Source organism: Lolium rigidum, chromosome 7 (assembly GCF_022539505.1).
Source record: "Lolium rigidum isolate FL_2022 chromosome 7, APGP_CSIRO_Lrig_0.1, whole genome shotgun sequence".
Lineage (NCBI taxonomy): Eukaryota > Viridiplantae > Streptophyta > Magnoliopsida > Poales > Poaceae > Lolium > Lolium rigidum.
Window position 1 is genome coordinate 357,885,668 of NC_061514.1, and position 71,909 is coordinate 357,957,576.

The 71,909-nt window shown below is 50.4% G+C and overlaps 2 protein-coding genes across 2 annotated transcripts; one reads left to right on the top strand and one right to left on the bottom strand.

Annotated features, from left to right (window-relative positions):
* Window positions 1-5,947: 5,947 nt before the first annotated feature.
* LOC124670399 lies at window positions 5,948-9,636 on the top strand. Its single transcript, XM_047206908.1, has 2 exons — window positions 5,948-6,310; window positions 9,478-9,636. The coding sequence occupies exons 1-2, from the start codon at window positions 5,951-5,953 to the stop codon at window positions 9,634-9,636; spliced, it is 519 nt and encodes a 172-aa protein (XP_047062864.1). The 5' UTR covers window positions 5,948-5,950.
* A 2,975-nt stretch (window positions 9,637-12,611) lies between these two features.
* LOC124677463 (signal peptidase complex subunit 1-like) lies at window positions 12,612-13,374 on the bottom strand. Its single transcript, XM_047213449.1, has 2 exons — window positions 13,244-13,374; window positions 12,612-13,064 (listed from the first exon to the last, which is right to left on the bottom strand). Exon 2 carries the CDS (start codon window positions 13,062-13,064, stop codon window positions 12,771-12,773), a length of 294 nt encoding a protein of 97 aa, XP_047069405.1. The 5' UTR covers window positions 13,244-13,374; the 3' UTR covers window positions 12,612-12,770.
* Window positions 13,375-71,909: the final 58,535 nt, after the last annotated feature.

The window sequence follows — 71,909 nt, forward strand, 5'->3', positions numbered from 1 at the left end:
GAGCTTTACGCTTCAGGGTTTTCCCGGCCGCTACCTTCCTCACCGCCGTCCTCGCCCGAGTCGAGGCTCGGGGGCAACGGGCCCCGAAGATGCTTTATCTTAGAAGCCGATTTCGGTGAAATCGGCCGACTTCGCATTATAACTTTCTTCGGGGAGGCGAGCTCGCGGCAAGAGAACCACCGGTGCCGGAGGAAGAAAGACGAAAGGGGAGCCGTCGGCTTGTGTAGGAGCTGGGCCATCTTGTTGCTCGCCAAGAGAAGAGAGTCGGCTTCACGGACAATCACCATAAGGCGCTTACAAGAAATACTTAAGTGACGGTACCTGGTCGGCAGGGGGATCATATTCGGCGTCAAGCTCCTTCAGACTGCGGTCCTAGTGCCCTCCCGAAGACATGGGTCTTCCACATAGACCACCAAGTTTCAAAACCGTCGGTGGTGAAGGAGAAATGGAGGTCGTGGGGAATTGGTATGACCAAAGCGTCGAAAAAGGTATAGCACCTTTGGGCGGTGAGGATGTCGTGCAGTTCAGCTCTACTTGCCGTCAGTGGTGTAGGAAGAAGTGTGGGGGCACCTGTCCGAGACCAAGCTGCCGAGCCGCTATTACTCGGTTGATAACACTCATAACCGGGCTTGATGATCCGGCTCGAGGTGCTCATGCCAACAGGGAGAAAGCAAGGACGAATCATGAGGGAGTACAAGTGCTGTGTGCCGGCGTCATCGGCAAAGTCGTCCAATCGGAAAGAGACGGGGTTTTCAAAATTTGCCGATTCAAGTATAAGGGTGGAACAGGGGGTTGTCTAAACCCCGGAAGAAAATCTTAAACCACCCCGTCGCTTCCTTGGGGATCAATCCGCTACCCGGGAGACCATACAGGGCTTGGCCGTAGCCGGTGCATCGAATTTCCTTGCCATTTTCATCCGGAAAGGTGCAGTTGGTCAGCGATGGGAAGTCCGGGATTTGGCTTTGGAAGTGCGCTTGGGCCCACGCTTGAATGAACCACCGTGGGCCGCCGCTTTAACCTGTCTTGCGGGTGAACAGTTTGACGGACATCGCTTGAAGGGATCGATAAATCTCTCCAAGGAATAACTTGCCTAGACCAAGTTGGGTGCCTTTGGCGAGTTCATAGGCCGTGGAGAGGTAGTTCTTGGTAGGAGCAAGTGACGGACCACGTAATATGAAGTGCTCCAACCGAAGTTCAAGAAGGCCGTGTGCTCCTCTCTCGTCACCGGGCCTTTGGTTTTCATATAACGATTGAGATAGGCACCCCAAACTGGTACACTCTTTTTAGAGGAGAGAGTGAAAGGGACCTTTGGCAGCTTGAATGCGTAAGGGCCGGGAGATGCAATGTCTAGCCCCGTGATCATGGCCACATCCAGCAGGGTCGGAGTCATAGGGCCATGACCAAACATGAAACAGCTTCAGATGCGTCGTACTAGAAGTAGCCGATGGTTTTCAAGATGTTCTCATTCTTCTCAAGAGGAGACAGCGATAATGACAGGGCATCGGCTATTCCTATGGTTTCCCAAGTGGCATAATGGGATTTTGATACCCTACTGTACCATGCCACCCAACCTTCAGGGGGATTGGGCCGGGCTCGCGGCGGTCGGCCCAGGAAGTCGATCTAGGTTTTGGCTCACAAAGGGGATTCTCGTTAGCTTCGCATGAGATTAACGAGGCAGTGGCTCTCTGAAGAACGAGGACCGAGGCACATCGAATTTGCGAGAGAAGGATGTGGCAGAAGAATGTCCGAAACCTAAATTAGTGGCGTAACGAGGCATTAATTCAGGCGTTTGCATTAATCCCGTGTCAAAGTCAAACGGCGAGAGGAGGTTGGGGATTACCTTCAGTCCGGAAACCGTGGTACCGGTGTTAGCCGATTCCGCCATGAGATGCGTTGAAGAAATTGGAAGCCGCGCGGTCGAGATCCGTGTAGGGGGTGGTGGATTGGAACCGCTCGTGCGACGATTTGGGGATCTGACTCTGTCTTTGCAGATGGAGGTCGCGGGTTACCGTTTGGAAGGATGGCTAGCTCAACGTTACCCGGTGTGTTTATGAGAGAGACCGATGCGGCGCCATCGGTTTCCTTTTTTTAAAAAAGATCGTGTGATTTCGACTATCGGCAAAACGGCTGGCTGGAAACGCTTCTTCAGTATTAAAAGAGGGTTTTTTAAAGAGCCGATTGTTCAAGGAGAGCCGATTGTTTGCATACCACCGATGCCATGTCACTAAATCTCGCCGCCTTCATTATCGGCATCATGGCTCCTCACCGCAAAATATGAAGAGACAAGAGGTACCGCAACGGTGATGCCACAACATGACCCGACGAGAGAAGAGCATGATGATTTTGGAAATGATATTTCCAAAACCAGGGGGCATGTGTTATCACCAAGATTTGACCAAGTCGGAGGTGGGCCGCAATCAAGATGGGCTTAAGGAAATATACGTGGAGAATTACATGAATCGGCCTTTTATACCAAGTTGGGCTTAATTGCCCGTGTATCCGTAGCATATTAGATCGCATTTTAGTTTAGAGATAGAATCTTACTCGTGCACGGTTTAGTGCACGCCAACATTAGAAAGTCCCCCGAACTATAAATATGTACCTAGGGTTTATGGAATAAACAACAACTCACGTTCAACCCCAAAAACAAACCAATCTCGGCGCATCGCCAACTCCTTCGTCTCGAGGGTTTCTATCAGTAGCGACATGCTGCCTAGATCGCATCTTGCGATCTAGGCAGCACAAGCCCCACGTTGTTCATGCGTTGCTCGTATCGAAGCGCTTTTGATGGCGAGCAACGTAGTTATCATTAGATGTGTTAGGGTTAGCATTGTTCTTCGTTTAAGCATGCTTACGTAGTGCAACCCTTGCATATCTAGCCGTCCTCACGCCTATCTCAGTGTGGGGGCGGCACCCCGCTTGATCATTATTTAGTAGATCTGATCCGTTACGATTGCTCCTTGTTCTACAAGGATTAGTTTAATATCCGCAATAGTTTGGCCTTACAAAGGGGGGAGGATCCCGTGGCACGTAGGGTGGCGTTCGCAAGTCCTAAACGGGATGTTCCTAGGATCAACTTCATGTTGGTTTTTTGGCCTTGTTTAGGATCGGCTTACGAGCACCGTGCGTGGCCATCCGGCCCAACCTGGAGTAGGATGATCCGATTATGTGGTGAAAACCCTAAATCGTCGTAGATCTCATTAGCTTCATCTTGATCAAGCAGGACCACCAAGTATTCGTACACCCCGTACGGATCATGGGTGGATCGGCTCTTTGAGCCGATTCACAGGATAACCCGAGAGCCGATCGAGGCTCGTATTTAACGTTTACATGTATGCCCTGCAGAAATTAAGCGAGGCAATCTCATCACCTTCCCGACCGGTATAGGTCGGTGGCACGCCCTGCACTTCGCAACGCCGCGTGTGACCAGAAGAGCATTGCGGGCCGTCGCTCGGAGGGGTCTCAGCCAGCCGCAGCTCTAGGCTCCCCCCGGCTCTACAGTGTTGACAAGGCCGCTGCCCGCCGGTGGGTTTTGGCAGTCAACAGGTTGATGATCCGCGTACTGAGTTACGATTATTCAGGGTTACCCCTGACGGATGTAATCAAAAGTTGTGGCACAAGTGTACAACCTCTGCAGAGTGTAAACCTATTCGAATAGCCGCGTCCACGGTTAAGGACGGTTGGAAAGGCCATACTGTTCCGTCATCAGACCATTCTCAAAAATGTGACCTATGACTTGTGTTTTAAATTTTTGAAAGGTGAAGGGTGGATTTGAATTAAAATCACAACCAAGTTGTGGGAATGACACTAATGTTCCCACTTGAGTTAGTCTAGTGATTCAAGCATCTTTACTAAATGTTTATGAAATAAACTTGGCTTTATGCAAATAAACCTAGAGCTTAGTATCCCCTTACTAAAATTGATAGTTCTTACACTAGTATTAGTTTGCGAGTACTTTAAAGTACTCATGGCTTTGTCCCTGGCTATTCGAATGGCCAGACTTTGAAGGAGAACAACTGTACGAGGAAGATGGACAACAGGACGTCTACGACAACTAGGATCGCTCCTGACGTCAAGCGTTGGCCTGTGGATTAGATAGCCACTACTACTTCGCTTCCGCTATTTGTGATGTTCGTTGATCGATAGATCAACTACTATTGTAATATTGGATCATGTGATCTACCTTTGTAAGACGACTATGTGTTGTAAATGATGACTCTATGATATTCAACTATTATGTCTCGCAACAACAATATTCCTGGGATTGCGATGTATGGCATAATAGGCATCTGGACTTAAAAATCCGGGTGTTGACAACGAGGGTGCCGGTGAGGATGCCGATGATCTCGTGGAGGTTGACGCGGCCGGCGTGAAGAAGGCGTCGGGCACACGAGGCCCCAAGTGGACAGTTTTGGAGGATCAATGTCTCTGCGAGTCGTGGTCGACGGTGAGCCATGACTCCATCATCGGCGCCAACCAAAAGTAAGGAACGTATTGGGAGAGGATCAATGCCGAGTTCGATGAGCGCAAGCTGATCAACAGCGACTACACCAAAGTGATAATGAAGAGGAGCCAAAAGGCAATGTCGACGTGATGGGCCATCATCTAGGCGTCGATGAACATGTTCCATGGGTTCCATCACGAGATCAAGACCAGAGGCAACAACGGCATCGGCGTCAGCGGCATGGTACGACTCTTTCTTAGATAATCTGTAGCGCCTACATTTTGTTCGATGATCTGATTGTGTTTCCTTTGGTTAGTTCGACAAGGCCATGAATATGTACTGGAGGTACTCGAAAGGGAATAAGTCGTTCGCGCTGATGCATTGCTATAGCAAGCTCAAAAAGAATCACAAATGGCAGTTGACGCGCCTTTCCTTGTCGAAGGGGAAAGACGCCATTGATCTCGATGCGCCGCTGGCAACATCAGCAACAAGGCTGCCAAGGCCGCCTTGGCCGATGCTGCATTGACTGAGAAAACGCAGGCGTCGATCACGCAGTGCCTCATCGAGGTCTCCTCGACCTTACTCTCCCGCGACAAAAAAGCCGACGAAAGATGGGCGGCACTGCTCAAGAGACAAGAGGAGAGGATGGAGCTCAAGAAACGCAAGGACGACATGTCCCTGCTGACAGCGTCGACAAATGTCTCCCCAGACGCGGGCGGCGCACAACTTTTTCAAAGGCCAGATCCTCGCTATCGAAGCCAAAAAGGCGGCGACCCAGGCAGCGGCAGCAACCCCAACCCAGAGCAAGAGCCAGCAGACGCGTCTGTGACAATATCTGCTATTACACCTGCGTCGACCTCTGCGTCGGCGACCGAGCATGCACACCGGGCAGATCACGACGAGATTGTCGTGATCGACGGGCCTGCGTCGACTCAGGATGCGCCGTCGGTGTCGGTGTCGCCCAACCCATTCCCTTCTTCTAACTTTTACGTCGGCCTGTAATATGATCTTCGCCCTCGCGACCATTTCAGCGAGAACGATCTCTTTTAAATGCAAACCATTTGAATTTCTGTTTGAGGCCGGCGTTTGAGGGACGCGGCTGGAAAACACCGTCCCAAACACGGCACGGACAAAACACGTCCCAAACGCTCGATCCGGTGCTGTTTGGAGACGGTTTGGAAACGCGACTAGAGATGGAGATGCTCCATTGGGCCATTTTTGGAACGAAGGGACGAGATGCAAACACGCCGATCGCGTGGCGTGGAACTGAGCTTGTTCTCTCAAACCCTCGGGGGAGAATGGGCCCAGCTCGCGTCTCGCAGCAGAAAAGGATTGCGTTCCTGGACCGCGACCACTCCCTCGAACTCTCCACTCTCCCACTCTCACTACTCTCTCGTGAGTCGTGACACGGCACTCCTTCAGAGGACAAGGCCAGCAATGGCGCCGCACGCGTCGTGACTCGTGACTCGCGAGAGGGAAGGGGGCGACTGGGTCACTCTGCGCGCCATGGCGAGCGGGCCGGCGATGGCTCCGGCAGCAGCGTGGCCGGGGGCGGCGGCGACGCAGGACGAGATGCGGTGGCGGCAGCTGGACAGCGGCGTGAGCGCGGTGTCCTTCGGGTTCGTGGCCACGGCCATCCTCGTCTCCATGTTCCTCGCCATGGCCATCCTCGAGCACTTCCTCCGCGCCCCGGCGCGCGCCCGCGGGATGGGCCCCCCGTTCGCGCCCTCGCCGCCCCGAGGAGGGATCCTCTTCCGCCTGCGCTTCCTCCTCCTCGGCCGCCGCGGCGGCGGCGGCGAGGCCGGTGGCTTCCCCGGCGCGGATCTCGAGGCGGCCAGCAAGCTCGACGGCCGCGCGTCCCCCGAGGTATGGCACCGCCGCGCGCACTGCTCCCGCACGCACGCTCCACCGCCCGCCCGTGCCATTCGCGCCTCGCCTTTAATGATTCCGTCGTCTCGCCCTTTTCGCAACTTTTCCTTTTTCGCATCGCGTCCCCGAGCTTTTTCGCACTGTGTGTGTGTCTCTGCATTTGACGGACCCAAATCGCCCATCATTTTGCCCTTCCCCATCTTCCACTACACTCGACTCCGCCATGATGCAGCGATGGCTAGGTCTAGGAGGCATCTGACGAGGATGCCGAAACAGGGACGGAGAAGAGAAAGCTGTGGCATTGTCGATTTCTTGCCTCCGTTTGTTATAGGTGTCTCCAGAAAGAAGTTGATGTGCTAAAGTATCGTACTAGATCTTCCTGATGTTTTTATTTCCGAAAAGGAGGTACATCTTTGATCTTTCTGATGTGGTTCATCAGACCTCTTCTTCGTTAGTTCATAGCATATCCATTTTAGTGGAAGTGATGTTACGTTCTGCCAATTTTTGAAACAGCTCATTTAATTAGCTTGGTCGGGGTGTCCTACTAGTCCAACCCCACAAGTCTCTGTTAAGCCGTTTAGCCATACCGGTATCTCCTGTAACTGTAAGATGAGCCCTACCAGCTGCTGCTGTCTCAACAGTAAACTTCATGTCATCATTAGATCGTATTGTGGTAAGTGACCACATAGTGTTTGTTCTGGCAATCGGAGTCAGAGTAGATGACAAGGTACGATAATTACCGGTCCAGAATGTAATCCATCTCTATCCAGGACCATATCCCATGTTGGATAAGTTCAGTGACATCTAGTTTGTAGCAACAATCCTGTATGTTTAGTATGAAGTGATATGTAGTCGTATAGGTTAAGGGGAGTGCTATTTGAGATCAAGGGTGATGGAATTGAGAGGAGAACTTGGCAGACAGTGGGGGACAGGCAAGGGCCCATGCCTGTCTGCACCCACAGCAAGGTCTAGATCACCTTCTAGCTTGCAGTATTGGGTCTTCAAACTTGACAACCACATGTCCAGATGTGGCCATCATTGTTTCTTTAGTGTGTATTATTTGTAGTGTGGAACCTCTGTTATTAAGATTTAAGACTTAAGAGGGATCAGAAGCGCAATTTAGTTCGAGTTGTAGCGGAGTTATTTTTAAACAAGGCAAAATACCTGCCATTTTTATCAATTTAGAAGAGAATTTCTCAGTTAATCAGAGGAAACCCCAACCGAGATCACAACCAACCCAAAGGCCGATCTACCTGTCACGAGTCACCTCCGTGCAATGCACGACTACATGCTACTCCTTTTGAGTTGTAGCATACCCTTAATTGTGTTATGAGCTTAAGGGGCGTACCACAGTGCCTGTTTCACTACTGAGGAGGTGATGAGTGGTTTCACTCGCTACGTGCCGATTGAATACTACCGGGTTGTGAAATCAGAAAGTGTGGACTGGAGTGTGCGCTGAAATGATTTGAGAACAAATAAGTACTTGGCCCAACTGTGGAGTATACAGGCACAATGTAATCAGGTAACTAAGCAGGCCAGATGGGCTTAGTAGGGCTCGAACCTACAATATCACCATTATGAGCGGTCCTTAACTAATAAATACTAGGTGCTTAGTTTATATCGAAATACTGGTGCTTTGTGAACATAAAACAAAATTGGGTGTATCTGTACACTTATGACCAATTCTGGACCCTCGTGTCTGGCATCAGCTTCTGTTTCTGGTATCTAAATGTAGACCAAGAACAATAAATGTAACGACATTAGATCACCCAAAACTGGCAATTCATCTCGTAAAGTGGATGGCTCAACTACATCTTGCCTGACCAATACTCTGAGTTGGCGTACGGAAAAAAACGTTGCGTTGCAAGAAAAAAAGGCTCAAAACCAGGCCAAACGGTGGAAGAGGTAATTAGGAATGGTTTTTAGAATTTAGGGTTGAAGGTTGAACCAAAATAAGAGTTTAGGGTTGTAAACTAAACTTTGGGACAAATTTAGGAGGGTAAATTGGACTACTCTCAACTATGATGTGCATTTTATAAGTTTGACATTGTTACTGAATTTGGACCATCAATCCCAGCTTCCATCCAAGTACGGACAATCATTCATATGTTGGTTTTAATAACATCTTATATTATGGTACGGAGGGAGTAGATGTCGTGTATCTAGTACATGACAAAGGAATGATGGCCGTAGAACCTGCTCGAGGTGACTCTGATGTCAAGAGGTGTGGCCCGCGCCTTGATGGCATCTGCACCTTAATGGCAGGGAGGAAGAAGACTGGAAAAGTATATTAGGTTATTGTCCGCTTAATCCAACCAAAAGATGTTCTATTGTAGAAGGTGTTTGCCCTTAATGTGAGTAACTAATCTTATTTTACTAACTTAGAAAGCTATGTAAGATAAACCTGTAGAGGTAACTCCCTTATATCAATAGCCGTGGAGGTGGCGGCTGCTAAGGTGCTGGCCTAGCCATTTTTGCCTTGCTTTGAAATAGTTTTGCCATTTTGTTTTCCTTCTTAATTTGACTTTTTAGTTTTAATTTTCTCTTTGTATTTGGCTGGGTGTACTTTTTACAGAAAGAGGGTTAAGTTCTCAAGTTTGGTGCTCCTCTAAAGGACTATACTGTCATGACTGTAGGGTTCCATTGCTGTTGACATCGAATAGTTTCAGATAGCTTTCTGTTGCTGAGATATTATCTAGGCAGAAGGAAATTTATATTTTTTTTGTTTTCAAAAGATCTGTTCCTCAGCACTTAGTTGTTGCTGCTGCTCTTGTACCGTGTCTCTCTGGACTTGATTTCTTCAGTTTTAAACTTTTAATTATAGTCAGTTAGGGACTCTAAAGCAATAGCATTATGCTACAGCAGCCATCTCGTAGAACTAGCATTGATAACTCATCTTCTGTTCTGTTGTGCCATCTCTGGAACTTATTTTGAATATTGACATAGCATACAACCTGGTGATTTATCATCATTTGCGTCAACTTTACGGTCGGGTTGGGTTAATATGATTTAATTGGTTCTTGGGGCTGGCATCTGCTGTTCCAAGTGAAACTAAGACATTTCTTTTTGTGCTTGATGGAGACACCTCATATTTGGCATCGCATTGGCTGTGGTGAGTTCGATATATTCATATTTATTGACTACTTCATTCATATGGCTTGCAGATGCCTGTTTATGCCAAAGGTGTATCCGTTCTGATGCCAGGACAAGATATACCAACATTCATCGCGCATCCTGCCCCAGCACCCTGCCCCCCGGAGAGGATCCAGTGGCCATCGCATCAGCCTACTCCTTTTGCCAGTTCCTCCTCAAATCCAAGCTAGCGTGGTCGGACCAACCACCCTTCTATCTCACAATCCAAAGGGAAGGCGTAAAATGCAGGCCGAATGACCACAATCCGCATCTGTACAGTGTAGATCTTTGTTCTGGAGCAAGTTTTGCTGGCTCCTGCTGTATTATGGCAGGAGAACAGCCTCGGCTAGTGGATCCATGGAATTGTTGCTGATCCCACTTGCTCGGGTAGTGTTAGATGCCTTTGTTCTCGTTTATGTTAGTACCATCAGGCGTGTTAGATGCTTCGTAGATGAGCCATGGATGGTGGATATGAACATCTTATGTAAGTTCGGTGGGTAAATGTGAAGCTCTTTTCCTCAATAAAGAGAGCATAGCCCCAGATTACATTAAAGAGACTGCAGCTACAAAGGTTTCAAAGTGCATTTGTCTGAAACAGAAACAGCATACATCACATGACAAGGTAGCACTTATCTGACAGCCAACGAAAACACAAAGACTCATCTGAGAGTCAACGAAAACACTAAGTGATAGGAGGGTTCCACGGTCATCACTGGCCAGGGAAGTCTGGCACATCTGCAGTCAGAGTTGGATCTAAACCTGGACCGACCAACGAGCGACAGCACGATCGAAGAATGGGGGACGGAGGAGTGAGCTAGGTTCAGAGCCAAGGAAACGAGACGACACCCTGTGTGATTTCAACTTGCACATAGCATACACAGGGAGGATGCACCAGATTTAGGAGATAGCGACTGAGGGTAGTAGGTTTCTGTTTCTTGTGGGAGTTCCCTGGTCACTCACATTGTTGAGATGAAACAGTTTTTGCGAAACTCACTTGTAGGAGCTACATGGAGCTCGGTTTTTCTTTTTCCCAAAATTTGGCCATTTCAAAGTTTTTGTAGGAGCTCAGTTTTCTCCGAAATTTGTCGTCAATGATAGGAGGTTCAAAAAAATTATCTCTCCTGTCAGATGCAAGTGGAGGTGATTACTGATCAGAAGGGAAAAGAAGATACTTTTCACAATGCCTATCTTGAGCTGTTGGGTACTTGTGCCGGCAGAGATACCACCCTGAACCTGCATGAGCTTGAGCTTGGACTGAATCGGCTTGATGTGCATGAGCTAGATGTCATTGTGACTTTGGAGGAAGTGTGGAGTGTTATTCAGGAGATGCCCTCTGAGCCCCCAGGCCCGGATGGCTTTGTTTTGGAATCTTTTACCAAAAAGGATGGCGTGTAATTAAACTTTATGTCATGGCAGCTATTGTGAAGCTTTTCCAAGGAGATGGTAGAGGCTTTTCCAAGCTAAACAAATCCCTCATAACATTAGTCCCCAAGAAGCCAGATGCTTTGGAGGTTGGTGTTTTTAGGCCGATCAGTTTGGTACATGGTTTCTCGAAACTCTTCTCGAAAATCATGGCTAATCGATTGAGGCTGCGCATGGGAGGGTTGTATAGTGCAAATAAGTTGGCGTTCATAAATGGGCGAAGCCTTCATGACCATTTTTTGCACGGAGCATCAACGCAAGAAAATGCAAAGGTGTGTTTCTGAAATTGGATTTGGCGCGGGCATTGATTCTGTCTCTTGGCCTTTTCTTTTTGAAGTTCTTGGCCCTGTCTCTTGGCCTTTTCTTTTTGAAGTTCTTGGCCATATGGGTTTCAGTGATGCTTGGCTTCGCATGCTTGCCCTCTTCCTCTCTTCTGCTAGTACCAAAATTCTGGTGAATGGTGTCCCAGGAAGAAGCATCAGACATGTTAGGGGACTCCCGCAGGGTGACCCTATCTCGTGTCTCTTGTTCGATATTGGCATGGAGGTTCTGCTAGCTCTTTTTGTCAACGTTCCCTAGAGTTTCAACAAAGCAGAGAGAGTGTCCTTATATGCGGACGATGTGCCGATTTTCCTGAAGCCCACGGTGCTGGAATTGGTGACAGTCAGAGAGGTCCTCTGTGCCTTTGGAGCAGCCTCGGGCTTGAGAGTAAACTACCTCTGAAATTGTCATTAGAGGAGATCACCACGATGAGGTCCTTGTTAATCAAATTTTGAGGTGCAGCATTGGTTCTTTTCCGTGCAAATAAGCTATCTACTGGACAACTGAATAAGGTGCGCAATGGCAAGAGCTGATGGACCAGGTTTATCGCTCCCGGCATGGCAGTGGGGTCTGCTTGAAATCTCTGGTCGTCTCGTGCTGATCAAAGGGGTGGTCTCAGCCTGGTCAGTACACCAGCTCCTGATAGAGGAAGCTCTGGCATAGTTGTTAGAAGACATTAACAAATGGATGCGTGCCTTCTTTTGGGCCAGAAAGGATGCAGTAAACGGAGAGCAGTGCCTTGTAGCCTGGGAGAACATATGTAAACCCTGTGTTTTTGGTGACCTTGGTGTGAAGAACATGCAGATACAGGGGATTGGACTGCTTATGCGGTGGGAATGGCTGAAGAGAACTGAACGCTACCTCAGCTTATCAGGCTTTGTGGCATGGTTCAGTGAGGATGGCAGGTTCAATGAACATTTGGAAGAGTTGGTCGCCTTTAAAATGCAAAATATTCTGCAGGTTGGTCTTGCAACACCGGACCATTGGGCACAACATGGTCTTCAAGAATTAAGATCACCCCTCCCCTGCCATACTTGCTTGCAAGATGAGGACGACGTGTTGCATCTCGTCATTCAGTGAGTGTATGCTAGAATAGTGTGGCTGGTGGTCTGATTCAAGGAAGAGATGTCCAAAGGACATGACGAATTTTGATACCCTGGTGGTGCTGATCAGTTGGAGCCTGTGGAAGCAGCAGAAACGCCAGATTCTTCTGTAACCTTGATATGCAGCGTTCGACAGGCGGTTTGGTGACACAAATTCTGGAGGAATGGTCACTTTGTAAACTAGCTAAAACTGGTATGGTGGTGTTGGAGTGGGTGTTTTGACAAATTGTTGTCCGCAACAGTTTTGTCATTCTTGTAAAAACTATTTCAAAATATGGCACGCCTTTGGCGTACTATCGAAAAAAAGACTCTGAAGAAAATTCTGTTTCAGAAGTTCTGCAATTGGTGGTATCATAAAGCATGTAACACATGTAAGTAACACAACATCTAACATCTCATTTCAGAAGTTCTGCAATTGATGGTACTATCATAAAGCATGTCTGGGACACATGGATCAAGAAAATATCAGCCTCTGATGACTACTTGTTCTTGCCGGTCTTCTTCTTACCCCCGGTCGATGCCGTTGTGCTACTGATCTGAGGGCGAGGATGGCGATCAGCCTCGGGGGTGTCGAGCCACTTGAGCGGGTGTCGGTTGAAGAAGGGCCAGTTGGGGACGGTGACGAGCGCCGTGAGCACGACCCCGCCAGCGTAGACGAGAAGCATGAGCTGGAAGTCCGCCATGGTGTACCCGGTGAGGAACGCCGCAACGGCAGACGCCACCAGCAGCACCTGCATCAGCATCTCCGCGCTCTTCTGCCCCTGCCAATCCATCTGCGCACCAAGAAAGAACAGGATGATGTCAGGCGGTTTGATCTGTCCAAGAGAAGGGGCGGATCTTGGATGGATCTGGGGGCGTGGTTTCGGTGGATCCGGGGTCAATAGAAGAGAAATTCTTAGATTCAGGGGTGGAGAAGAGTAAGAGGAGGAGGAGCCGGGGTGGACAGGATCACCTTGCTTGGCCGCCGCGCCGCGCCGCGTGTCGCCGGAGGGGAAGAGGACGGGGGAGGGCGAGACGGGATGAGGACGGGGGAGGAGGGAGTTGGATCTGTTTGTTGATTCGCAGCGCCGGCCTGCCAGACGGGAAGAGGAGTGCACAGGATCTGTTTGCCCGGAGATTCGTGCTGGGCTAGAAGGGTGTGTTCCGTTTATGCCTAGGGTTGCCCTCCCAAGGATTTGGCTAGTCAAAATTTGGCTAAAAATGACTAGAGTTGGTAATGGAGCATTGGAATGCTTAAATAATTGGCAACTATTAGGGGTGTGACGTGGGCATTACCCTTCGGGTAACTGCCCTATCCTGTACGGCCCAACTGGAGGCCCATGAAGACATCCGATGGCAAGGTGGACTACGGCGGTGCCGAAGAAAATTCCTTGAAGGACAAGACGAAGAGGAACCGAACAAGGAAAGTTTAGATCTAGGGCTTTTGTAACCTAGTCGTACCCGAACAGATCTCTTGAGACCTGGCACCCTATATAAGGGCTAGGAGAGGGGCTGCCGAGGGACACACAATTAATCTTAGCAACTTTAGCCACCAGAAGTCTAGAGCTAGGTTTCATAGCACTTAGCCTCTCGACGAGATCACAACCGAAACCTTCGGCACCCTATTGTAACCCGATATTTTCATAATCAAGATCAGACAGGCAGGACGTAAGGGTTTTACCTCATCGAGGGCACCGAACCTGGGTAAATCGCTCTCCCCGCTTGTCTGTTAACCGATGTCTCGTGTCAGCCTACAGGATTCCATCAACCCTAAGCCCCAATCGGAGGGCATTGCCGAGGAGTACCCTCGACAATTGGCGCCGTTTGTGGGAACCCTGTTGGCACAAGAACCGTCATCGGCAGATCCAACCATGTCGTCGACAGCTTCGTCGACGCCTTCGTCATCACCAACCTTGGGAAGTCCGATCTGATTCGGCTCTGATGAGTTTACCCTGCACAGCGACTCTTCTCGCCGAACTTTTTCGGATCTACAAGGAAACATGGAGATGACGTTAGGGAGCGTCCACTACAACGTCAACGCGGAAGGAGTCCTCCGTCTGCTGGAACCATACGCTCCCGGACCAGCAAGGAAATCGCTCCCATCGGCTGCAAAGTCAACCGTGTCGTCATCGGTCGACCTCTCGGCAGGGCTGACGGACTCGATGGATTCATCCCCGCCATCGACTCCTCGATCGACGTCCTCAATGTCGGTCGGATCCGATAACCCCGTACCGTCATAGATGACTTCATACTACTGCCTGAACTGCGACACCAGGCACGGGTTGGGATCGAGTGACACGTCGTTCATCTGCAGTGCTCAGCATTCATCGGGAGAGGACAGTGTCGACAGCATCATCAAGGAGGTTACCTGGAAAACAACGCACCACCAAGTCTATGCTGTCAATAACACATGAAACGCAAGGAACGGGGGAGGAGGAGATCACACCCCGCGCTCCAGCCGGTGACACAGCTTTGAAAACAGCGCCAGTAACAATAATAGTGATTACACCATCGCACAGGAAGAATGGGCAGCAGCCAGGGCAGCCGTACTTAATAACACCCCGCTTCCCGCCGGTACTTCGGTTGGAACCCCCAATACCTACCGTTCCATCTTGGAGAAAAACCGGGAGCGTCTATCGAATGAGCAGGCCACCCTCGAAAGACGCCTGTTCACGGCAGAACAATCCAGTGAGCGGAGAAGGGGCTCGCGAGGAAGTGCGTCTCGAAGCAGCCAAGGTGTAGGGAAGCATCGATCAAGGCTGTCCAGGCTTTCGGAAGACGATGCTAGAGAAATAACCTCAAACCTGTCCAGATCCTTCATGACTACGGATACTGCGGGCATGCTAAGGCCAAAAACCGTTGAAGGGAGTAACCGCCAACCTCGCGGCATACCTCCTCAATCAACGACCAGAAGGTCCTATGACTCAAGCTCATCGAGGCGCCCTGGAAAGCCTCGCAATCCTAGGAGACAACCTGGTTCCACGGAAGGAAAAAACTGCACTCCAAGCCAGTGGCTCGAAGCACCATTCGAGAGACGCTCGAGACGAAATCACCAAGAGTCGAATCGATAGAGCCAGACGGCGAGCCGCGAGGGAGGAGTATGACAGCGATGCTTCAGAAGAAAGCCAGGAATACGACGGCGAGTTGAGGGGAGCTGACTGCTTGAGCTACAAGATCCGTGAAACGATGCCACCCAAGAAGTTCAAGCCTACCCCTACCGATGCCGCTAAGTACGATGGACAGCAAGAGCCGAGGTCATGGATAGACGATTACCTACAAACCGTGATCTTGCACAAAGGAAATCAGATAGCAGTAATGCAATGTTTGCAACTTTACCTGAAAGATTCGGCACGGGCTTGGTTGAGAGGCGTGCCGAAGGGTTCTATCAAGTCATGGGATGACCTGGTGGACGCCTTCGTCGCGAACTTCCAAGCAACATACAAGAGGCATGTTGGGATCGAAGAATTACGGCATTGCCAGCAGAAACCGAAGGAGTCGATGCGCGCATACATCGGGAGATTCACTAAACTCCTGAACGCCGCCGAAGATGTTTCCGTCGATAGAGCAATCGACGCCTTCAGCGACGGCATCCGACGTGAGACCTACATAGAGGAACTTGGGCGCAAGAAGCCAAAGACTATAACCAAGTTGATGGAAATCGCTAACAACTGGGCTGATGGCGAAGACAATGTACGAAGGCCACGACAACGCAGCGACGACGAAGATGATGATCAGCCGAAGCACGATTCGGGCGGTCGAAGGGATCGTCATAAGAAAAGGAAGGACCGCAGTTACGATAACAGCAATATGGTAGCCGCAGGATATTCCGATCGACAAGACGATCGTTACGACGACAGGCGAGACGATCGGCAGGACGGCAACCAAAGTAATTGTGGGAACCGTGGCAACTACAGACCACGACCGGAGAGGACCCCAGAGTTACCCTTCGCTGAGCAGATAAACGCTCCCTGCTATTTGTACTCTTACATCGATCAAAAAGATAACAAAAAATGTCTAGCCATCTCGCTCGCAGACCGGTCGACGCTTCATCGAGATGCGAAGCTCATCCAAGCAGCAGCAGCAGCCAATTCCACCTCCTCCTCCACCACAGCACAAGGTCCAGCAAGTTCAGCCCCACAACCCCAACGAGTCCTTTCCGCCACCGCGTGGGCAGATGAGCATGATCCACATGACTGGTGTTTCGAGAAGGGAGATGAAGAAGCTCACCCAAGAGATCAATCTGGCAGAAAGCATTATGGCCAACATTCCTGAATACATCGAATGGTCATTTTAGAGCATTATGTTTAGCAGAGCGGATCATCCGATGACAATCCCAAAACTGGGGCACGCTGCCCTAGTAGTTGAGGCGCAAATCGGAGGGTTCAAGATGAGCAAAGTCTTCATGGATGGAGGAAGCGGACTAAACCTGATATTCCTCGACACGATCAAAAGCATGGGAATCACAATGAGGATGCTAGAAGAAACGGATACATGTTTCCATGGGATCCTCCCCACCTTACCGGCGTACTCTCTTGGAAAAGTTTACCTAAACGTTGTCTTTGGCAAACCCGACAACTTCAGGAAGGAAAAGATCGAGTTTGAAGTAGTAAACTGGGAATCACAGTACCACGCTATACTTGGAAGGTCAGCTTATGCCAAGTTCATGGTTGTGCCACATTACGCATACCTCAAGCTGAAAATGCCTGGGAACAATGGAACAAATATCACAGTCTATGGAAGTTTCTCACGCTCGGATAATTGTGATCGCGAGTTTCAGAGGATCGCTGCGAAGTTCGGGCTCAAACAGGAACCTGTCGACTTCCCTTCATGATCGTTAGCAATCGACAGTAAAGAAGATGAACGTGTCACGAAGTCGAAGAAGAAGCTAGCCGACCTCGCCCCGGAAGCTTCGACAGTGAAAACCTCGACAGCTGGTGACAAGGTCGTCATGGAAGAAAAGAAAACTCCGGCAATCACCGCAATAGCCCCTGCTGAAACCAGTGATGCTTCCAAAACCACCGGTGCAGCAGACAAGCTTGAAGATAAGGAGAAACCTCCCCTTGCCTAAAAGGATGCACATCATCATGCTTAGTTTCTTTCTTTTTCTCTTATAAGCAGGGCCTCTTTTAGCCCTTTAGCCTTCTTACTTTATTAATAAAGACTTATGTTTTGTTTCTCTGAAGAATTGCAGTAATTCGGGGTACCCGAACAACGTTATCAGAGACTTTGCCCATATATCAATGAACATCAGTTCAATGGAAAAATAGCCTCGGGGATTGCACTCTAGAAAAAGCCTCTGAAATTACGAGTGCTATGATGCAAAACCAACGGGGACTTCGCTCTCCTCCTTCGCTATAGATGCCTCAAAGAGTGCCGCGAATGGCAAGGATCGTGAAACACGTAACGAAAACGACCCACGCTCGATACTTTAAAATCACAGAAGTATCAAAGAGTGACGGAGTCATCGGCAGATCTAGTGCCACCGACTCGATCGGGAGCTACTGTCAAGACATACATCGGTTGAAAGCAAAGTTGCACATACAACGGGTTTAGCAAGCCCCGCAACACGAGCTGATGACTCACATAATTTGCTACCAACTAAAACATAAATATACATCCTAACGCGGATGCAAAAACGAGTAATTAAGATTTGCTCCTCCAAAATATGCTAACAGCATTAACATGGCAGAGGTACGCATGTGCATCTGCCGATAAAATAGTTTTGTGTTGAACATCCGAACATTCGGATACAACAAATATCGAGGTTTCCTACTTACAACAGGGGCCTTTTCTCTTGTCTACTCTTGAGGAGTCATTGTTTCTTCGGATGCCGCCGAAGCTCCTTCGAGTCTCTCAACAACAATTGTGGCAGGAAGGTCCACTCTCGGGTAAAGTGGCCCCAATTCACCTACAGCATTGGCAATCGCCAGCAGGTCTGCCGAAGGATGATATACAAGAACAAGAGCGAGTGCGGCTCTAGTCCCCGCAAGAAGTTGTGCTCGAACCAAGTTTCGGATCTTCTTGGCGTTATTGAATTCAGACATTAAAGTCAACAGTGTGGGAGGGACAGCGTCCAAAGGGAACATTGTCTTCCAGATTACTCTCAATCCTTTATAGCACTTGTCGAAGAAACGATGGACTTGCTGGACCCGATCTTGGAACTACGCGATAGCAGAAGCCTTCGAGTGCTCTTTCCAGAAAACTTCATCTGATGATGATAGCTGAGTCAATGCGTTTACACGCTCGTGAATCCGCTTGTTCTCCTCAGCGGGGTTCAGAGCTATGACTAGAAAAATAAACAAGGGAAGATAAGAAGGTGCATTTTGTGGAAAAACAAGGAGCAAGGAGACAAGGGTGCTTACAGTTGAAACTTTCTGTGGCTCTATGCAATTCAGTAAGAGCATAGCGCTCTGCGTGAGCCGCAAGCTCGTTCTTATTTCTGATAATAGCAGCCAAGGCATAAGTACTGCGCATATCCTTTTCCATCTACACGATCCGATCCTTCATACGCTGAAGTCGGTTACTCTCAGAGAAAGCACCCGAAGAATCATCGAAAAATGCAGGCACAAGGAAAACCTGCAAAACATTGTTAAAGGGCATGCTGGATTATATGGATTCAACACTGGAAATTACTCCCATCGGGAGCATGCAAATAAAAATGTCATAACAAGAGTACACTGACAACATTGCCAGCATGGAATTCATTACAACCACACAAGTCTTATGGCAGGACATTGTTTTTACTGAGCAAAATTACAAGAATAGAATCAAGGGGCCTGGGTCTGGTTCGACAAGCTTGGACCAACAAATGATTTCTTTGCCGAGACCAGATCAAGGATCTGGCGAGCCCATTTAAGAGCCGAGGTCTTGAAGATGCCCAAGTCAACAAATTGCCAATCTTGTTCTTTCGGTAGCTCTTGGGACATCTCTTCAATATTGGCTTTGAAGCCATGACCCATCATAAGCTGGAAGGCTGAGAGGGCACCATAGGTACGCGAAGTACGTTTGAATACCTCGATAACCTCCTTTGTGTTGACGGCAAAAGCGTTGATCAGTTGCTCCAAAGTCTTGTCTTGATTGATCTTTGGGAAAATCATCGAGTGTATCCGTGCCATGGCTCCCTTGCCCTTCTGGAGGAGGTCTTGAACGAGCTGGTGAGAAGCAAGGGTCATCAACAGAGCATTTGCCGGAGAATTACTCGGGAGCTTGTCCAGAGCCTCGACATGGATATCAGCAGCCTCTGTGAAGAACGAAATAAGAGGAGCTCACAAAGCAATAATCAGCAAAAAGAGCAGAAAGGGAATTACTGAGCAAGGCTAAGGAAAATTGGCGAAGAAGATCATCCTTCTCAATCGCCCGAGCTTCAGCGGCTAGCCTGGATGCTTCTTCATCCTTCAGCCTCCTCTTCAGCCCCTCGAGCTCCTCCTTCAAGGTGTCGACTTCCTGGCGAGCCTCGGCAGCCATTTTTATCGCGCCCTCCAACTTCGAGGAAGAAGACTTGACCTCCTTTTGCAGTTGGGCCTTGTCAACTTCCAGAGAAGTGTATTGGGAGGCGAAAGTTTCTAAGGAAGATATGACAGCTCGCAAATCCTTAAGAAATAAGGAAAAACAGTTATCAGTTGAAGAACTAGTAATTTAATCAAGGTCCATTCAGGAGATGTTGCATTAAAACGGAAAAAGACTTACAGGTTTTCCTGGATAAGGAGTTGCGGTAGTGGCAGTCGAAGGAATATCCTTCCCCCTAGAAAGGGAAGAGCAGTCGATATCTGGACTGTTGGGGCCGCGGCAGAGGCTGAAGCCTCGGAAGCTGCGGGATCCGGCAGAACAGTACAAGATTTGGCCCTCTTGGGCGGAGGCTCAGAGAAACCTTCATCACTACGAAAGCAAAAAATTGGCGAAGTCAAAAGAAGATGCGGATGGCAAAGATGGGACACAATTTTGAGAAAAAGAAGTAAGGACTTACAGATCGAGAAGATCATCTTCGTCGGCAAAGCCGCCGGATGATTTCTTCACAGGCAGCGCCTCGGGCTCCTCCACAGCTGCATCAACAAAGACAGCGCGATCAGCGTCGTCGTCATGCATTGACCCCGCTGTGTCGCTAATATCATCGACTGAAGATTGAGGATTGATAAAAACAGCTTCATGATTCATTGGGTCATCACGTTCATCTTTTTAGGCTAGCGTTTTCTTCGATATGGGATTCTACGAGGGTTGAGGAATCCCTTCTCTCGGAAGAATCGTTTGACAGGTCTTGCAAATGCTCAGGAGCTATGGGGATCTGTCGAAGCAAGCAAGTAAGAACAATGGCAGTCACATTGATCAAGAGAAACAGCGCAATGAAACCATGAAGGGAAAAATTTACCTCGGTTGGCAGATGGTCAACATCGAATGGTGGAAGGGGAGATATCAATGGGATTGAGTCTTCCTGGCTGAAGAGAGTGAGGCGACAAACTTCATCAAGCAGTTCCTTTTCGGATAATTCAGCGATATTTATCCTGGTCTTGTCCTTGGGACCTGAATACAACCACATCGGATGAGCCCTAACCATGATCGGCTGGACTCGACGTTTCAAGAACACAACGGCTACCTCCGTGCCTATCACGGTCTGACCATCAGCTTCTTTGATCCGAAGAAATCTGTCAAACAACTCATCGACTGCTGGTTTTTCATCGGGAGAAAGGATATTTTTCCAAGACTTGTTAGGCTTGGCTTCGAGAACATCGGAGAAACGAGGGAGCTGGGATTCAATTGTTGAGGAGTCCCTAATGTAGAACAACTTCAGCCTCCACCCTTGCACAGACTCTCTCATCGGGAAGTTGAAATAGTTAACTTCGGAACGAGCGACAAATCCAACTCCGCCAATGACAAAGGAACTGTTGCGGTCAGAAACCCACCGGCGAGCAGCGACGGGCAACACGGTAGAGACGGGAGGCTCCCAGGACTGCGGCTGGCCCTGGTCCCTCCGAGCGACGGCCCGCAAAAACTCGGCACGCACGTCCGATGCTGGTGCAAGGGCGTGCCACCTGATCTATACCTGGTCAGGAAGGTGTTGGATGTGCCTCGCTTAGTTTCCTGCATGGCATACACGTAAACATTAAATACGAGCCTCGATCGGCTCTCGAGTTGTCCTCGTGAATCGGCTCAAAGAGCCGATCCACCCATGATCCGTACGAGGTGTACGAATATATGGTGGTCCCGCTTGATCAAAATAAAGCTAAAACGACCTACTACGATTTAGGGTTTTCACCACATAATCGGAACATCCTACTCGTGATTGAGCTCGGCGGCCACGCACGGTGATCGTAAACCGACCCTAGACAAGGCCTAAAAACCAACACGAAGTTGATCCCCGAACATCCCGTCTAGGGCTAGCAAACTACACCCTACGCGCCACCGGATCCTTCAACCCGTTTGTAAGGCCTAACTATGCGAGATATTAAACTAATCCATGAAGAACAAGGAGCAATCATAACGGATTGGATCTACTAAATAATGATCAAGCGGGTGCCGCCCTTACACCTAAGATAGGTGTAAGGACTGGCTAGACGTCTAAGGGTTGCACGGACGAAAGCATACGATACTATGAAACAATGCTAACCCTAACACATCTATGATAACTACGTTGCTCGCCATCAACAAGGCTTCAAGCACGAGCAACGCATGAACGACGAATAACGTAGTCGCCTAGATCGCAAGATGCGATCTAGGCAGCATGATGCTTACCCGGAAGAAACCCTCGAGACAAGGGAGTTGGCGATGCGCCTAGATTGGTTTGTGGTGAACGTGATTGTTGTTTATTTCATAAACCCTAGATACATATTTATAGTCCGTAGACTTTCTAACGTGGGAATAATCCCAACCGTGCACGAGCCAAACTCTATCTAACCGACACGTATCCTACTATGTTACAGATACACGGGCAAACTAGCCCAAACTTTGTATACAAGGTTGATTCATGTATTTCTTCCATGTATATTGTTCAAGCCCATCTTTAATCGCGGCCCACCTCTGATCCGGTCAAATTCTGGTGATAACACATGCCCCCCTGGTTTTGGAAATGACAATTCCAAAATCACTATGATTTTCCTTCGTCGGGTCATGTCGTGGCAGAGCAGAACCGTCGCAGTATCCTTCATCATGATGCCTTACCTCCTCAACTTCTTTGCAAGATTTGATAGCTTTAACATCACTCCCTCGGAAACCGCAATGGCATTAAATCTCCACTATACCCCCTTTATTTAACTGTGCCGAACGGTTCGCCACTTCCTGCTCTTGCTCTGTTCCGGCCATCGGCACCTAAAAAACCCTCTTTCCCTGTAGCAATGTCTTCCTCTTCCTCCATCTCCTCAGGCCTCTCTTTCCAATCTTCCTCCTCGAGCGAGCAGGAGTGGAACTTTGACCACGTGCCGATGGCCCACCCGAAGCACTCGTCGGGTCGATGGTGACTTACCTCCGACCGATGGGGAGGACGACCTCGAGTTCCTCATCGAAGGGGAGCCGAAGAGCGAGAGCGAAGACGACCTCCACTCCGGGCGAACTCCACCTCCTCCGACGAGGAGGAGGAAGAAGAAGAAGTAGAGGAAGAAGAGGAAGAGGAGGAGGATGATTCCTCCTCCTCCGCTGGGTATCCGCCGGCGAAGCGCTTCCGCGCTTGGGCGGACAGCGAGGACGATGATGATGACGAGGATGAAGAGGCTCCGGCCGAGGGCTGGGGCAGCAGCGACGAGGAACCCTTCGGAAGCAGCGCCGACGGTAGCTACGATGCCGACGACGAGGCCAGCGAGGATTAGTAATGTAGGACTAGTAGTTCCTGAGCAATCGGCTCTTCTTTTGTTGTTCCTTTCTCGAGCAATCGGCTCTTCATTGTAAAAAACCCCCCTTATCAATGAAGAAGAAATTTCTCAGCTGATTCCGTCCTTTTACCAATTTTGCCGATTGCTAAAATAAGTCAGCAAATCAAGAGCCGATGGCAGCGCATCGGACCTTGCCCTGAAACGCGAGCAAAGCCAACTCTATTGTCTATCCAAATGGTAATCTGCGACTTGTCCGAAAGAGTAAAACTCAGATCCCCAAATCGTCGCTTGAACAGATCCAACCCACGGCCATATGAACCTCAGATGTCAATCGCGCAGGTTCGCAACTGCACCAGACCCAAGGGCAACATCATCCAATGCCCACGCTATGGTCTCTGGCCTCGAAGGTGATCCTTAACCGCTCCCGGCTGTCCGAACATAGCGCCTTGCTCTATCTTTTGCGACAGAACGAAACGGCCTTGACCCCGTAGATGATGATGGCTTCCCTTTCGGGCTCCTTCCGAGCAGCTCCGGTGATCTTCTTCTGCAACAACTCACCACTTTCGAAGAAGTTTATGATGCGTGGTCAGCCGATGACACTCCAATCGGCTTCCAAAAACAGAGTGCCTACCAAATCAGCTGCCCCCGAGCCTCGCTCAAGGCGAGAACGGCGGTGAGGACATACAGGCTCGGACAAATGGACCCGAACTTGAGCGAATCTGAGAAAACCAACACGCAGAGCCAGCCAAACTTGCCACCATCGATCACCTTTTCTTCCGTTGAAAGCCGATATTATAGACGAAACACCAACGGCTTAACGAACACAAGGCTGTCTTGTACGCCAAACTGACACCTCTGACAGTACTGCTGAACTGGCGACCTTGCGCAAAGGGTTGGAAGTCCTAGAAGAGAAGGTTCTGGCACAAAAATCGGCTCATTGCAGCTAAGGAAGCTCTCATTGTTCACTCCCTCAAGGAAGCAGAAGGCCTCGAAGCTGAACCAAAGACCGACCTGGTGAAAATCCGCGTCGTGAACACGCAGCGGTAGATCCTGTGTAATTGTACTAGAGTCGATGGCTGTGCATTGGCTTTGTTTCTTAGCTCTAAAGTCGATGTCCGTGCATCGGCTGTATATCATGAGAATTTTTTTTACTAGCCGATTTTCTATCGGCCCCCAATATTTCTTTAACACCGGCGTAAGGGCGGACATGTATCACACATGTTCATCTGATTAGGTGCCCCCCGAGCCGATTCTGCCAGGTAACTGCGGATATCGGCTCTGTGGTTAGCCAAGGCACTATATTTGAACGTCGGCTCCGTTAGAACCAGTGTTGACTTCTTCTAGCTCATCAACCGACGTAAACCCGTTGCCCATTAGATCGACGTTGAACCCAGGCAGAATGCATGGTGAAGATAATTTTGGCCGATTGCTGGAATCGGCCTCCATGTTGATTGAATCGCTCAATGAAGGTTTTGCAATGTTCCTCCATAGATCTTTGGTGCCGATCACACGGATCGGCATCGCCACGTTTGTCCATCTATGTTGCTCTTGTTACACGGTCAGGCCGGTGGATAAAACCAACCTAACCCCGTCCTTTGTCACGTCGATGCGCTCGCAGTCGTCCAAATTGATGCCTGAGAGTGGCTCTTGGCCTGTTGTCTCCCAAACGTTCATGTCAGCCGTTGAAATCTCGGCTGAGTCATCTGCATGGACGACCTCTACTTCATCTCCATCCCACCGTATTAAGCATTGGTGCATCGTGGATGGAATGCAACAGCTTGGCGTGGATCCAATCTCTTCCTAGCGAGACAGCATAGGTACTCTTGCTATCGACAATAAAGAACGCCGTAGGGATGGTTTTCCTTCCTACGGTCGGATCCACGTTCGGAACACCTTGTGCGTCGGATGCTTGGCCGTTGAAATCGCTCGTTGTCACGTTGGTCTTGATCGGATCCGAGCTAGAGCGTCCCAACCGACGTAGCATGGAGTATGGCATAATGTTGATCGCCGCTCCGGTGTCCACCAAGCATCTTATTGACAGGCTGCCCATTGATATAGCCTCGCAAGTACAGTGGCCTTCGGATGTCCGTAGCTTCTTTCTCGTGGCTTCTCAAAGATAACCGGCCGTGGGCCGCAATCAAGTTGTGCCACGGGTGCTTCGTCTAATCTCGGAGCACTAAACTCCGTCGGAAGGATGAACACCATGTTTGTGCCAGCCGATGTTTCATCATCGGCTTTCTTTTGTCTGGGGCGCCACTCTTTCCTTTGTGGCCGACCTTCTTCATCCAGGGTTCGCTGAATTTTAGCGGCCAGATCAGGCCGCGCCTTCCTCAACGTGTGCGGTATAACCTTTCGGCTTCCTCCAAACCACGTAGTCGCCGAACCCTACGCTTTGGGAACGGCTGAGTCCATCAGGGCACCACCTTGGCCGGTGGTACTTATCTTCTTCTTCATCATCGTCTTCTAGTTCCTCGAGATCTTCTACCCGAGAGGACTCAGCGTGCTTGTTCCGAGGCGGGAGAGGCCCTAGACGTTTGAACACGGACACGTTAGCCGCATCCTTCTTCTTCGTCTACATTCTGGCGCTTGCCGATTGTAGGCAATCGGCTCATTCCCGAATCCCAGCAGTGTCCGAAGAAGGGACAGTCCCAGTGCCTATCCACGTCGTCTTGCTCTCTCGACTTTTCCTTGGCGTGGCGCTCATATCTCTCCTCGTCGCGATCATGCCGACGATGTCTCCTCGGCGTCCCTATCCAGCACGATCCCTTTTGTCCTCGCTCGTTATACCGTCGGCGTTGGTCATATTGACTCACATACTTGTTGAGGAGGTGATCAGAGAGAGGTCGCTGATATCTTACATTCCTCACTTCTCCCTCTGTGATGTAGCGCTTGCCATTGTGACGGAGCCGATCGCGTGGAACGGCTTCCTTTGTGTCCTTGCTATGAGAGCAGCTGCCCTCGTCTCCGTCCTTACCGCAGTGGTGCCCAGGTCCTACCATGTTGATGTTGAACGAGAATCCTGGCTGGCACCCTCCAGGGTAAGTGCACTCCACCATGTTAACGGCGGGGAAGGGGTGTGTGTCGACCTTCATGGCGTACTGGCTGAAAATTAGACGCCCTTGTTCTATCGCCATTTGGACCTGCTGACACCACACCCTGCAGTCGTTGGTGGCATGGGTGAACGTGTTATGCCACTTGCAGTATGGCCTTCCGTTCAGCTCCTAAGCCGTGGGGATCTTGTGGCCTTCGGGTACCTTTAGCTGCTTCTCCTTAAGTAAGAGGTCGAAAATTTGCTCAGCCTTGGTGACATCGAAGTCAAACCCTCTTGGAGGACCTTGTGGCTTAACCCACTTACAGGACACGGGGCTTGCCCCCGAGTCCATTCAGCCACTGCTACCTCTTGATCTCCCGCAGAACCTTCATCTTCATCTGCCTCAACCAGGACCACCGCATGCTTGAATTTATCCTGGTATACATCTGGGTGGCGCTGTTCATATACTGACAACTTCTGCACCATGTGCGCCAGTGAAGGGTAGTCTGCTTGGGAGGCCACGTCCTTGATCGGTGATGCGAGACCCACCACCGCCAACTCGATCGCTTCTTTTTCGGTCACACGAGCCGAATAGCATCGGTTCCTAACGGTCCCGAAGCGCCGAACGTATTCCGACACCGTTTCTCCGCGCTTCGTCGTACTTGTGCTAGATCGGCAATGCCAGCCTCGGAAGCCTCCGAGTGATACCGCATGTGGAACCGCTCTTCCAACCGCTTCCAAGTCCGGATTGAGTCCGGTGGCAGCGATGTGTACCACCCGAAAGCCGATCCCGTGAGGGACCGCGCGAAGAACCTCACACGCAGCTCATCCGATGCCGAGATCGTGCCCAGCTGTGCCAAATATCGGCTCACATGCTCGATGGAGCTGGAACCATCTGATCCATTAAACTTGGAGAAATCTGGGAGCCGATATTTGGGTGGTAGCGGGATCAACTCGTACTCGTTGGGTACGGCTTGGAATAGCCGATTGTCCTCCTTTTCGGCACCATGCCGAACTGGTCTTTTAAGATGGTACTAATCTGATCCGCGGTGCTGGCTGTAGGCGTCGAACTCTGAAGATTCGCCGGAGTGGCATACTTAGCCAGCCATGCTTGCTTTTCCAGCTCTGAGCCAACTGCAAGAGCTGAGCTCTAGAGGTTTGTCGGAGTGGCATACTTAGCTAGCCACGTCTGCTTCTCAAGATCTGTTCCCGAAGTTCCTCCTGCTGTTCCAGAAATCCCTGCTGTTGCAGTCTGGTTTGTGAGTGCCCAGTTCGGCATGGATTAGTTTAATATCTGCATAGTTAGGCCTTACAAACGGGTTGAAGGATCCAGTGGCGCGTAGGGTGTAGTTTGCTAGCCCACCGGCGAGCAGCGACGGGCAACACGGTAGAGCCGTGAGGCTCCCAGGACTGCGGCTGGCCCTGGTCCCTCCGAGCGACGGCCCACAAAGACTCGGCACGCACGTCCGATGCTGGTGCAAGGGCGTGCCACCCGACCTATACCCGGTCGGGAAGGTGTTGGATGTGCCTCGCTTAGTTTCCTCGCATGGCATACACGTAAACATTAAATACGAGCCTCGATCGGCTCTCGGGTTGTCCCGTGAATCGGCTCAAAGAGCTGATCCACCCATGATCCGTACGAGGTGTACGAATATATGGTGGTCCCGCTTGATCAAAATAAAGCTAAAACGACCTACTACGATTTAGGGTTTTCACCACATAATCGGAACATCCTACTCGTGATTGAGCTCGGCGGCCACGCACGGTGATCGTAAACCGACCCTAGACAAGGCCTAAAAACCAACACGAAGTTGATCCCCGGAACATCCTGTCTAGGGCTAGCAAACTACACCCTACGCGCCACCGGATCCTTCAACCCGTTTGTAAGGCCTAACTATGCAGATATTAAACTAATCCTTGAAGAACAAGGAGCAATCATAACGGATTGGATCTACTAAATAATGATCAAGCGGGGTGCCGCCCTTACACCTAAGATAGGTGTAAGGACGGCTAGACGTCTAAGGGTTGCACGGACGAAAGCATACGATACTATGAAACAATGTTAACCCTAACACATCTATGATAACTACATTGCTCGCCATCAACAAGGCTTCAGCACGAGCAACGCATGAACGACGAATAAACGTGTACTGCCTAGATCGCAAGATGCGATCTAGGCAGCATGATGCTTACCCGGAAGAAACCCTCGAGACAAGGGAGTTGGCGATGCGCCTAGATTGGTTTGTGGTGAACGTGGTTGTTGTTTATTTCATAAACCCTAGATACATATTTATAGTCCATAGACTTTCTAACGTGGGAATAATCCCAACCGTGCACGAGCCAAACTCTATCTAACCGACACGTATCCTACTATGTTACGTATACACGGGCAAACTAGCCCAAACTTTGTATACAAGGCCGATTCATGTATTTCTTCCATGTATATTCTTCAAGCCCATCTTTAATCGCGGCCCACCTCTGATCCGGTCAAATTCTGGTGATAACAGGAACCGCCACTACTGTTGTACCTTTTCACAAAGAAAATTTTCTTCCACAATCCAAAGTGGGGCTTGTAAGGGTATATTGCCCCTATGTGTGGTTTTGGTAATTAATGACAACCCCTATGGACTAATGTTATCATTGAGTTTATATGAAGGAATATTCCATAGGTACTACTTGTAGTCCATGTGTTGGATTCAAGTATGGATGCCATGAACATAAATATATACCTTGTGTATTGGCATCAAGATCATCGATTTGAAGATATATATGTGATATGATCAAGAAGAAGAAATGAAGATGGAGTTCTTATGTGGAACTCAATATTAGCCATGCTCTAGCTTATGTGATAAGCAATGAATGATCAAGATCTTGAGTGCTTGATTCCAAGTGAAGAATTCTATATACACCTCAAGATAGTATGATAGAGCATGAGAAGATACTAGGTTGACCAATACAAAGAGTGAAGAATAGATTCAAGTTTGGTCAACACATGAAGCATGAAAAATGTGCCACGAGAAGTCATGTGGTATCTTTCCATGGGCATGCATCAAAAGTGAGATCTCATATAGCCCATGAGAGGATGACGTCAAGTGGTGATCGTCATCAAGGTTGAGTTGGGCAAGTTCAAGTTGAGCATCTCGAGAGGATCATATGCTTGAAGCTTGCCGTCCATTTGATGATAATGGACATGTGAAGATGTACTTCAATGAAGCTTTTGTCGAGGGTACTCCTCGCCAATGCCCTCCGATAGGGGCTTAGGGTTGAATGAATCCTGCAAGCTGACACGAGACATCGGTTCACAGACAAGCGGGGAGAGCGATTTACCCAGGTTCGGGGCCCTCGATGAGGTAAAACCCTTACGTCCTGCCTGTCCTGTTCTTGATTATGATGATAATGGGTTATAATGGGGTGCCGAATAGTTCGGCTGAGATCTCGTCGAGATGGCTATTGCTAAGGTGACCTAGCTCTAAGCTTTTGCTGGTTAAGATTGCTAAGATTGATTGTGTCTCCCGGCAGCCCCTCTCCTGGCCTTTATATAGGAGGCTAGGTCTCAAGAGGTCTCACCGAGTACGACTAGGTTTACGCGTAGTTTTAGATCCGATCTTTCCTTGTTCGATCGCTTCCTTGTCTTGCCCGTCAAGGAACCTTCGGTGCGCCGTCCTAGTGGCCCATCTCGCCTTCAGGTGTCTTCATGGGCCTCCAATTAGTCAATACAGGATAGGGTAATGTGGGTTACCCGAAGGGTAGTGCCCACGTCAGTAGCCCCCGAGTGTCTAGCCGAAGATAGTTCGGGTAGAGACTAAAGCATGTCTTCTCCTGATGTTCTTCTCCTTCATTGTCCTCGTTCATCTTGAATCTGCTATGTCTTCATTTTATCGGGTGCGCGTCAGCACTCCCGATGGGAGTAGCCCCCGAGTCTAGGTACGGATGCTCGCAGTCGGTGCGTAGACTCAGGTTGTACCACTTCGAATATTCTCCTCTGCCGATGTTTTTCACAGGTCTTCATAAGTCATTCGGTATATTTTCTTTATGCAAAGGATAATGAGTAACGTGCCCAACTGTTGTTTGGTTAACTGCCGATGGCGAAACAACGTTACCCTACACAGAATCAAGTCCCCGAGCATGATCCTGGAGTGCAAAAAACTTCTATCGGGTGTGCATCACGCGCTCCCGATGGGAGTAGTAGCCCCCGAGTGTCCGGGTGTGAGCGCTTGCAATCGAGTGCGGACTCAAACCTTCTTCCTTTGACTCGCTCATTCGTCGAGTCTTCATTTTATCGGGTGCGCGTCAGCGCTCCCGATGGGAGTAGCCCCCGAGTCTAGGTACGGATGCTTACAATCCGTGCGTAGACTTAAGTCCTTCATCCGATAACTTTCCATTTTTCCCTTCGAATGCTTCTAGTTTTTTTATGACGTCACTGATGACGTGTAATTGCTGTGGGCTGATTGATAGGACGTGACCTGACGGGCCTACCCTAGCTCTGCGCGGGCAGTTTTTAGGGCTTGACCATTGTAGGCGTGGCGATCGAGGTATCTCCTCGATTTTCGTACAACGTGGGAATAATGGGCCGCCGGTTCCACTCTTTCTTCAAGCGCCACGTGCTTACAGCACTTATCTTTTCCTCAAAATCTCCAAAGGGCGAGAAATCTCTAATCTTCTCCATGTTTTCCGTAGCATCTTCTCATTCTTCTCCTTCTTCCTCCCTTTGCCGCTGCTGCGCCACCACCACTACTTTTCCAATCTTCATCAGATCTCACAATGGTGAAGAAGAAGAATCCTGCCGCCGCTGCCGGCTCCACCAGCGGAGGCGCCGCCGCCAAGTCCTCTTCTTCTCTTCCGAAGGGGAGCGCTCCAAGCGCTCCTCCCTCGGCCTCCGGCGCCGGCCGCCGTCGTGTTCAAAGGTCAAGCCCGGAGATTGGGTGGCATCAACCATCACCAAGCGTGACGAGAAGAGATCCCGAAGCCTGGGATTGATTTCTTCCGAAGAGGGAAACGTGATCCTTCCAGGTGCGATTTCTCGGCCTGATCCCCCGCTCGGCTTTACCGTGATGTTCTTATCTTTCCTGTACCGAGGCCTTTCGCTTCCTACTCATGGATTCCTCCTCCACCTCTTGCGGACGTACGAAATTCAACTATGGCAACTTACCCCCAACTCAATCCTCCACGTTGCTGTGTTCATCACCCTTTGCAAGGCGTTTCTGGGTATCGAACCTCATTTCGAGCTGTGGAAAAAGATCTTCTATGTGAAGAGATACAGCAGCAGTAATGGATACTTTGTCACCGGAGGAGTGGGATTTGTAGCTCATTCAGAGGTCAATTACTTCAATTTCCCAATGAGAGAGTCCGTGCAAGGGTGGAGGCTGAAATGGTTTTACATCAAGGACTCCCTATCACCCGAATCTCAGCTTCCTTGCTTTGCCGATGTTTCCGAAGCCAAGCCTAAGAATTCCTGGAAGAATATCCTCTCACCCGATGAAAGAGTAGCAGCCGAAGAACTATTTACCAAATTCCTTCGAATCAAAGAGGCCGATGGCCAAACTATGGTCGGCACAGAGGTGGCAGCAGTATTCTTGAAACGTCGAGTGCAACCAGCCATGGCCAGAGTTCACCCGATGTGGTTGTACTCAGGTCCAAAGGACGAGACCAGGATTAACGCTGCCGATCTGTCGGAAAAGGAGTTGCTTGATGAAGTCCGTCGTCTTACTTCCTTTACCCAGGAAGATTCGATTCCGTTGGTTTCTTCTTACACTCCCCTTGACGCTGACCATCCACCATCAAAGGTATTTTTTTCTTTCTTTTTCCTGCAGAAGCGGCGAATATCCCTGCTGATGCCCTGGACAGAGTTCCAAACAACTCTCCAGCAAATGCTATGTCGATGATTCTTGCCTCTCACCAGCTTACGCGGGAGCTTCTTGTAAAGGGGAAGGGTGCCCTGGCGCGGATGCACTCGATGATTTTCCCCAAGATCAAGCAGGAGAAGACCCTGGGGCAGCTGGTCGATGCCTTCGCGGTTGACACCAAGGAGGTTATCGAGGTATTCAAGCGTACATCGCGCACTTATGGTGCCGTCCTTGCCTTCCAGCTTATGATGGGTTACGGCTTTAAGGGTGACATCGAAGAAATGACCAAGGAGCTGCCGAAAGAGCAAGACGGGCAGCTTGTTGACCTAAGCGCCTTTAAAGCGTCTGCCCTTACTTGTGCTCGCCAGCTCCTTGAACTGGTTTCATCAAGGAAGTCGTCGAATGGACCCAGTTTATCGACTCAGACCCAGGCCCCTTGATTCTTGTAGCAAACTTGTGCTTGAGCTGATGTGAAACATTGTTCTGCTGCAAAACTTATGCTTGTAATAAACTCCGTGCTAGCAATGTTGCTTCTTGTACTTCTCCCGATGGGAGTTACTTCGGATGCTCAGCTGTACCATATCCATCATCCTTTTGTAACGGTGTTCCCTGCAGGTCTTCCCAGTGCCCTCGTTTGTTGATGACTCTTCGGGTGCCCTTCCTGAAAGTGATCGGATCCACCGTATGAATGATCGAATTACGCAGATGGAGAAGGACCTGCGCAGCACTTATGCCTTGGCTGCTATTGTCAATAAGAAGAGCGAGATTGCAGCCGACGTGGAACGGTACACTCTTACTGAGCTGCATAAAGCTACCGAGAGTTTGAACTGTAAGTTTCCTGATTCCTTTGCCCTTTTGTCAGCAACGCCTTGTCTGACTCTTTATTGATTCTTTTGCCAGTCATAGCTTTGAATCGTGCGGAAGAGAACAAGCGGATACACGAGCGAGTGCATGCGTTAACCCAGCTTTCCTCATCCGAAGAGATTTTCTGGCGAGAACACTCGAAGGCTTCGGCTGTTGCGAAATTTCAGGATCGGGTCCAACAAGTCCACCAATTCTTTGACAAGTGTTACAAAGCTATGAGGGTGGTTTGGAAGACGATGTTTCCTTTGAATGCAATTCCCCCTACGCTTTTAACTCTGATGTCCGAATTTGGGAACGCCAAGAAGATTCGGGACTTGGTGAGAGCTCAAGTTTTTGTAGGGGCCAAGTGTACGCTTGCCCTTGTGCTTGCTCGTTATCCCTCAGCCTGTTTGCTATCTATTGCCAACGCAACTGGCGATTTTGAAGAACTGTACCCGAAGGTATTATTGCCTGCCAACATAATTGTCGACAGGCTTGAGGAGGAGTCGAAGGTACCTGAAGAAAGGGAAACTCCGCAAGGGTGATGTTAGGGTGTAAAGTTATTTTTGTAAAATGAATTGCATTGGCTAATCCATCCAAGTGTTAGGATTGTTAAGCCGAAACTTGTTAGTTGGTAAATACATGAATATGTACTTTTAACGTGCTGTTGGCAAGTTTTTGAAGGAGCAAATCTTAGTTGCCCGTTATATGCATGTATACTGGTTGGTCAGCAAATCATTATGAGTGATCAGCTCGTGTTGCAGGTTTTGCTAAACCTGTTGTATGCGCAACTTTGCTTTCAACCGGTTGTAAGTTTCGACAGTCACTCCCGAATATTTCGGGTGCAATGATTCTGCCAATGAGCCCGTTGTTCTTTGATATTTCCATAAGTGAAATATCGAACGTGGGTTGTTTTATGTTTTCCAAACTCTTGCTTTTTGCGGCACTCGTAGAGGCATCCGAAGCGAGAGGAAGGATTAATGTCCTTGTTTTTCTTTGCGGCACTCGTAGAAGTTTTTCCCTTGGGGCGCAATCTTCTGCCGCGCGTTACGTTGTACCGTTACTTGTAAGCAAGGTTCACGGTGGCGCGGTCATAGATGCTTTAAATTACTGCAATGCTTAACAAGAATTGAAACTTAAGTGCTCATTGATAGGATAAATACGAAACTAGAGGGCGAAAAAGGGAGGCCCTGTGTAAAGTAAAGGGAAAAAATTTAAAGACTAAGGAAGTGCTTTATCAAGGAAGGGGTTCTTCTCATCTTCGACAACATCTTCTGATTTCTTCGTCATGCTAGTGGTTGCTGCAGCGTTGTTGATTTCGCCAGGGGCTTGGGCAGCGATTGTCAGTGCCTTGCTGCCTCCTATATCTTCTGCATCGGCAACTGCCGAAGCTTGTGCTGCCGAAGCTTTTGCTGCCGAGGCTTCAAGAGCAAGGTTGGCTGGCTTCTTCTTGGTTTCTCTGTCATGTTTTTCCTCCTTGATTTCTCGTATCGTCAGCTTGGGCGGAGGATCGACAGTTTCTCGCTGTGGCCCAAACTTTGCAGCAATCCTTTGAAAATCACGATCACAATTGTCCGAGCGTGAGAAACTTCCATGGACTGTGAGTTTCGTTCCATTGTTCCCAGGCATTTTCAGCTTGAGGTATGCATAGTGCGGCACAGCCATGAACTTGGCATAAGCTGGTCTCCCGAGTATGGCGTGATACTGTGATTCCCAGTTCACGACTTCGAACTCGATCTTCTCCTTCCTGAAATTGTCGGGTTTGCTGAAGACGACGTTCAGGTATGCTTTGCCAAGAGAGTACGCTGGTGAAGTAGGGAGAATCCCATGGAAGCGGGTGTCTGATTCTTCTAACATTCTCATGGTGATCCCCATACTTTGAATTGTGTCAAGGAATATCAGATTGAGTCCACTTCCTCCGTCCATGAAGACTTTGCTCATCTTGAACCCTCCTATACGTAGCTTCGACCACTAGGGCGGCGTGTCCTGGTTTTGGTATAGTCATCGGGTGATCCGCTCGGCTGAACGTGATGTTCTGAGACGACCACTCGACATACTCAGGGATGTTTGCCATGACGCTTTCTGCTAGGTTGATTTCTCGGGTGAGCTTCTTCATTTCCCTCCTTGAAACGCATGTCCTGTGGATCATACTCATCTGCCCACGTGGTGGTGGAAATGCCTCGTTGGGTTGATGAGGTTGAGCTTGCTGGACCTGATGTTGTGGTGGGGGTGGTGATGGTGGCCTGCCTGCTGGATGAGTACTCCTATTGTCGAGGGTAGTGGCGGTGGAAGCTGTTGCTGGCCTGCCTGCTGGATGAGTTTATGCATATCGATGAACTGCTGACAGTCTCTGAGCAGGTGGCTAGACTTTATTTTACCATCCTTGGAATCGGTATACGAATGCAGGTAGCAGGGGGCGTTGATCTGCTCAGCGTAGGGTAGTTCGGGAGTTCTCTGTTGTCGTGGTTTAAAGTTGCCACGGTTCCCAGAGTTGTTCCGATTACCGTCCTGTCGATCATCTCGCCTGTCATCGTACCGATCATCCTGCCGATCAGAGTAGCCTGCGGCCACCAAGTTATTGTCATCGTAGCTGCGGTTCTTCCTTCTCTTGTTGCGATCCCTTCGACCACCCGAATCATGCTTCGGCTGGTCATCCTCTTCATCGTCGCTGCGCTGTCGTGGCTTTCGAACGTTGTCTTCGCCATCGGCCCAGCTGTTGGCGATTTCCATTAACTTGGTTATGGTTTTCGGCTTCTTGCGCCCAAGTTCTTTATAGCTTTCACGTCGGATGCCATCACTGAAGGCGTCGATCGCTCTGTCGACAGATACGTCTTCCGCAGCGTTCAGGAGCTTGGTGAATCTCCCGATGTATGCACGCATCGACTCCTTCTGCTTTTGCTGACAATGCCGTAATTCCTCGATCCCGACGGGCCTTTTGTAGGTTGCTTGGAAGTTGGCGACGAAGGCTTCTACTAGGTCGTCACATGACTTAATGGAACCCTTTGGCAGACCTCTGAGCCAGGCTCGCGCTGAGTCATTTAGGTAAAGCTGTAGGCACTGCATTGCTGCTATCTGGTTCCCTTTTTGCAGAATTACTGTCTGTAGATAGTCCTCTATCCAGGATCTCGGCTCCTGCTGCCCATCGTACTTGGCGGCGTCGGTAGGGGTGGGTTTGAACTTCTTGGGTGGCATCGCCTCCCGAATTTTGTAGCTTAAACAATCGGCTCCCCTAAGCTCGACGTCGTTCTCCTGGGTCTCGTCCGAAGAATCGCTGTCGAATTCCTCTCTGAGGGCGCGTCGTCGCCTTGCTTTGTCGATCCTACTCTGAGTAATTTCATCCCGAGCGTCTCTTGCGCGATGCTTTGAGCCGCTGGCCTGCAACGTGGTCTTCTCCTTCCGTGGAACTAGATTGTCTCCTAATATCGCGAGACTTTCTAAGGCGCCACGGTGAGCCTGAGCCACGGATCCTTCGGGACGCTGATTAATGAGGTATGCTTGCAAGGTTGGCTGTTGCTCCCGCAACGGTTTTGGCCGTGGCATGCCCGCGGTGTCCGTAGTCATAAAGGACTTGGTCAGGTTTGACGTTATCTCCCTTGCATCATCTTCCGAAAGCCTGGACATTCTTGATCGATGTTTGCCTCCTCCGTGGGTACTTCGGGAGGCACTTCCCTGCGAGCCTCGCGTCGCTCGCTGGATCGGTCCGCCGCGAGATAGGCGTTTCTCGAGGGTGGCTTGCTCCTTAGATAGGCGCTCCCGATTTTTCTCCAATATGGAGCGGTAAGCGTTGAGAGTGCCAACCGTGGTTCCAGCCGGAAGCGGTGTATCGTTAAGCACGGCTGCCTTGGCTGCTTCCCACTCCTCCTCTGCGATGGTGTGGTCGCTGTTGATGTTGCTGGCGCTGTTTTCAAAACTAGCTCGCCTGCTGGAACGGGGGGTGCGATCTTCGTCTCCCCGTTAGCGACATAAACTTGGAGGGGCGCCACTCTTCGGGTGTCTCCTTGGGTAATGCTGCCGATGCTGTCCTCTCCCGATGAATAGTAGGCATTGCAGATGAACGGCGTGTCGCTTGACCCCAGTCCATGCCTGGTGTCGCAGTTCATGCATTAGTACGAGGTTAGCTCCGAGGACGCAGGATCATCAGATCCGACCGACATAGAGGATGCCGAACGGGGAGTCGAAGGCGCGGATGGACTCGACGGGCTTGTCAGGCCAGCCGAAAGGCCGAGTGACGACGATGCGCTTGGACTCGTTGACCTGGAGATGGGAGATTCCAGCAGCCGAAGAATTCCTTCTGAGTTGACGTTGTAGTGGACGCTCCCGAAGGCCATCTCCATGTTGCCTTGTAGACCGGAGAAAGTGGAGCGAGACGAATCGCTATGTGGGGTGAACTCGTAGGAACCGAAACGAATCGGGCTTCCCAAACGAGGCGATGACGGTGTTGATGAAGCTGCCGATGACATGTCGGGTTCAACCGATGTCCGATCTTGTGCCGACAGGGTTCCCACAGACGGCGCCAATTGTCGAGGGTACTCCTCTCCAATGCCCTCCGATAGGGGCTTAGGGTTGATGGAATCCTGCAAGCTGACACGAGACATCGGTTCACAGACAAGCGGGGAGAGCGATTTACCCAGGTTCGGGGCCCTCGATGAGGTAAAACCCTTACGTCCTGCCTGTCTGTTCTTGATAATGATGATAATGGGTTACAATGGGGTGCCGAATAGTTCGGCTGAGATCTCGTCGAGATGGCTATTGCTAAGGTGACCTAGCTCTAAGCTTTTGCTGGTTAAGATTGCTAAGATTGATTGTGTCTCCCGGCAGCCCCTCTCCTCGCCTTTATATAGGAGGCTAGGTCTCAAGAGGTCTCACCGAGTACGACTAGGTTTACAGTAGTTTTAGATCCGATCTTTCCTTGTTCGATCGCTTCATTGTCTTGCTCGTCAAGGAACCTTCTGGTGCGCCGTCCTAGTGGCCCATCTCGCCTTCAGGTGTCTTCATGGGCCTCCAATTAGTCAATACAGGATAGGGTAATGTGGGTTACCCGAAGGGTAGTGCCCACGTCAGCTTTCCCATCATAGTGTATGGGGGAGCATTTGTGAGTCTTCACGAAGTAACAATGATCAAGTAAGGCATTCCGGCTTGAGTGGAGCTTGAAGAGCTATCATCAAGATCAAGCGGGATGCGCAAGGAAAAGGTATGGCCTTGCTAGGTTTTCCTTTTACCGGTCTCAAGGTGGTTGTTGGGAGACCGGATTATAGGATAGATAGCCGCACTATCAAGAGGGGATTTCGGTTGGGTAACTTGATTGCATCGTCTTAGGGAGCTCAATCCTTTGCATACTTTGCATATCCCTATTGCTTCTTGGTGTTTCTCTGTGTGAGGTTCTTGAGCTTGTTGCTAGCTTTACAACAAGCCCAAGTTCATCGAAAACGGAATCCGCATGCATCTTCTATTGCGTTTTCGAGTTTGGACGTCTTCACCGTTTCTTGATGGTGGGAGACTCCCTCTCTAAAATCATATAAAATATCCTGTGAGGAGTCTCCAGTTTTTATTGGGGTTCTATTCGTCGTTATCTTTCCAACAAAATTGGTTTCATGTCAATCGGAGTCCGGACACAAAAGTTATCACAGTTTTTGTATAAACATGTTTTCCTGCTGGCCCGGTTTCACGCCCGGTTGGACCGGCCGTGGCTCCGGCTGGCCCGGTTCCAACCGACCCCTGGACTGGTGCCATCCAGGCGACATCCAGTATCGTCGGCTCCTTAGCCCGGTCATGGCCCGGCGCCCGGTCCGGTTTGGGCCGGATGGCCCGGTCTGTGGCCCGGTCTGACCGGGTCCTGAACCGGACGGCCCGGTCCCAGGCCCGGTTGACCGGCCTCCCCGACGGTTGACTCAGCCCAACTTTTCCCCAACGGTTATATTTTCTCTTGGGCTATAAATAGCCCTTCTTCCACCTTGGGCTGAGTTAGTTCTTCTATTCTCTCACCTCCATTGTTGCCTTTGAAGAACTTGCTCTCTCTCTTGTCTCCGCCCATGATTCTTGCTCATTCTTGAGGGATCTAAGAGAGGAGATCTAGATCTACACTTCCACCAATCCATATCTTCTCTAAGTGAGGGGAACTCTTGGGATCTAGATCTTGGAGTCTTTCGTTGACTTTCCCCATTGTTCTTCCTCTCCAATCTCATCCTAGCATTTGTTGTTTGGGTGGGATTTGAGAGTGAAGGATTTGAACACCTCTAGTGTTCTTGCTTTGCATCATTGCATAGTGTTGAGCTCTCCACCACGATTAGTTCGAGTGAGAGACCGTGAGCTTGTTACTCTTGGAGGGAGACCTCCTAGTTGGCTTGGAGGTTGGTGCTCCGGTGATCTCTTCAAGAAGATTGTGAAGAGGCTCGGGCTTCTCCTTCGTGGAGCGTGTGAAGTGGTTGTGGAGCTTGCCATCTCCGGAGCGGAGGAAAAGCTAAACATAAGGAAAGGGCCATTATCCTTCGTGGGTGTGGTTCGGAGAATAGGGTGAGCCTTCGTGGCGCGGGGAATCCTTCGTGGGACCTCCACTCCTCCAAACGTGACGTACCTTCTTGCAAAGGAAGGGAACACGGGAATACATCCTTGTCTCTACGTGCCTCGGTTATATCTATACCCGAGCTCTCTTTCCTTGTGATATCCATCGTGCTTGAAGTACATATATCTTGCTATCACTTGTGCTACATATATCGTGTGCCTATCTTGCTTAGCTCTAGTTGCTATTGTTACACTTAGTTGAGCTTAGCATATTTAGGGTTTGTGCTTGTAAACTAAACGTTAGTTTTATTCCGCATTCTTACAAGACAAATCCGTAAGAGTTTTTAATTGCCTATTCACCCCCCCTCTAGGCGACATCTCGATCTTTCAGGGCTCAATGCCCAAAAACGCTTCGCGGATGGTGATAAAAATAGCAAGGTGAAGGATTGAGTTGGGAGTCAGCTGCCACAGTTGGATCTCGTAAACTCGAAGGAGGTGATGAAGGAATTTGTGAGCAGGGAGTGAAAGACCTCGATACAAGAAAGATAAGAACATCACGGTAAAACCGGCGGGGGGATTGGTCCGTGAAATCGCACCTGGGAGAATCACATTCCCCTCATCAGAAGAGATTAATCCAAGGCTCCGAGCCCTCTTTTCGTCACGCTTTGTGGTAGTAGATGCCGGCCAATCGCCGGGGATGGGTCCAGCCGTGGAGCTCGACGGCGCTGGCGGAGCCGGAGCTGGAGGAGGAACATCTGGAGCGCCTCTCTTCGACGGCTTTGGAGAATTCCTGGCGGCGGCACCGCTACTCGCAGCACTGGTGGCAAGAGTGGAGCCCTTCTTCTTCACCATTTTGAGATCTAAGGGAGATCTAGAAACGGCGGCGGCGGCGCAGTGGTTATTGGTGAAGAAGATGAATGAAGAAGAAAGATGATGCAATGATGGATTGTGGAAAGGGAGGAGTTTGCCCCGAAAGATTATAAAGTACAAGGAAACCTGAGGATTGAGCGGGCACGTGTCCTTGTTTCCAATTTATGAAGAGGACCTCTTTTCATCATTGATCACGGAAATCGAGGAGACACCTTGCTAACTGCACGCAAATAGCGGTCACTTCTTAAAACAGAACCGTGCAGAAGCAGGATGGGCCCAACAGGTCGTGTCCTGTCAGTCAGAATTGCAACAGTAATTACGTCATCAGTGATGTCGTGAAGCTCGTCGGAAGCGCCCGAGGAGAAACCAAAACCGTCGGGTGGTCAACTTGAGTCTACGCACAGATTGCAAGCATTCATCCCTAGACTCGGGGGCTACTCCCATCGGGAGCGCTGAACGCGCACCCGATAAACGTGGACCCGAAGATTCTCCTGCAAAGAAGGGTGTGAAGAAATATTTGAAGAAAAGGACGGAATGCTCAGCTCGAGTCTGCACCCGGCCACAAGCACCCGTCCCCAGACTCGGGGGCTACTCCCATCGGGAGAGCTGGACGTGCACCCGACAAACTTTTTTGCACTCCACGATCATGCCCGGGGACGTGATTCTGTGTAGGGTAGCGTTGTTTTGCCTTCGGCAGTTAACCAGCAAAGCTGGACACACTACTCAATATCCTTTACGCGTTAAAACTTCCAGAATTTGAAGACCCGATGTAAATGTATCGGATGACCTATGAAGAGTTGCAGAAAGCTTCGGCAGAAGAAAACATTCAAGTGGCACAACTTGAGTCTTTGCACGGATTGCAAGCATCCGTACCTAGACTCGGGGGCTACTCCCATCGGGAGCGCTGAACGCGCACCCGATAGAAGAAGATGATGTTGTTACAAGATGGACAAGAACTATCAAGAGAGAAGGACATTTGATGGAGGCATGCTTTAGACTCTACCCGAAATATCTTCGGCTAGACACTCGGGGGCTACTGACGTGGGCATTACCCTTCGGGTAACTAGGGCATCTCCAACCGCGCGACCCAAACCGCGCCCGCGCGTCCGTTTGGGTCGAGCCGGACAAAAACGCGGCCCAGCGCGGGGACGCACCACAAAAGCGGACGCCCGCGGCGTCCGGAACGACGCAAACCCGGCCCAAATCTGGGCTAGGTTTGCGTGGCCGCGGATGGCACGCGCCGTCCGCTCGCGTCCGCCCGCTGGTCGCCTCGTCTCCCTTGGGCCCACTGTCGGTGACCGGGGAGACTATTAAATGGGGACTGGAGGGGATGCGGGCCTCCACTCCGGTCCCCACTCCACTCCCCGAGCAAAAACCGCCGCCATGGCCCCGAAGCGACGGTTCGCTCCCGGAGCGAACGACGACGAGGCCGGCAGCGAGTCGGCGTCGGCCGCCGGCGGCTGCGGGCCGGAGGGAACCGCGGCGGCCTCCACATCGGAGAGGCCGCCCGCGGCGGTGCGGCATTGCCGCAACCGCCACCTCTCCTCATCGAGCCCAAGCCGGAGTCCTCGGAGGAGGACCCGGACCTCCACGCCGCCCTGATCATCTCGGCGGCGGAGGAGGAGGCGAAATGGCCGCAGCTCCATGCGGCCATTCGCACCTCCGAAATGGAGGAGGCGGCGCGGCGGGAGGTGGAGGAGGTGGAGGGCTGGGAGCTCTACGCCCAGGCCCTCCAGGCGCGACGGGAGGAGGAGGAGGCGGCGGCGCGGCGGGAGGAGGCCAGGCGCCGCGCCGACGAGGACCGCCGCTAGGAGCAGCGGCGGCAGGAGGACAGGCGGCGGCGCCAGGAGGCCAGGCGCCGCGCCTGGCAGGACAGACAGCAGCGCCTCAGGGAGGAGGCGCTGCTCCGTGCGCCGGCACAGCGTCGGGTGGCTCCGGACCCCCACTCGCCGTGGGAGGAGGCCCTGTGGTCTCCGTGGCCAGAGTCCCCGTCGCGCTCCAGCCACGACAGCGCGTCGCCGCCCGGGGTGGACGACGACGACGTCGCCGACGACGCCCACAGGGGCTAGGCGGCGCACCGGCGGCCACCGCGCCGCCGACCAAACCCTAATAGAGGGTTTTTAGTATAGGTTTAAATTTAAAAGCCCATATAGAGGCTTCTTTTGTTAGTTATTTGCCCAAAATAGGGCTATATATAAATTTGCCCAAAATAGGGCATATGTTTTAATCAAATTTCGTTTAAATTTGTTTTTTTCCTTTTATTTTCGTGTTTCCGGATTATGCGATGCGTCCACGCGTTGGGCGCAGCGCGCGACCCAAACGGACACGCGGACGCGGGCCGCTGTCCGCGTGTCCGGCCGGCGACCCAAACGGCCCAAAACGGACGGCCCAGCGCGTCCGTTTGGGTCGCGCGGTTGGAGATGCCCTTATTGCCCTATCCTGTACGGCCCAACTGGAGGCCCATGAAGACATCCGATGGCAAGGTGGGCCACTACGGCGGTGCCGAATAAGATTCCTTGAAGGACAAGACGAAGAGGAACCGAACAAGGAAAGTTTAGATCTAGGGCTTTTGTAACCTAGTCGTACCCGAACAGATCTCTTGAGACCTGGCACCCTATATAAGGGCCAGGAGAGGGGCTGCCGAGGGACACACAATTAATCTTATCAACTTTAGCCACCATAAGTCTAGAGCTAGGTTTCATAGCACTTAGCCTCTCGACGAGATCACAACCGAAACCTTCGGCACCCTATTGTAACCCGATATTTTCATAATCAAGATCAGACAGGCAGGACGTAAGGGTTTTACCTCATCGAGGGCCCCGAACCTGGGTAAATCGCTCTCCCCGCTTGTCTGTTAACCGATGTCTCGTGTCAGCCTACTGGATTCCATCAACCCTAAGCCCCAATCGGAGGGCATTGCCGAGGAGTACCCTCGACAGGGTGTGAATAGATAGGATAATTTTTGCCATTTTAAATTATCCATATTCGATTTTACATTTTAGAAAATTCATCGGATAAGGATATCCGATTTCGAAGTGGTGCTCCAGATACGGTATATGATATGGTAGAGCAAATAGCATGCGGATATGGATTATTCAAAATTTAATTAAAATAATCTAAAGGTTTTTAATCGGATAATCCAAAAAAATTAGTCAAAGTCCAAGGCCAATCTTGCAAGGTTTGAGTTACCAAATTCATTTGGCGAGTATGTTTAGCGATAAATTTCTATCAATGCTTCAGTTTTGGCGCATAATTTCTTTTTTTTTCTTAACTACACAAGACTGGAAGTTTAAATCTCTCTCAAGATTTGCAAGAACTATAACTACCTACATATGAGAGCATATATATACGAAAAAATATGTGGTAAAGGATATGGTACGAGCAAAATCCAATCTGATCCGACCCGTTTACACCCCTAGCAACTATGCATACATACATCAAGTTTTTGGTTATAGCCAATAAATTGATAGGGTATATAGTTTGGTTACAATCCAAACACACCTAAACTCCCAAGTGTCCTCTCTTTTTCAAATGACGGGCTAGAATATCTTTCAACTTAAGCTGTCCGCAGTGGTCATGAATACTTCTATCCTACCGCCAGCGAAATTGCTCACGAGAGGGCGAAGCTTCCGTGGAGAGAGACTAGGAGAGAGTTCTAAGAAAGTACAAGTGAAATACATGAGAGAGTAAGATTGTGGATACAGGGTGCTGGAATTTGGTCTTGGGCCTTAGTCCATGTCCTAATACAAATTCTGAAATTCTCTTGGCCCATGTGAGAATGGCAAGGGGTGGGACTAAAGTTTAGTCTCACATTGCTAATTGGAAGACAGTTGGAGTGGTATATAAGGTGGGTTGTTCTAGTCCTAATAAGTGAGTGAGAAGAGAGAGAGCCCTCGCGCACTCCTCCTCCTCCGCCGCCCGCCTCGTCACGACGCATCGCGGGTTGCGAGAATCTCGCCGAGCCGAGCTTATCTTTTTGCTATTTGGGAAATTAATTGTGTAATCAATTACGAGTCATTAACGGACGTTAACACAGCCGTTTTCATTTCGATTTTTCTGGATCGTGAACTCGTACGTGGGCTGCGTCCCACGATCTTCCCGAACCACACTATATAAGCGCGGACGCAAACCCTAGCCTGTAAGAGACACCATATGTGACCGCCTCTTTCCAGTTCATTGCGCCGCCGCCTTCGTCTTCCTCATCCCGTCCTTCGGCGTGCACCGAGCGGCGGGACAGTAGGCCTCCGGAACCCTGCCTCTCGTAGACCTGTACGGGTGAGGGGCAATCAGGTTTTTGGGGAGCGCTTACGCGCGACTACTGGCAACACGACGTCGTCGGACAACGACTTCCCGAACGATGACTTCTTCCCGGACATCGACAACCTCTTCGGCAACCTCAACATGGGCGACAACCAGGATGCTGCTGCCGCCAACATCGCCGCCGCTGCTGCTGCTGCCGTCAACGCTAGACGGTACACGTCTCTGTCATCCTCATTTCAGATCTTACTATAGTTTCTAGTACTGCTGTTTGAAGTAGATGCGATAGGTTTATCTTGTCTAGATGCTATATGTTCATCTACTCTGTTGATCTACATGATTAGTTCATCTGCTGTTTATGTAGTCATGATTTATCAACTGTTAGTTCAGATTAATTCATATGATAATTTGCTTACATATTCAACAGAAGGTATCTTAATATTTGGAGGGTAATGGCTCGGCTTCAAATGGGGCTCCATTAGTGAGAGACACTTGATTAGTCTCCTGCGTCAGACTCATATTCAACATCGTGTTTTTTACAAGGAGGAATAATTACTGTCTTAACTTCGATACACAAGGCATATATGAATGCTTACCCGCAAAAAAGGCATATACGAATGCAGGTAGTGCTTCCAATTAGCGTGGCGCTATTTCGCGTCACAAAACAATCTGCCACGGTACAAAGTTGTGTGTCGCCCTTGCTAGTCGCCGCGAAAGCGCTATATGCTGGACACAAAACTTTTGCAAGCAATTTTGGCTTGTGCCTACGTTTTTAAAGTGAGGATTTGCGTCAGCGACTATGTTGGTGGAAGGGCGGGAATAGGGACAGCGCGATGAGCTGGGAGGGGAAGGAAATGCTGCAAAAGGCAAGGCGGGGGACAGGTGAAATAGAGTTTTGGTTATCTCAATGACAAGAGTGATCCAACACATTCGACAACCGCTTCTCCAAAAGGGAGTGTTAGAAATTTTATTGGGACGCACTAACGTGAATGAACCTTTGGAGACAATGTTTCGACAAAAGGAATATATTAACAATTGAACTCAAGTTCTCCCAATATTTTATGCCGCTTGGATGACAATGCTCGGTCTGATCTTAGAAAGCTTCGATAGAGATGGAGATCTAACATGTGGCAATAGAATGGTGTTATGCGGTGTTTCTTCTCTACATCGTCACTCTGGTGACCTAGGGGTCTGATGACCCACAAGTATAGGGGGTGTATCGTAGTATCTTCGATAAGTAAGAATGTCGATCCCAACGAGGAGCAGAAGGTGTTGACAAGCAGTTTCGATGAAGGTTTCACTGTAAATGCTCACAGACAAGTATTCAGGGGGTTTTGATGTAACGGATGAAATAAGTACGAGTAGGTAAAATGCAAGAGAAATAATTGCAGCGAGTGGCCCAATCCTTTTTAGCACAAAGGACAAGCCGGTTTGTTTACTTATAATGACCAAACGTTCTCGAGGACACACGGGATTTTAGTCTAGTGCTTTCGCTACATACAGCTGATTAATCTTCATTGTTTTGATAAGTGTTGTGTGGGTGAACTTGTGCTAATGTACCGCCCTTCCTAGGACTAATACATACTTGTGATTATACCCCTTGCAAGCATCCGCAACTACAAGAAAGTAATTAAGATAAATCTAACCACAGCCTTAAACTGCGAGATCCTGCGATCCCTCCTGCATCGATATACCAACGGGGGTTTAGGTTTCGTCACTCCGGCAACCCCGCAATTGGCAAACGAGTACAAGATGCATTCCCCTAGGCCCATAAATGGTGAAGTGTCGTGTAGTCGACGTTCACACGACACCACTAGAAGAATAACACCACAACTTAAATATCATAACATTGAATATTACTCAACCATAGTTCACTACTAACATTTAGACTTCACCCATGTCCTCAAGAACTAAACGAACTACTCACGAGACATCATATGGAACATGATCAGAGGTGATATGATGATGAATAACAATCTGAACATGAACTTGGTTCAATGGTTTCACTCAATAGCATCAACAACAAGTATGAATAGATACCGGGAGAGTTTCCCCTATCAAACAATCAAGATCAAACCCAAATTGCTACGGCGGTGATGAGGTGCTGCGGAGGAGATGGCGGTGATGATGGTGGAGATGATGATGATGGTGATGGAGATGATGTCCAGCTCGATGGCGGTGACGATGGCGTCGATTTCCCCCTCCGGGAGGGAATTTCCCCGGTGGATTCCTGCCCGCCGGAGAGCTCTTTTCTCTCTGGGTGTTCTCCGCCCCGCAGAGGCGGCTGTAACCCTTCGTGAGGATTCCTCTGTGGCTTAGGTCTTCGGGACGAAGGGTTTCGCGAAGAAAAGGAGGCGAAAGGGGTCGTGGGCCCCCCAGACCACATGGCGGCGCGGCCAGGGCATGGGCCGCGCCGCCCTAGGGTGTGGGCCCACCCTGGGTCCTCCTGGCCCCTCCTTCTGGCTTCCTTCGTCATCTGGAAAAATAGGATTTTTGGTAAAACTCCCTTCCACAGTTGATCTTCCGAAATATTGCATTCTGACGGTGCTTTTTCCAGCGAGAATCCTGGCTCCGGTGCTTGATCTCCAAATAATCATGAAACATGCAAAATAGATGAAATAACATAAGTATTGTGTCCCAATATGAAATATATCAATGAATAACGAGCAAATTATGATATAAAATAGTGATGCAATTTGGACGTATCAACTCCCCCCAAGCTTAGACTTCGCTTGTCCCCAAGCGAAACTGAACTCTGTAAACAGGTCCACATGTTTATGGAGTGAAGAGTCGATAAATAAAATACGGACAAGAAGTGTCGGGGGGGGAGACCCCGGGTAGGGCAATGGACGGTGAGCAGCCGGCTGGCCACTGGCCGGCTCGCGGCAAAGGCCGGCTGAGGAGCAGCCGGCTGGCGCCGTGGCCGGCTGGCGCCGTGGCCGGCTGGTCCGGAAGCCGGCTGGCTCTAGGTCCTAGTCGGCCTGGCTACGGCCGCCAATGCTGTAGCTGGGCCGGCTTCTACAAGCCATATCCGACTGGGGGTCTGTACCTCAGACCGACTCGAGGCCGGCGAGTCTTGCACTGGAAGGAACCGGGTTGGTGATCCGGGTTCCCAAAGTCCACGCTGACTTCATCTTCCGTAAGCGCGGGGCACCGTGGAGCAACAGGTGCCACGCGCCGGACGGGCCATCATGGCTTACGACGCGCCGTACATGCTACGGTGGCTGACGGCGACAGGGGACGCTTCCTCTCCATACCGCCGACCGTGGCAGCCGGATGGGACAGAGCCATGACGCCTCAACGGCTCCTGACGTCACCGCCTCGGGAAGGAGCGGAAGCCGAAGCCGGCCAAGCCGGCTAGTAGACTATAGGGTCTTATATGTAAAGTGCCGGTGCCTATATAAGCCGCTCTACCCCCTCTCGTGCAGAGAGGATCGATCATTTACTGCTTTCACCTACCTACAGAGCTGCCCTGTGAGAGAGACCATCGTCTCCCTTAGCCTCTCAGGGCAAGCCGGACACAGCTCTAGGAGCACCATTGTACTGTGTGATATCATATACACTCTAGCAGGAGTAGAGGTTTTACCTCCACCGGAGGGCCTCGAACTCTGGGTACGTCGCCGTGTCGCTCGTGCCCATACCCGCTTCCGGATACCGCCGTGAGATCTCTCGAGAGCCCCTTCGATTAGCCACCCTATGGCATATGCGGTGACGATACCACGACATTTGGCGCCCACCGTGGGGCCTTCGGCATCCTCGGCCGGTGTCTTCATCCGGACGGGCCTCACCATCACCACCGGCGAGCGAGTCGCTTCGGGCTTGATCCGGAGATTCGGCTCCCTCGGCTGCGTCGGCGACAACGCCGGGCTGCTCGCCGACCGGCCCTTCCCAGCCGGCGGCAGCGTCATCTCCTTCGGCGGCCACGACGTCTATGTCGCCACCGTCGCACCGCCGCGCTACCCGCGGCAGGTGCTGCGCTGCGCCAGCCCTCCTCCGCGAGCCGGCAGCAGCGCTCCCGTCAGCCCCGCCGTCATGCAAGTCATGATGGCTGGCGAGGAGCTCCCCTCCAAGAACCCGCGCACCCGCGGCCCCAACCTGGAGCGCAACGTCGACCCCAACGCCTCCGGCTCGGGCCCAAAGGCGCCACCACCACCGTCCCGGCTGGAGCAAGTCCGGGCAAAGCTGAGCACCCCGCTCACCACCGGCGCCGGCACCGACGCCGCCGCCGTCGAGCCGGACACTGGAGCGCACCGCGTGCTCCTCCTCAAGCGAGACCGAGGAGCTGGCTGCTGCTAGCGCCGGTGGGACATCACCCGGCGCGAGTACAACCGCGCCCACGGCCTCACCCCGGGCGGTGACAACCCCGGTCGAGCCGGCGAGATCCGCCGCGAGAGGCCGCGACCTAGGCGCCGAGATCGACCGCGACGGCGCGGACGAGCCGGCTCCATCCATGGAGCTGCCCATCTACAACACCCCCGACAAGAACATGCTCGCGGCCGAAGCCGCCGCAGAAGAGCTGCACCGCCTCGAGGGCGAGGAGCTACGCCGCCAGACTGCGCGGGTAGCTGATTTGGTGAAGGCTGCCAACAGGCAGTCGAAAGACCCCAGGTACGCCCGAGACCCTAGGGCTCCTCACGCTCGTGGTGCCGCAGGCAATGCCAGGGACACGGCCGAATCCGCCTCCCCAGCACCAAGCCGGCGCAGCGACTCCCGCGCCACGCGCGCAACCCCGAGCCGGCCGAGCCACCAGCCAGGCGGCGGCAGCAGCCGCAGCCGGGCTCCACCAAGCAGGAACCAGGAGCAAGACTCCGAGCCTCGACGCCCACATCGGCCGGCTCCAGAAGCCAGCGGCGCTCGCCAGCCGGCCCACTCCCGGCCGGGCCCGCGCATCGAGCCCGCCGACGCCAGAGACCGCCTCGACCGGCTGATCGAATCCCGCATCGCGGAAGAGGAGGCGCCGGCTTGCCCCAAGTGCTTCGGGCCCCGCATCGCCAACGAGCCCGTGCTCGACGGCTTCCGGCTCCCCGCGACACGCCCAAGTACGACGGCACCGCCAAGCCGGAGGACCGGCTCGTCGGACTACTCCACCGCGGTCGGCATCTCTCGGGGCAACAAGCGGCTGGGCTGTGCGCTACTCCCCCTCATGCTGCTCGGCTCCGCCCGCACGTGGCTCAACAACCTGCCGGCCGGTAGCATAAACGGCTGGCTGGACTTCGAGGCCGCCTTCATCGAGCAACTTCACCGGCACCTATCGCCGGCCGGGTCGCCCTCAATAGCTTGAGATGTGCAAGCAGGGCCGGACGAGACGGATCGCGCGTACCTGACGCGCTGGTGCGAGATGCGCAACTCTTGCGAGGGCGTGCACGAGATGCAAGCCATCAGCTTCTTCATGGGAGGCTGCCGGCCCAACACCATGCTGTGGCACAAGCTACGCCGCAGCGAGCCCAAGACGATGGCCGCCTTGATGGCCATCACCGACAAGTACGCGCTGGCCGAGGAAGCCGGCAAGGCGCCGGCTGACGTTTCACCAGCCCCAGCAAGACGAGACAACAACAAGCCGGCTGAGCACAAGCCGGCCGAGGGCGGCTCGCATGGCAGCCGACGGGACAACTACCGCGGCAAGCGTCACAGCGACCAGCCGGACCGCCGGTACGGTTCCGCCCATGTGGCAGCCGTGTCGGACAACGCGGTAGGCGGCAGCCGCCGCCGAAGCAAACGGACCGGCAATGGAAGCCGAAGTACACCTTCGAGCAGATGCTCGACTCGCCGTGCAAGTACCACAGCGGCAAGAACCCCTCCAACCACACCACCCGCGACTGCCACTTCATGAAGCGGCTGACAAGCGGCGAACCCCTCCCCCCTCCACCCCCGCCCCCTCCAGCCGGCGGGCCGGGTGGCCAAGGCGGCGCAGAGAACGCCAACCTCGAGCACCACGAGGCTAACCAAGTGCACCATGGCCGATATCTGGCCGAAGATGCTACCTACATCATCTTCACTTCCGAGCCCGAGGACAAGACGAGCCAGCAGAGCCGTTCCCTCGAGGTCAACGCGGTCATACCGCCGGTCCCCCAGTACCTAAACTGGTCAGAGCAGGCCATCACATTTGATCGCCGCGACACACCGGCTGTCCTGCCAAAGCCGGGCAGCTACGCCATGGTCCTCGACCCCACCATCGGCACGACTCGGCGCAGCGTGCGATTCTCGCGCGTCCTCATCGACGGCGGCAGCGGCATCAACATCCTCTACCGCGACACCGCCCGCAAGGCTGGGCATCCGGGAGGCCGAGTTGCGCCCCACCCCTACCGTCTTCCACGGCATCGTGCCGAGCCCACTGCTGCCGGCCGATCGGCCGGATCACGGCTGGAGGTGATGTTCGGGAAGCCGGACCACTTCCGCACCGAGAAAATCGAGTTCGAGGTGGTGGACCTCGTGAGTCCCTACCACGCGCTCCTGGGCAGGCCGGCCACGACCAAGTTCATGGCGGTGCCCCACTATGGGTACACGAAGATGAAGCTGCCCGGCCCAAAGGGGGTCATCACCATAGCCGGCGACTATCGCCGCTCCATGGACTGCGCCACGCGAGCTCCAAGATGGCCCGGACGCTGGTCATCGCCACCGAGAAGCAGCTCATCCACGACGCCGTTGCCCTCGCCAAGGCCGCGCAGACGGACATGCCGGCTGCGAGGCAACCCGGCTGGGACGACTCACTTCCGGCCGGCCGACAACACCAAGAAGATCCTGCTGGACCCGGCGCAGCCGGGCTCGTACGTCACCATCGGTGCCGGCTTGAGCAAGAAATAGGAAAGCGAGCTCACCGGCTTCCTCCGTGAGAATCGGGACATCTTCGCATGGACTCCAAGAGACATGCCGGGTGTGCCGAGGGAGTTGGCTGAGCACCACCTCCACGTCCGGCTCGAAGCCAAGCCGGTGAAGCAGCCTCTCGGGCGCTTCGCCGAAGAACGAAGGAAGGCCATCGGTGAAGAAATCGCCCGGCTCCTAGCTGCCGGCTTCATCATGGAAGTGCTGCACCCGGACTGGTTGGCGAACCCGGTCCTGGTTTTGAAGAAGAACGGCTCCTGGCGCATGTGTATCGACTACACCAGCTTGAACAAGGCGTGCCCGAAGGACCCCTTCCCTTTGCCGCGCATAGATCAAGTCATAGACTCGACTGCCGGCTGTGAATTGTTGTCTTTTCTAGATGCCTATTCAGGCTACCACCAGATTCCTTTGAATCCGGATGATCAAATAAAGACTTCGTTCATTACCCCGTACGGGGCTTACCGCTACACGACTATGCCGTTCGGCTTGAAAAATGCCGGCGCCACCTACCAAAGGTGCATGCAAAAGTGTTTGCAGGATCAAATCGGCAGAAATGTTCACGCATATGTGGATGATGTCGTTGTAAAAACCAAGGAGATGCCTACCCTCCTTGATGACCTGAGAGAAACCTTCACCAATCTGCGAAGATTCCGGATGAAGCTCAACCCGGCCAAGTGCACTTTCGGCGTGCCGGCCGGCCAACTCCTGGGCTACCTCGTCTCTCGGCGAGGAATCGAAGCCAACCCGAGAGAAGATCGGTGCCATTGAGAAGATGGAGCTGCCGCGGTGCCTCAAGGACGTCCGGAAGTTCGTCGGCTGTCCGGCTTCCTTGAGCCGCTTCGTCGGCCGGGCTGGGGAGAAGGCACTGCCCCTATATCGGTTGATGAGGAAGGCGGACAAGTTCGTCCGGTCACCGCGAGCGGATGAAGCCTTCCGTGACTTAAAGCGCGTGCTCTCAACCGCGCCAATCCTCGCAACGCCGGGTTCAATGGAGCCGATGCTGTTGTACATCGCAGCCACCAACCGAGTGGTTAGCGTTGTCCTGGTGGTGGAGCGCAAAGAAGCCGAAAACAGAGAGCAGCTGGTCCGGCGCCCGAGTCTACTACCTCGGCGAAGTGCTCTCCCGGTCGAAGCAAAACTACCCCCACTACCGGAAGGTCACCTACGGTGTCTACATGGCAGCCAAGAAGCTCAAGCATTACTTCCAAGAACATCCCATCCGGGTGGTTGCCACGAGCGCCTACGGCGGAAATCATCGGCAGCAAGGATGCCAACGGCCGGGTTGCCAAGTGGGCCACTGGAGCTAGCCGCCCACACCATCCTCTACGAGCCACGCACAGCCATCAAGTCGCGAGATCCTCGCGGACTTCTTCGTCGGCCGGGCTGAGATGCGGTACACTGCCGCCTGTGCCGGATTCCACACATTGGAAGATGCACTTCGACGGCTCGAAGATGCGCAACGGCTTGGGAGCCGGCATCGTCATCACCTCTCCCAAGGGAGACCGGCTGGACTACGTCCTGCAGATCCACTTCGCCGCATCCAACAATGTGGCGGAGTATGAAGCGCTCATACATGGGCTGAAGCTGGCCAAGGAGATTGGCGTGCGTCGCATACTTTGCTTCGGCGACTCCGACTTGGTTATACGGCAAGCATCCGGCGGCGGGACGCGAAGGACGCCAACATGGCCTCATACCGCTTCCATGTCCAGCAGCTATCCGGCTTCTTCGACGGCTGCGAATTCCACCATGTGCCACGAGCAAACAACGAGGCGGCCGACGCCTTGTCCAAGATTGGCTCAACCCGGCAGAGCCATTCCGCCGGGCATCGCCTTGGCGGTTATCAAGAAGCCGTCCATCATACCGTCACCGGATTCGGATTCAATATTCGTGCCGGGCTGACCGGGGCTGCTCGGCCGAACCGGGGGCTTCATCGCCCAAGTCGGGGGCTAACAAGCCGAACCCGCCGGCTACCATGCCGAACCCGGGGACTTCTCAGTCCAACCCGGGGGCTTCATCGCCACACTCGGGGGCTAGCAAGCCGAACCCGCCGGCTAGCAAGCCGGAAGCTCCCACGCGGGAGACCCTGTTGGTCAGCATATTCGAGATAAGATGCGTACCTTCATGGGCACAAGAATTCCTCTCCTACCTCACCGACGGTGTGCTTGCACGATGACAGAGTCCGGGCCGGGCAGATTGAGAGAAGGGCCAAGGCCTATACAATCATCAACCACGAGGCTGTACAAACGCAGCGTAAGTGGGGTGCTCCGACGGTGCGTCGAGCCGGCTGAAGGGATTGAACTCCTAAGGGAAATCCATCGGGGTGAGTGCGGCCACCACGCCTCCTCCCGAGCCATAGTGGCCAAAGCCTTCGGCACGGTTTTTACTGGCCGACTGCGCTCAGAGACGCGGAAGAACTGGTGAAGAAGTGTAACGGCTGCCAACGCTTCGCCAAGCAAAGGAACACGCCGGCTTCCGCCTTGAAGACCATCCCCATTACCTGGCCATTTGCCGTATGGGGCTTGGATATGGTGGGCCCATTCAAAACAGCCCGAGGCGGCATGACTCATCTCTTGGTGATGATTGACAAGTTCACTAAGTGGATCGAAGCCAAGCCAATCAAGAAGGCTGGACGGCTCCACAGCCGTCACATTCCTCAAGGAAATAATCGTGAGATATGGCTACCCGCATAGCATCATCACCGACAATGGCAGCAACTTCGCCGAGGGCATCTTCAAACGCTACTGCGGAGAGATGGGGATCCGGATGGACCTATCGTCCGTGGCGCACCCGGAAACCAACGGCCAAGTGGAGAAAGCTAATGGCTTGATCCTAGCCGGCATCCGGCCCCGGTTGGTGGAGCCGCTTGAGCGCTCAGCCGGCTGCTGGATTGAAGAGCTGCCCAGTGTGCTGTGGAGCCTGCGCACGACGCCAAACCGCTCGGTCGGGTTCACACCCTTCTTCCTCGTATACGGGGCCGAAGCCGTCCTGCCGACTGATATCGAGCACGACGCGCCAAGAATCAAGCTCTACACAGAAGCTGAAGCCAAAGAAGCTCGCGAGGATGGAGTCGACCTGTTTGAAGAGGTCCGGCTGATGGCCGAGTCCAGGTCAACCGTATATCAGCAAAGCCTCCGTCGCTACCACAGCCGGAAGGTCAAGACCTTAGTATTCCGAGAAGGAGACCTAGTGCTCCGGCTGATCCAACGGACAGCCGGACAGCATAAACTAGCATCCCCATGGGAGGGTCCCTTCATCGTGAGCAAGGCAGTAGGCAATGATTCCTACTATCTCATAGATGCCCAAGAGGCTAAGAAAAACAAGCCGGACAAGGCGACGAGGAGACTAAACGTCCACGGAATGTCAGGTTACTCCGCCCATTTTACACATGAGAACAGGAATGTATGTATCCCTTGTACCCCTTTTGTGAGTTATGAAAAAGCTTGCGCCAAGAGCGCCGTTTCCGACAAGTTTTTCGCGTACTTTACCTTGTTTCGCCAATTGGCTTGAACCCTCTCACGCGGTCGGCTCAGTAACGTGATCCGGTTTCCGACAGCCGGCTTCCGATCCAGCTACGGACCGCAACCCGGTTGTCCAGGCTGGCGGGAGTAAGGCCTAGGGAGCCGGCACGCGAAAAACGACTAAGGGAAAGAGTAAAAGCGAGTTGACTTGCAACTTTTCATAAAAGTGCCGGATTGCCGAATTCAGCTCGTTCGACTGAAATACTGTCGGCCTCACCCAGCGGCCCGCTCTTGATCCGGCGACGGATCGCAAGTCGGACGTACGACCGGCAAGGGCACAGCCAAAGAGTGGGGCGGATGGGAAAAAGCGAACGAGTCGAAAGAAAGCAACTCGGCACACAAATGATTAACAAACACATTAAAGTGCGACATAATTAAAGGGCGATAATATTCATACATCTGCACCCGGCATCCCGGGGATTTAACAAATTGTCTTGGCAAAAGAACAACTGAAAAGCAGGAAATCTAAGCCAGAGGGGCATCAGTGGAGCCGGCTGCCGGGTCGTCCTCAGGCACGTCCTCCGCCTCCTCATCGTCCATATAATCTCCGGACGGAGGAGGGTTCGGGTCCGCGACGAAGAGGGTCTTGTCGACGAACTCGGCGATGGTGCTGGCTCGAGCAAGGCGGGCGGCCTTGAGATCGGGCTGGGAGTTTGTCCTCCACGCCGGCTCGCCGGAACTCAAGCTGCCCCGGGTCCACCTCGTTGTACCGAGAGAGGACGAAGGACAGCGCCATGTCGGCACCGGCGCGCGTGGCCGACTCCTTCCGGTCGAGGAAACGGTCCGGCGCCCGCTCCATCGCAGCGATGAGGCCGGAGATATCTTGCGGCGCCGCCTCTTCAGGCCACAGCATGGGCACCAGCTCTTCGGCCGCCTTCCGAAGCTCCCAGCCGAGCTTGGTGATGGGCTCGATGCGGGCACCCATGGACGCCAGGTGGTCCTCCATGGAGAAATACTCCGAGCTGCCTTCGCCGGTCTCCCGCCTCCTGGAGTCGCGCGCGACGCCAACGGCTGTCAAAGCCGCCTCCTGCGTCTCCGGGAAGGCCGCTGCAAGAAGAAGAAACATGTCAGGAGCTGTCAAAGCCGAAATAAGCTGAAAAATGCAAATTTTCGAAGTCCTAAAGTAAGCCTGGCGGCAGCCGGCAAGAACCGACTGCCCCCAGCCCGAAGATGGAGATTCCGAAGTTCCGAAGTAAGCCTGGCGGCAGCCGGCAAGAACCGACGGCCCCCAGCCCGAAGATGGAGATTTCGAAGTAAAAAAAAAAAAAGCCTGGCGGCAGCCGGCAAGAACCGACTGCCCCCAGCCCGAAGATGGAGATTTCGAAGTAAAAAAGAAAAAAGCCTGGCGGCAGCCGGCAAGAACCGACTGCCCCCAGCCCGAAGATGGAGATATCGAAAAAATCAAGTTTCTGCCGCCGGCTGCCAACATAAGCCGGCAGCCGACGGCCGAAAGCCGGCAAAGGGAAAGGAACATAAAAGTGCACTCACCCGCCAAGCCGCGATCAAGCGCGCCAAAATCGTCGGTCCAGCGTTTGGCGGTAGCCGTCAGCTCTGTGGACTTGGCGGTGACCTCCTCCTGCAGCGCAAGCCGCTGCTTCTCCACCTCCGTCAGCCGCCGGCTCAGATCATCCACCTTCTCCTTCTCCGCCGTCCTGAGGGAGTTGAGCTCGGTGAGGTGGTTCTGCACCAGCAGGCGCAGCCGCGTCAGCTCCGATCAGCCGGCTTAAGCTTGCGGGCGGCGGATCGGCCCGCCTCCTCGCTCACGGCGCATCGGTCGCGAGCGGCTCGGAGATCCGACTCCGGCTGCGGGACCTTGGCGGCTTCAAGCGCAAGACGGCCAGAAAGAAATGTCAGCCAACCAAGATTAGAAAGAAAACAAGACATCAAGTCGAAAGAAGCATAGAGCTTACCCTTGACGGCTTCCAGCTCGCGGGCCAAGTCGGCCCGGTCCAGCTTAGCCTTGTGGTAGTGGGTCACGGCGCGGTTGTACAGAGCGGTGCGCCGATCCGCCACAGCCTAAGGAAAAAAAGAAAAAGTTAGTCGATCAGGCGAAACCCGTGCCGGCTCCAAGCAGCCGGCCCATGCCTCGGAGGGCTACCAGGATAATAATCAGATCAAAAACAGTCGAAGCTTACCTTGCTGGCTTCCTCCACCTTGGCGACGTTAGCCGCGGCCTCGGTTGCCCTGGCCTTGAGATTGGCTCCGCGGGCTGGAGAAGAACATCTCCACCGATGCTTGGCCGGGGTTCCCCTCCCGGCTGGTCACCTCGTAGGAGTCGGCGCGGAGCCACGCCTGCTCCATGGTGGCAGCCGAGCCGAGGCTGGAGTCGGAGCGGACGGCACTCGAAGAAGAAGTGCGCCCTTGGCCACGTGCGAGGCCTTGCGGTGATGCCGATGGGGTTCCCGTCCTCACCGCGCGCGCGAGTCGGCGCCCTCCGTGCGCGCCGGCTCGTCTCTCGCCGGCTCCTGCCGGCCGGCTCCCCCATAGTCGGCTCCGGGGGTGTCGGCGCAGCCATCTCCGGCGCCTGAGGTGCCTCCTCCGGGCTTTCGTCCAGCACCACCACGCTCGGCCTGGCTCCGGCTCCGATCGTGGGCGGCGCAGCCCTCCCGGCTCCGGTTCCGGTCGCAGGCGGTGCGGAGCTGCCGGCTCCGGCTCCGGTCGACGGCGGCATTCCCAGACCAGCCCAGCAGCTGGGCCCAGAGGACGAGTCCGGCCCGGGAACATGTCGTCCAGCGTCGCCTGGCGAGTCGGCTCAACCCGCGTGCCGCGATCAGGCGCTGAGGCCAGCGGCACGGCGAAGGAAGGCGCCCCTGTGGCAGGCGGCGGCGGTGTAGGTGCGCGCGAGGAAGGCTGCGGCGTCTGCTCCCTCCTCTGGCGGGGAAGCGGCGACGTAACGCGCGGAGCTTGCCGGGAGCCGCCGCCCTGGGCAAACTTGATTGGGGCCCTAGCCGGATAAACGAGAGAGATAATAAGCATAAAAGTAAGGAAAGAAAAGGAATCAAACAAGAAAAGGAGAGAAAGAACTCACCCGGCCTGCTCCGGGACCATCTTCGGCTGCTGCCGACGCAGCTTCTTCGCCTTCGCCTCCAAGGCGGCGGTGGAGCCGGCTCGCTTCGTGCCCTTGGGCGCCGAAGTCGCCGTGGTGCTTGGCGGCCTCGTACGCAGAGGCACGGCGGGGATGGGCCCCGTGCCGGACGTCGCCGGCTCCTCCTCCTCCTCTTGCTGCTGCGAGTGAAGGGGCGGATTGTGCTCCCCCGGCCGCCTAGATCGGGCGCCTCGCGGCAGGTCGTCGTCGCCGGCATGCTCGCCGGCTTGGTCAGCCGGATCGACGTGATCCGGCGTCCACCTCTTCGTCGCCAGGTTGCCGTCCTCGGCGTTCTGGCGCTCAAAAAGCTAGAAAGACAGAAAAAACATGAACATATGACAAGCTGGAAGTCGGCAGAAGAAAAAGGAAGTCGGCCTCGCAGCCGCAAGCCGGAAAATGGCAAAGACATGAGACTTACCCGCGCCGGCGGATGCTCCTGTCGCAAGGCACCAGCCCGTAGCTCCAGCTCTCCGTTAGGTTCGCCTTGGTGATGTGGTTCACCCGGCTGGCCACACAGGCCTTGTTGAGCGGCGCCTTGGACGTCCGGTTCGGATCGAACCGGCCGGACATGTGCCCGATCTTGTGGGAGCGCATCCGGAGGCGGCAGCACCCGGCGCTCGGCGATGGTGCGAGAGGAGATCTTCGGCGGTCAGCCCGCCGGTGGTGGCTGTCCCCGAGAAGTCCCAGAGCAGGTTCACCTCGGCGGTCTGATCCGTCGAGCGGGCGTTGTGGCTCCAGTTGATCCGGTCGACTGGAGGAGCCGGGTTGAACTCCGGCAAGTTGATCCGGTCGACGAGCGCCCCGTCGTTGCGCACATAGAAGAATGACATCTGCCAGTTCTTCACCGAATCGACGGTGGGGATCTTGGGGAAAGGCGTACCAGGCCGAGTGTAGATCGAGGCGGCGCCGCAGGCCCGCAGGCGGCCCTCAGTGGTTTGGGCCTTCAAGTAGAAGAGCCGGCTCCAGAAGTCGATGTCGGGCCACAGGCCGGCGTAAGCCTCCATGAACGCTACGAAGCAGCTCAAGAGGACGCACGCGTTGGCCGGCAAGTGATGCGGCTGAAGGCCGAAGTGGTCCAAGAATCGCCGGAAGAACGTCGAGGCCGGCAGGCCCAGTCCGCGATCGAGGTGCGCGCCGAGCACGACGCGCTCGCCGGGCTCCGGCTTGGGCTCCACCTCCCCGCCGGGCGCCAGCGTGATCACCGACCGCGGGATCCGCCGGAGCGCACCGAGCGCTCGATGTCATCCTCCCGCATGTAGGAGCCCCTCCACGATCCGGCGGGGGACGCCATTGACGAGGTCGAGGAAGAAGATGACCAGGAGAGGCGGAACGGCGAGGAAGAGCCTTGCGACCGCGGCGGCGACAACGGCGGCTGAGGACGCTCCGTCGAGACGCGCGGCCCCGTGGCGCCGGACTGGTGAAGCGGCGGCGGATCGGTGGAGATTTGCCCGCCGGAGTTCGCCAGCGGAAGACGTTCGCCGGAGCAACAGCGAGCTCGAGCGCGCAGAGCGATGGAAGCGGGAGCGCGAGGAAGAAGAGAATGGCAAGTGGCCGCCTCGATGCCTCCCCCACGGCATTTATAGCCTCCTGCCGCGGGCGGTTGGCCTCCAAGTGGCGGTCGTGGGCCACGTCCCCGGATTTCTGCGCCGTAACTCCTCCCACGTCCACGACGGTTATCGGAAACGGCCACACCACGTCGCCCACTGCCGCACCGGATCCGGAGGAACATTGATGTGACCGAGACGAACCGACAGCCGGGCCGGGCGTCGAGCCGGTCAAGTCGGGCGCGAGGGCCCGAGGCGGCGGAGACCCGGCGCGCAGCAAGCCGAGGCCGGAAAAAAGTTCCACTCGAACCAAAACTCTTCAGCAAGGCGGAGGCGCCATCAAATCTTGCGAGAAAGCAAAAACTATACAAGTGTAAAAAGCGGCCGGCTGGGAGCAGCCGGCAGGAACGAGCCGGACAAGGGCGAAGCCGGCTGAATGAAAATTCTCAGTCGGCCCCTCCAAGTGCCGTCAAATATATTCGAGAAGCCAGGAAAACCTGCCTAGGTCCTTCTAAACGCAGGACCTTGCCAGCTTCGGGGGCTAATGTCGGGGGGAAGACCCCGGGTAGGGCAATGGACGGTGAGCGGCCGGCTGGCCACTGGCCGGCTCGCGGCAAGGCCGGCTGAGGAGCAGCCGGCTGGCGCCGTGGCCGGCTGGTCCGGAAGCCGGCTGGCTCTAGGTCCTAGTCGGCCTGGCTACGGCCGCCAATGCTGTAGCTGGGCCGGCTTCTACAAGCCATATCCGACTGGGGGCCGTACCTCGGACCGACTCGAGGTCGGCGAGTCTTGCACCTTGGAAGGAACCGGGTTGGTGATCCGGGTTCCCAAAGTCCACGCCGACTTCATCTTCCGTAAAGCGCGGGGCACCTGTGGAGCAACAGTGCCACGCGCCGGACGGGCCATCATGGCTTACGACGCGCCGTACGGGCTACGGTGGCCGGCGGCGACGGGGACGCTTCCTCTCCATACCGGCCGACCGTGGCAGCCGGATGGGACAGAGCCATGACGCCTCAACGGCTCCTGACGTCACCGCCTCGGGAAGGAGCGGAAGCCGAAGCCGGCCAAGCCGGCTAGTAGACTATAGGGTCTTATATGTAAAGTGTCGGTGCCTATATAAGCCGCTCTACCCCCTCTCGTGCAGAGAGGATCGATCATTCTTGCTTTCACCTACCTACGGAGCTGCCCTGTGAGAGAGACCATCGTCTCCCTTAGCCTCTCGGGGCAAGCCGGACACGGCTCTAGGAGCACCATTGTACTCGTGTGATATCATATACACTCTAGCAGGAGTAGAGGTTTTACCTCCACCGGAGGGCCTCGAACTCGGGTACTTCGCCGTGTCGCTCGTGCCCATACCCGCTTCCGGATACCGCCGTGAGATCTCTCAGGAGCCCCTTCGATTAGCCACCCTATGACATATGCCGTGACGATACCACGACAAGAAGCATCATATTCATTCACACAAGACATTATAGTAAACAACTTCCTCATATAATTCAACTTAAAACAAGTATAAGGTAATCACAAATAAAGGTGCATAAGGAATCATAATTCACTACAACAGGACAGAGCTCTTGTGTTACTACAGGTCCAAAACAGTGTTACTAGGCCATGTAGTAACAGATTTTGATATGTGTTCCATTAGGCCGTGTTACTAAGTGGTGTCGCCAGTCACACATAATAATTGTTACCATATGTTAAATATTGTGTTACTATTTATATTGTAGTAACATGCATATTACATATTACTAGTTGCGCTGGTAACACATTTTTGTAACTATAGTAACACTAGTAGTAACATATTTTTGCATTGGTGGTAACATATTTTTCCAACTGTAGTAACATTATTAGTAACATTATTTTTAGATTCATGACATAATTAGTGATATAATATCCATCAGCTGTAACACTATAATTTATACAATGGTAACACATTTTGTAACTATGGTAACACCAACAATAACACTAAAATATTTGTATTGAAATATAATAAATATATGAATTATTATTATTATTAAACACAAAATTAGGTACCAATTTATGGAATATACAATTATTTAATAAAACCAATGCATAATAATTTATTAATTCATTTTCTATGATGCTTGGCACCATTACAATGTGAGAAACATTGAAGCACAACACATCCACGAATTAATATATTAAGATACCTACTATGAATAAAAATGAGTGTAGGATTCATATACATTGCAATAAATAAATGCCAATATTATTTGTGCAACACCGTAACATTCATATAAATTTGACTAGAAAACACAATTGTGAAGAATATTACACCATTGCATTTGCATCAATTCAATTAAAGAAAAAGATCCTCTAAAATGATGTTACATTTTTCAATCTGTCAATAGAAACTATAACTATTGTTAAGCAGAATCTTCAAAAATTATTTGCTTCTTGATCCACCCAGAGAATTATGATGAAATTCAATCCTTCTTCAACATCTGTAAAGAAAATTGGACAACATAGTTGCATGATTAAATATACACAAATAAGATTCTAGAATATTGATGGCAAGAAATAACTTACAAAAGTTGAAGAGAAGCAATTAAGAATCCTGACAAAAAAAAACACCACCACTTGTCTTGCAATCAGATACTTCCCTTACTAATTCCTCATTATCGAGAATAGGCTCATCGATGCGCAAAAGCGCAAATTCCGCAGCCAACTCAATAACACCAGTCAATTAGTTGCAGGATTAGTACTCTCAATAGTAGCATATGCAACATTCCACTTGTTTTGATAGGTTGAAGTATTCAGAACTACTTCGGAACCGGCCTATATTTTGATCGATGTTAGCATTTAACGGCAATGATGATATATTTGCATTAAAAATATGACAATGGATACACATGGTCATAGTTAAGGTAGACTGCCATGACATTCACTTTGTTCCATGTTTCTAGTTGCATGTACCATATTTAAGTATTGCATATATGCAGATTCCCAACCTTGTATTTTGAATTGTACCTGAATACTACTTGCTAATATACCTAATATTGAGTGAAGGTATTACCAGATTCTAATCTGTTTGGATCTTGAATAGTAATAACATACTAAAGGAAGAGTAAGTACACGCTGAGAAGATTAATGGTCAGCTACGAAGTTAGGACACAATTTCCCCTTTTTAACACAATATTATGGTGTTTCGTTGTCTTATTGGGTCAGTCAACTCATTATGAAGAAGGATATACAAGTTTCTAAACTATCCTTGTTAACTGATAAATCCAACATATATCTTTCTCTATCTCTGCTTGCAGAACTTATGGAAATAACTACTTAGACATATTATTAGGAAAGAGTTCCTTGAGCACGGACCATAGAACCAATGTACGGATGCTTTGATTTCAGATGTGTATGCTCTAGGAATGACAGTGGAATAAATCTGCTAATTCAAGAGCTAGCACTGACGGGGTGGTTCAAAGAAACTTACTGGTACCAGTTTGATGGAATCAGCGTAGGAAGAAATCAACCTGGGCAGAAAAATGTGCATCCGGGTTGCACATTGCTGTTAATGTCCATGCCTCTCTGACCATTTGGTTTGTAAACAGACTGAAGAGTTATGTTATATATTGTAAAGTCAGATTTCTTTAACCTAGTACAAATTACTAACTAAATTTTCCCTCAACCTAGTGCAGATTACTAACTAAATGAAGTTTCTTACATGATCACAAGGAGCTACCAACCAGAAGAAAATGGTAACACCAACAAAGAATATTAAGGACAACATCAGTTAATGTGCAACTACATTTGTAATGCCATTTTGGTGATACCAGGTACTAAAAGACACATCATGTAACCCAACACCAAATAGCTTGGCAATAGTAGGTACTATGGGGATATATTTACCTGGAGTGAAGAAGCACACCGTCTTCTTAAGGGAACTGAGTGTCAATGCAGCTATAGAAAGCCGCAACTTCAAAATTAAATCACAATAGGAGATGTGACACCTCATCATGGATCTTTGTAAAACTTTGACCTCTTTATTTCCATCTTATAGTGGAGGTATACGGTCAACACGTCCATCACCATCCTACATATAAATGAAGATGTCAATCATACCAGCACCAGATGCATATATTCTTGTAAACAAACAGGTAGTATGGTGTACTATTGAGAGCAAGGCACCGTGCATGTGTATGTTTCTAAACAAAAAGAGATCTGTTTTTCCGATGTACTGATATGCTGCCAAAAGATAGAATAAATGCCAAAATAAAAGAAAAAATGGATATATTAGTCTCTGACACTAATCACTTTCTTGTTCCAAATATTTTGTGAAGCTATAACTTGAAGAATACGTCTAAGATGTCTAAGATTGTTAAGGAAAATAAAGGATTGCCAATACTAATATGGTCCTTCGGTGCTATCCATATGCCCATGCATAGTCAGATACAAGAGCGTGCAAGGCTGCATCCTCATATCAGAAAACCGTGATTAAAAAACAACCAGGAAACAACAAGTAAATTAAAGCGTGTTGTAAGTTGAGACTAGCGTTTCTGCAACTACTGAACATCTGATATTTTTACAGCTAATCACCTAAAATTAATGATTTGTCTGACTTCACTAGTACTTAAATTATTTCACGTACAGTTACTCACAGATATGCGTTTTTACTAGTGAATTCATAGCAGATAAATGAGGGAAGGGGAATGGAGAATCAACCAGGTACAAGTTCGTATTATCGGACAGGGAAATCCATCGGAACATGGTGTGGGCGTGCCTTCTGCAACTTGGGTCGCAGATCAGAACAATCCAACAAATAAAGAAACATGTGACAAGGAACTCAATCGGAACAACTATTCCAGTGTATAGATTGCAGAGTTAAGGAAATATCATACAAAGTAGTCGATCAACAACTGGCCTGGATAAACGCATGTACTCACACGGGATGCATTGGACGAGATTGGCCGGGCCTTGGATACAAAGGGGAACAGATCGAGCCTTCAAATTGAAACAGGACGAGGGAAAGGATTTCGTGGTGTGACAGAGAGGAGGGCGTGGTGGTGGGCGTCTCGGAGGTTGAGGGCAGTGGGGGCGGCGGTGGGATGGGCGGTGGGCGTCTCGAAGGTAGAGGGCAGTGGAGGAAGCGTGGGATGGGCAGTGGGCATCTCGGAGCTAGAGGGCAATGGGGGCGGCGGTGGGATGGAGGCGCGGTGGTGGTCGTCGGGGGCGAGTTAGCTTTCTAGATGAGTTTTTTTAGGGGGGAGATTGACCTGGAGAGGAGATTAATTAGGGTCAATATATGGGAGTTGTCAATGGAGGGAAAATTCTATGTTAGCGGGAATGACTAAAAAATTCCCTCCACTAGTTTTTCCTATCGACCGAAATAACCAGATTTAAAGAGAAAAATAATTTATTCTTCTTCTTCTGAAAAAAGGAACCTTTACATCTATTGGTCAAACTAGCAGAATGGCCACCCCTCAAAACAAATCACGTCAAGATCCCTACTTAGAGGAGGCTTGAGGATTAAAATGCAAAGGAAAGCTGGACGAAGTGGTAATGGCGCCGTATGCCCATGACATGATATATAGAGGGAAATTATTTGAATTGAATGGAATTAAGATAAAGTACAAAGCAAAATTTTCTTTGAATTAAGACAGAAATCCTCCATCTTACAAAAAGTTATTTAGAATTGCTTGAAGTCTCTCCGACTAATGTGCAAATTAAAGATTTCCTTAATTTTTTTCCTAGAACCAGTGATTGCAAGCCTATATATTAAGATAGGGTGAGAATAAATTTACAAGACACCGGCACCACAAATGGTGAAGTCCACACCCACCCCACTCCTGAACAAAAGAAGGTGGCGACGGGTCTTCCTTCTTATGTGGACGGGGTTAGGCTTGATGCATGTCTTCTTGTCAAGATTCCGTTTGTAATACTTTTCCTATATAGGCATGTAATTCTTCAGCAAATAAAAACTAGATTGTTTCACATTTTATTAATAAATTAATCACCAATATGGGTTGCCTTGTGGTGGATTTGGACAGTAGTTGAGTGCCTGTGAGGCTTTAAGTGTCAAAAAAGAAACAACACTTTAGCAACTAAAAGACGGGAATGGTTCACATTTTACTACTACATGCATCACCCATATGGGCTTCGTTGTAGTGTGTTTTTGCAGTATTTGAGTGCCTATGAGGCTTTAAGTGTTAAAAGAGAAACACTATTTACCGAAAGGAAACTGTATGTTGTTAATTTGAACTAAAACCACAACACTTATTATGGAGTGGAGGGACTACCATATTTGCCAAAATAATTTATTTATACACATAAACACATGATTATGGTTACTCATATTAAAGTATGTAACAAATTTCCACTAGCATATAAATACATGTTACTATGTCAGTATTGTTGTAACACCTTCACTCGCACACATAATTATATGTTACAATGTTAATATCTCTGTAACACAATTTCAGACCTTATATAGTGTGTGTTACTATCGGTCATTGGCACACAAATGATGTGTTACATTAATTTTACTTGTAACATACTTTACTATGTGTTACATCCGTCTGTTACCAAAACTCTGTCTTGTTGTAGTGATTGGTGATGGCAAACTTTGTTCTTGGTCAGAGAACATTTAACAAATTATATTCATCTATTGAGCAGCGCTCTCATATTAAAAACTTATGGTAAACTTTGCACACTCAATCATATTAATCATTGATGACTTTCAAAGCTATATTCATTCAAGGTAAAACTTGTATTAAACAAGAAAGAGTAAAGACATGATGAAGCAAATCACAATATAATAGTTTGATCACAACAACTCAAATGCTTGCTTGAGATGGAGGGAAATAGGTTTACTCGACTCAACATAAAGTAAAAGACAGGCCCTTCGCAGAGAGGAAGCGAGATTAAATCATGTGCTAGAGCTTTTTCAGTTTTGAAATCATATAAAGAGAATAAAAGTAAAGTTTTGAGAGGTGTTTGTTGTTGTCAACGACTGGTAGCGGGTACTCTAACCCCCTTGCCAAACAGACCTCCAAAGAGCGGCTCCCATGAAGGACGTTATCTCTACCAGCAAGGTAGATCATCCCTCTTCTCTTTTGTTTACACATGTACTTTAGTTTATTTTAAGGATGACACTCCCCCCAACCTTTGCTTACACAAGCCATGGCTAACCGAATCCTCGGGTGCCTTCCAACAATCTCATACCACGGAGGAGTGTCTATTGCAAAATTAAGTTGCTTACTGATGAATCAGGGCAAAACATGTGAAGAGAATTATTAATGAAAGTTGATTAAATGGGGCTGGGAACCCCGTTGCCAGCTCTTATTGCAAAATTATAGGATAAGTGGATGAAGCCACTAGTCCTTTAGTGGAGGCTGCCTAACAAGACTGAAAGATAAAACACCACATACTTCCTCATGAGCTATAAAACATTGACACAAATAAGGAGTAATAAGTTTTGAATTGTTTAAAGGTAGCACATGAAGTATTTACTTGGAATGGCAAACAATACCATGCAGTAGGTAGGTATGGTGGACACAAATGGCATAGGTTTGGGTTCAGGTTTGGATGCACGAGAAGTATTCCCTCTCAGTACAGGTCTTTGGCTAGCAAGGTTAATTAGCAAGCATAAGAGTTGAGGGAAACAAACAAATATACATGTGATAGAAACAATCATGCATCTTACTTGTAAGCACAAACAGTTTTAACTTTAGAATACTAAGCCAAGAACTGATAAGAAAGATAATAATATCTTCTACATGTACTTCCTCTATTCATCTAATACTCAAAGTGTTGTTGCTATTGACCATTGCTAAGTTTGCCAAAACCAAATAGATTTACTCAATACTCCCAAAGTGGTACCAATACTAAAATCAAGATCAATCATATAGTAGAAATTGCAAACTAAAATAAGGTGTGCAATATGTAAATGATAAGACTTCTCATTAATATTCCATAACGATAACTCACACCAAGGGATACATAGACAAACTAAAGGAGAGATACTCCACACCGCAACCCATCTCATACGATAACTTCCCTACTCATGATATGACACTACTTGATAGTAAAAAGTAAAAGGTAATGATAATGTGATACCGCGGCACTCCCCAAGCTTGGAACAAACCAAGGGGATGCCAATACCGATGATGGATTACTCCTTTGGTGATGGTGGTGATGAATTCTTGACAAGCTTCTCAATAAGCTCCTGAAGCTCATCAATCCTGTATATGAGGTTGCGAATCATCTTCGAATTGTGCTCGACGCGGTTAAGAAGTCTGTCCGACGACGAGTCCCAACTCTTGGAGTTATTTCCCCAACCTTCAGCTTCGGGCTCCGTCTTTCCCGCATTGTTAGAACGATCTATATCCCAATTGCTAGGCGGTGCTGCCTTGGGAGTCCTTTCAATTTGATTATTGTAGATTAAATTGTGGAAAGGATGGTGAATGCACGAAGAAGATGTCCTTGGAGCTAGGTAATGGCGGGGAAGTCCTCCTCCGGTCCTAATCCGTGCGCTCTTCTTGGCGTTGAGCGAGTTTGTCACCACTTCGACGCTTGCAATGGTGGTGCGTGGATGCTCTTGCGGAACTTCTTCGACTTCCTCTTCATCCTCCTTTGCTTCTTCCTTGACGCTCTTGTCCTCTTAAACAGCTCGAAACAAAACACGTCGAGAAAACGATATACGGACCTCCAGGGGTCCGGGGGATTTTATAATAAAAATTTCCAGAAGAAACGGAAAGTACCAGATCGAACCAGAGTCGGAAAGGGGCAACGAGGCGGCCAGACCACAGGGCGGCGCGGCCAGGCTGGGGCCCGCGCCGGCCTGTGGTTTCGCCTCCTCGTGCGTCTTTTCCACTCCGTTTCGAACTCGTAGTTTTTCATATTTTCCAAAAACAACAAAAATAATGTTCGGAAAGTAAATCGCGAACTTTTCATTACCATCATCGTTACCTATTCGAAGTTGAGTTCTGGCGGACTGTCAATTTGTCCTTTGATGAAAGCCTCCGATGTTTCCACTCGAATAATATCAACATCAACATTGTAAGAATCACCTGAGATATAATGCTTGAGTCTTTGTCCATTCACCACTTGCGTAGCATTGCCTTGGAGCGAGCTAATTTTAATTGCTCCTGAACGATACACCTCCTCAACAACATATGGTCCTTCCCATTTCGAGAGTAATTTCCCTGCAAAGAATCTAAGACGAGACCGATACAATAGGACTTTATCCCCAATATTAAACTCTCTTTTGATGATCCTTCTATCATGCCATTTTTTAACTTTTTCTTTAAAGAGTTTAGCATTTTCATAAGCTTCACTTCTCCATTCATCTAGAGAACTTAATTGTAGCAACCTCTTATCACCGGCAAGTTTAGGATCTTTATTTAATTCTCTAACGAGCTCGATAAGCTTTGTGTTCTAATTCTAAAGGTAAATGACAAGCTTTTCCATAAACCATTTTATAAGGTGACATTCCCATGGGGTTTTTATAAGCGGTTCTATAAGCCCATAGTGCGTCTTTCAATTTACTAGCCCAATTCTTTCTAGATTTATTAACGAGTCTTTCCCAAAATAGATTTAATTTCTCTATTTGATAGTTCTACTTGACCACTACTTTGAGGGTGATAAGCGGAAGCAATTCTATGATTAATACCATACTTAGCAAGAGTTTTTCTAAAACCTCCATGAATAAAATGAGAACCTCCATCAGTCATAATATATCTAGGTACTCCAAATCTAGGAAAAATAATATCTAAAAGCATTTTTAAAGAGGTCTCACCATCAGCACTTTTTGTAGGTATGGCTTCCACCCATTTAGTAACGTAATCAACAGGCAACAAGTATATGAGTGTTACCTTTGGAAGAGGGAAATGGTCCCATGAAGTCAAATCCCCAACAATCAAATGGTTCAATAACAAGAGTATAATTCATAGGCATTTCATTGCGTCTGGAGATATTACCAACCCTTTGGCATTCATCACAAGATAAAATAAACTTCCTTGCATCTTTGAAGAGAGTGGGCCAATAAAATCCTGATTGTAGAACCTTTTGCGCGGTTCTATCTCCAGCGTGATGTCCTCCATAAGCACTGCCATGACATTTACTCAATATCTCTTGTTGTTCATATTCGGGAACACACCTTCGCATAATACCATCCACTCCTTCTTTATATAAGTGTGGGTCATCCCGAAATAATGCCTCAAGTCATAAAAGAATTTCCTCCTCTGCATTGAGTTGAAAAGGTTGGAGGCAAGTACTTGGAAACAATAAAGTTAGCATAATCGGCATACCAAGGACTGTCTCGCGAGCTCACCTTTATTACAGCCAATTGTTCATTTGGAAAACTATCATTAACGAGGAACAGGATCATAAGCAATATTTTCCAATCTAGACAAATTATCGGCAACGGGATTATCAGCACCTTTCCTATCTACAATATGTAAATCAAATTCTTGCAAAAGAAGTACCCATCTAATAAGCCTCGGCTTAGCATCTTTCTTTGTCATAAGGTATCTAATTGCGAGCATGATCAGTATGAATTGTAACTTTTGAATCAACAATATAAGATCTAAATTTATCACAAGCAAAGACTACAGACTAACAATTCTTTTTCAGTAGTAGCATAATTTCTTTGAGCAGCATCAAGAGTCTTGCTAGCATAATGAATAACATTTAATTTTTTATCTACTCGTTGTCCAAGAACAGCGCCTACAGCAAAATCACTAGCATCACACATAATTTCAAAAGGTAAATTCCAATCGGGAGGTTCAACTATAGGAGCAGATTGTTAAGGCTTTCTTTAGAGTTTCAAAAGCTTCCTTACAATCATCATCAAAAACAAAAGGTACATCTTTTTGAAGAAGATTAGTAAGAGGTTTTGAAATCTTGGAGAAATCTTTAATAAATCTCCTATAAAACCCAAGCATGACCAAGAACACTACGAATACCTTTAACATCCCTCGGATAGGGCATCTTCTCAATAGCTTCAACTTTAGCTCTATCAACTTCAATACCTCTCTCGGAAATTTTATGTCCCAATACAATTCCTTCATTAACCATAAAGTGGCATTTCTCCCAATTAAGAACAAGGTTAGTTTCTTCACATCTCTGCAAAACTTTATCAAGATTTCGCAAGCAACTATCAAATGAATTCCCATAGACTGAAAAATCATCCATGAATACTTCCACAATACTCTCACAAAAACCGTGAAAAATAGCAGACATGCATCTTTGAAAAGTAGCAGGAGCATTACATAAACCAAAAGGCATACGCCTATAAGCATAAGTTCCATAGGGACAAGTAAAAGTGGTTTTCTCTTGATCTTTAGCTTTAACGAGCAATTTGTGAAAACCCGTAATAACCATCAAGAAAACAAAAATGAGTATTTTTAGATAACCTTTCTAGCATTTGATCAATAAATGGTAAAGGGTAATGATCTTTCTTAGTAACTTTATTAACTTTTCGATAATCAATGCACATTCTATACCCTACAACTACTCTTTGAGGTATGAGCTCATCATTATCATTAGGCACAACAGTCATTCCTCCTTTCTTAGGAACACAATGCACAGGACTAACCCATCTACTATCAGCAATAGGATATATAATACCGGCTTCAAGAAGTCGTAATACCTCATTTCTTACCACATCCTTCATCTTGGGAATTAGACGACGCTGAGGTTCAACAACAGGCTTCGCATCATCTTCCATATTAATGGCATGTTGGCAAATAGAGGGAGAAATCCCCTTCAAGTCATCAAGAGTATAGCCAATAGCACTTCGGTGTTTCTTCAATATTTGCAATAATCTTTCTTCTTCAAACTCGTAAGCTTAGAACTAATAATAACAGGATATATCTTCTTATCATCAATATGAGCATATTTAAGATTATCAGGTAAAGGCTTTAAATCAAAAACAGGATCTTCCTTTGGTGGCGGTGTTGTACCCAAGTCTTCCACCGGTAAATCATGCTTGAGAATAGGTTGGCGAAGAAAAATCTCCTCAAGCTCCTCTCTTTCTTTCCTAAAAACTTCACTCTCGCTATCCTCCAGATGTTGCTGCAAAGGATTGTTAGGAACAAGAACAATAGATGCACACTGCTCCATTTTAAAATCATTGCTAGGCAAATCAGCTTTATAAGGAGTTTTAGTAAATTTTGAGAAGTTAAACTCATAAGATTCACCAACAAATTTGGTCAAAATTTTCTCTTTCTTGCAATCTATAATAGCTCCACAGGTATTTAGAAAAGGTCTACCAAAAATGATAGGACAATAATCACTAGCAGCAGAACCAAGTACCAAAAAGTCAGCAGGATATTTAATCTTACCACATAGAACTTCCACATCTCGAACAATACCAATTGGTGAAATAGTTTCTCTATTAGCCGACTGAATAACCACATCAATTTCTTCAAGTTCACAAGATTCAATTTCGTGCATAATCTCCGTGTAAAGCTCATAAGGTATAGCACTAACACTTGCACCAATATCACATAAACCATAATAGCAATGATCACCAATTTTAACAGATAGCATAGGAACACTAGCTTGTTTGGGTTTATTA

What these genes read in the sequence shown, in the direction of transcription:
- LOC124670399 (XM_047206908.1), top strand. Translation starts at nt 5,951, where the DNA reads ATGGCGAGCGGGCCGGCGATGGCTCCGGCAGCAGCGTGGCCGGGGGCG. An exon ending in ACGGCCGCGCGTCCCCCGAG is followed by an intron (nt 6,311 to 9,477) that starts GTATGGCACCGC and finishes TATGGCTTGCAG; the next exon opens with ATGCCTGTTTATGCCAAAGG.
- LOC124677463 (XM_047213449.1), bottom strand. Translation starts at nt 13,064, where the DNA reads ATGGATTGGCAGGGGCAGAAGAGCGCGGAGATGCTGATGCAGGTGCTG.